General features: G+C 43.2%; 1 protein-coding gene across 2 annotated transcripts; it reads left to right on the top strand.

The window, feature by feature from the left end:
• The first annotated feature begins 14,367 nt into the window (after window positions 1-14,367).
• CUNH7orf25 (chromosome unknown C7orf25 homolog) lies at window positions 14,368-42,373 on the top strand. 2 transcript variants are annotated; one of them, XM_073676595.1, is made up of 2 exons: window positions 14,368-14,519; window positions 40,928-42,373. In XM_073676595.1, exon 2 carries the CDS (start codon window positions 40,944-40,946, stop codon window positions 42,219-42,221), a length of 1,278 nt encoding a protein of 425 aa, XP_073532696.1. In that variant the 5' UTR covers window positions 14,368-14,519; window positions 40,928-40,943; the 3' UTR covers window positions 42,222-42,373. The 2 variants fall into 2 exon arrangements, with proteins under 2 accessions (XP_073532696.1, XP_073532697.1); XM_073676596.1 differs by having other exon boundaries at window positions 14,380-14,528.
• The last annotated feature ends 29,716 nt before the right edge of the window (window positions 42,374-72,089 follow it).

The following is a 72,089-nucleotide window of genomic DNA, read 5'->3' on the forward strand; positions in this document are numbered from 1 at the left end:
CGCTCCCAATGCCCCCTCCTTCTGAGCCCCATAATGTGCCTAAACCACAGTAAGCAGCCACATGTTTGGTGTTACTGTAGCAGGGAGAGACCAATTAACAATTTACGAGGTGCGCGTCTCAAGAAGCAAAAGATGGGCACTAAACTGGCAGATTTGCAATTCTCCAGGGGAAAAAAAAAAAAGCATTGAGTGGACGTTACAAAATGAAAACACCTATGGGGCCAATATAGTCACTACAGCTGTAGATAGTCATTGAAAGGTGCAAATTCTATAATGGGGTCACTTTTGGGGTTTTTCTGGCATCTTTGGGACTCCACAAATGTTGCCTGCAATTATTCCAGAAAAATCTGTACTCCATATAGCACTCCTTCTCAGCCCTGACGTGTGGCCGAACACTAGTTTCTGAAGACATATGCAGGATCGTCGCGCTTGGGAGAAATTGTGCAACAAATAGTGGGATCCAGTTTCACCTATTAACCCATGTGTAACTGAAAAATTTGCAGCTAATAAAAAAAAAAAAAGGTAATATTTCTACGTCCCAATGTTAGAAAGCTGTGAGGGACTCATGGGTTCAAAATACTCACTACACCCCAGGATTAAGTCTTTAAGCAGTGAAGTTTCCATTACGGGGTCACTTGTGGGTGTTTCTGCTGATCTGGAACCTCAGGGGCTCGGCTAATGATGTCCACAACCTATTCAAATAGAATCTGTGTACTAATGTTTTTAAAATCCGAAATGTTGGCCTACTGAAATGTATGTTCAGTAAATGCATTCAATACTTGGTCGGGGCTCCTTTTGCATCAATTACTGCATCAATGCGGCGTGGCATGGAGACGATCAGCCTGTGGCACTGCTGAGGTGTTATGGAAGCCCAGGTTGCTTTGATAGCAGCCTTCAGCTTGTCAGCATTGTTGGCTCTGGTGTGTCTATTCTTCCTTTTAACAATACCCCATAGATTGTCTATGGGGTTAATGTCAGGTGAGTTTGCTGGCCAATCAAGCACAGTTATACTGTTGTTATTAAACCAGGTATTGGTACTTTTGGCAGTGTGGACAGGTGCCAAGTCGTGCTGGAGAATGAAATTTCCATATCCAAAAAGCTTGTCAGCAGAGGGAAGCATGAAGTGCTCTAAAATTTCCTGGTAGACGACTGCGCTGACTTTGGTCTTGATAAAACACAGTGGACCTACACCCGCAGATGACATGGCTCCCCGAACCATCTCTGATTGTGGAAACATCACACTAGATCTCAAGCAGCTTGGATTGTGTGCCTCTCCACTCTTCCTCCAGACTCTGGGACCTTGATTTCCAAATGAAATGCAAAATTTACTTTCATCTGAAAACAACACCTTGGACCACTGAGCAACAGTCCAGGTCTTTTTCTCCTTGGCCCAGGTAAGACGCTTCTGGCGTTGTCTATTCGGCATGAGTGGCTTGACACAAGGAATGCGACACTTGTAGCCCATGTCCTGGATACATCTGTGTGTGGTGGCTCTTGACGCAATGACTCCAGCAGCAGTCCACTCTTTGTGAATCTCCCCCAAATTTTTGAATGGCCTTTTCTTAACCGGTTCAGGACCGCCCACTGTACATAAACGTCGGCGCTGCCCGGGCTCTGTGCAGCGCCGACGTTTAAAAACGGTGGGTGGTCCCACAGCGCTCAGGACCCCCAGGGTCCTGCTAGCGCTGCGGTACCGGTTCAGAGCGATAGCTCTGACATGTGGCATCATGGGGACCTGAATGGATCAGGTCCCCATGATGTTAACCTGTTCCTATCTTCTAGATGCCGCGATCCATAGCGATCGCGGCATTTAAAAGATAGTAACAGCTGGTGGTCGGCGATCGGGACCCCCCACATACCTCAGGAGCGGCGGGGATCCCGGTGCTGTGACCTCTGACATCATTGAGACCTGATTGGCTCAGGTCTCGATGATGTCAGCGTCACACCAGCCAATCAGAGAGATCACCAGGGAAGTTTGTTTTAGCAACAAACTTTCCCGGGCGATCTGCCTGATAAATACACTGTTTCTCCTCCGATCTCAGTGAGAGAGCAGAGGAGAAACAGTGTGACAAGAGCTGTGTCAGCCTTGCCACTGTGAAAGTAAAAAAAAATAAAATAAAAAAGAAAGTAAGAGTTAGGGTTAGTGAGTCTGTCAGATCAGTCAGTCCTGTCAGATCAGTCCTGTCAGATCTGTCAGTCAGTCAGTCCTGTCAGATCTATCAGTCAGTCCTGTCAGATCTATCAGTCAGTCCTGTCAGATCTATCAGTCAGTCCTGTCAGATCTATCAGTCAGTCCTGTCAGATCTATCAGTCAGTCCTGTCAGATCTATCAGTCAGTCCTGTCAGATCTATCAGTCAGTCCTGTCAGATCTATCAGTCAGTCCTGTCAGATCTGTCAGTCAGTCAGTCCTGTCAGTCCTGTCAGTCCTGTCAGATCTGTCAGTCAGTCAGTCAGTCCTGTCAGATCTGTCAGTCAGTCAGTCCTGTCAGATCTGTCAGTCAGTCAGTCCTGTCAGATCTGTCAGTCAGTCAGTCCTGTCAGATCTGTCAGTCAGTCAGTCCTGTCAGATCTGTCAGTCAGTCAGTCCTGTCAGATCTGTCAGTCAGTCAGTCCTGTCAGATCTGTCAGTCAGTCAGTCCTGTCAGATCTGTCAGTCAGTCAGTCCTGTCAGATCTGTCAGTCAGTCAGTCCTGTCAGATCTGTCAGTCAGTCAGTCCTGTCAGATCTGTCAGTCAGTCAGTCCTGTCAGATCTGTCAGTCAGTCAGTCCTGTCAGATCTGTCAGTCAGTCAGTCCTGTCAGATCTGTCAGTCAGTCAGTCCTGTCAGTCCTGTCAGATCTGTCAGTCAGTCAGTCCTGTCAGATCTGTCAGTCAGTCAGTCCTGTCAGATCTGTCAGTCAGTCAGTCCTGTCCAGTCAGTCCAGTCAGTCCAGTCAGTCCAGTCAGTCCAGTCAGTCCAGTCAGTCCAGTCAGTCCAGTCAGTCCAGTCAGTCCTGTCAGTCCTGTCAGTCCTGTCAGTCCTGTCAGTCCTGTCAGTCCTGTCAGATCTGTCAGTCAGTCCTGTCAGATCTGTCAGTCAGTCCTGTCAGATCAGTCAGTCAGTCCTGTCAGATCAGTCCCGTCCGTTCAGTCCAGTCAAAAAATCTAAAAATAAAATGGCCCGTCAGACTTATACCGCAGAGGAGGTGTATGCCCTGCTGTGTTCTGACACTGATGACAGCGCAATCTCAGATGGAGATGTGGATTTTGAGGGCTTTAGTAGTGGCGACACTGAGAGCTCAGAAATGAGCAGTGATTCTGGTCCATCCTCAAGCCCAAGGACCAGTACAACAATAGGGGCAAATAGCGCTACTGGAGAAACGTCTCCAAATCAGGGAACACTGCCCAGTACAAGCGCTGTCCCTGCCACTAGTGAATTGGCGCACGCCAGTGTACAAGGGGCTTTGCCACATGATCTAGCATTTCCCAGATGGGAGGCTTCGGATTCGGCTGCTCCATTCAGCCCTGATTTCAACGCCACTCCTGGTATAAATGTGGAGGTGGAAGATTTTGGAACAATTCATTTTTTTAATTTGTTTTTTACAGACCGCTTGCTAGAGCATATTGTCGTGCAAACAAATTTATATGCATCCCAATTCATAAGCCAGAATCCCCGATCTTACTATGCTAGGGCAAATTTATGGACACCAACTAATGTCCCGGAAATAAAAAATTTTTTAGGACTTACATTTGCCATGGGGCTTGTTAAAAAACTGAGCATTCGATCCTACTGGTCCAACCACCCTGTTCAAGCCACCCCTATGTTTTCAGTCATTCTGCCTAGGACCCGTTATGAAATGCTCATGCGGTTTTGGCATTTTAACGACAATAGTCAATGCCTGCCCAGAAATGCCCCAGAACATGACAGGTTATATAAAATTAGACCCATCATTGAAAATTTGTCAGAAAAATTCTTAAGCCTCTACACCCCAACACAAAATATTTCTATAGATGAGTCCCTTGTAAAATTCAAAGGAAGACTGCACCTCAAGCAATTTATCCCATCTAAAAGGGCAAGGTTTGGAATAAAGATCTATAAAATGTGCGAAAGTTCAACCGGATACACATCCGCTTTCCGCATATATGAGGGGAAAGATAGCCAGCTAAACCCACCAGGATGCCCTACTTATGTGGGGACATCTGGAAAAATTGTTTGGGAGCTGATAAGTCCATTTTTTCAAAAAGGCTACAATCTATATGTGGACAATTATTACACCAGCATACCCCTATTTAAAAGTCTGGTTGAACACAACATCGGGGCTTGTGGGACCATCCGTAAAAACCGTCAGGGGTTTCCACAACCATTGGTCAACCAAAAGTTCCAAAAGGGGCAGTCAGGGGCTGTACGCAACGGAGAGCTGCTTGCCCTGAAATATAGGGATAAGAGGGATATTTTTGTCCTCAGCTCGATCCACACAGATGCCACAAGGGCCACTGTAGAACTAGGATCCACCACTCCGAAGCAAAAACCTGTGTCAGTCATTGACCACAACAAACACATGGGGGGTGTGGACCTTGCAGACCAGGTTCTACAGCCATACCAGGTATCAAGAAAGTCCTATACCTGGTATAAAAAGTTGGTTATCTATTTGTTTCAGGTGGCCACATACAATTCTTTTGTGTTGTACAAAAAAGCAGGAAATTCAGATCCTTTTCTTGATTATCAAGAAAAGGTAATTGAAAATCTTGTCTTTCAAAGTGTTAGCCCCGCTCATCCATTAGAATCTGAGGATGTGAAAAGACTCACTGAGCGACATTTTATTGCACTTATTCCAGCAACGGAAACAAGAAGGAACCCCCAGAAAAGATGTGGTGTATGTACTAAGAGAGGAATGAGGCGTGATACCCGCTACTATTGCCCACAATGCCCATCATTGCCAGCCTTATGCGTCACTGACTGCTTTAAAATCTACCACACAGAACCACGTTTTTAAACTGTAAATATGTATCCCAATTTGTCATTCAAACATTTGGTTCATTTAGTGAATGACATATTCGAGTAGAGCTCACTTAATTTCCAGGGGTGGGGGGGGGGGTTCTCCAGAATCTAAACCTTCCATTGCGTGCTTGTTTCTGGAAATCATCCATCGAGTTAAAATGGTCACTAAACCCATAGATGAATTCCCAGAGGGGTGTCATTTCCAAAATGGGGTCACTTCAGGGGGGATTCTTTAGCTCTGGTACTCTGAAAAGTGCCAGAACAGCATAATCCCCCCTGAAGTGACCCCATTATGGAAATGACACCTCTGTGGGAATTCATCTATGGGTTTAGTGACCATTTACCTACTTATTTTCCCACCACTAGATTAATTTATACAGAGGAGTAGATTGTAAAATTCGGTCACTTGTTGTGGGTTTCCTCTGTTTAGGCACCTCAGGGGCTCTCCAAATGCAACATGGCGTCCGCTATCCATTCCAGTCAAATTTCCATTCCAAAAGTCAAATGGCGCTCCTTACCTTCCGAGCCATGCCGTGCGCCCAAACAGTGGCTTTGCACCACATATGGGGTATCAGCGTGCTCAGGAGAAATTGCACAACACATTTTGGGGTCCATTTTTTCTGGCTGCCCTTGTGAAAATTAAAAATTTGAGGCTAAAGTAGCAGTTTTGTGATAAAAATGTGTTTTTTTATTTTCACCCTTCAACATTATAAAATTGTGTGAAGCCCCTGGGGGTTCAAGGTGCTCACCACACATCTAGATAAGTTCCTTGAGGGGTCTAGTTTCCAAAATGGGGTGACTTGTTGGGGGTTTCCTCTGTTTAGGCACCTCAGGGGCTCTCCAAATGCAACATGGCGTCCGCTATTGATTCCAGTCAAATTTCCATTCCAAAAGTCAAATGGCGCTCCTTACCTTCCGAGCCATGCCGTGCGCCCAAACAGTGGCTTTGCACCACATATGGGGTATCAGCGTGCTCAGGAGAAATTGCACAACACATTTTGGGGTCCAATTTTTCTGGCTGCCCTTGTGAAAATTAAAAATTTGAGGCTAAAGTAGCAGTTTTGTGAAAAAAAGTTAAATGTTCATTGTTTTCTTCCACATTCCAAAAATTCCTGTGAAGCACCTGAAGGGTTAATAAACTTCTTGAATGTGGTTTTGAGCACCTTGAGGGGTGCAGTTTTTAGAATGGTATCACTTTTGGGTATTTTCTGTCATAAAGGCTCCTCAAAGTCACTTCAAATAAGATGTGGTCCCTAAAAAAATGTTTTTGTAAATTTTGTTGTAAAAATGAGAAATCGCTGGTCAACTTTTAACCCTTATAGCTTCCTAACAGAAAAAAATTTTGGTTCCAAAATTGTGCTGATGTGAAGTAGACATGTGGGAAATGTTATTTATTAACTATTTTGTGTGATATATCTCTCTGATTAAAGGGCATGAAAATTCAAAGTTTGAAAATTGCAAAATTTTCAAAATTTTCCGATTTTTTTCACAAATAAACGCAAGTGATATCGAAGAAATTTTACCACTATCATGAAGTACAATATGTCACAAAAAAACAATCTCAGAATCAGGGGGATCCGTTGAAGCGTTCCAGAGTAATTACCTCATAAAGTGACAGTGGTCAGAATTGAAAAAATTGGCCCGGTCACGAAGGCAAAAACAGGCTCTGGCGCGAAGTGGTTAACAATCCTTTTAAGGCTGCGGTTATCCCGGTTGCTTATGTAGACGGCTTGTGACATATACTGTATCTACAGGACATCTATCTATCTTATTACACCACTGTTCCCATAGTAGTGGAAAGATCAGGGTTACAAATTTCTAAGGGAGCAGAGGTGTAATGTGTGACACCGCTCCGTCCACTTTTATGGGAGTAATATAGTGGACAGAGCGGGGTCACACATTACACCACTGCTCCCATAGAAGTGGATGGAGCATAGTCATATAGTATAATGCACTCCCCATAGGCCTCTATATAGTATAATGCATTCCCTGTAGGCCACCATATAGTATAATATACTCCCTGTAGGCCACTATGTAGTATAATGCACTCCCCATAGACCTCTATATAGTATAATGCGCTTCCTGTAGGCCTCTCTATAGTATAATGCACCCCCCATAGGCCTCCATATAGTATAATTCACTCCCCATAAGCCTCCATATAATATAAAGCACTCCTCATAGGCCTCCATATAATATGATGCACTCCCCATAGGCCTCCATATAGTATCATGCACTCCCCATAGGCCTCTCTATAGTATAATGTGCTTCCCGTAGGCCTCCATATACAACCCCTGGCAAAAATTATGGAATCACCGGGCTCGGAGGATATTCATTCAGTTGTTTAATGTTGTTGAAAGAAAAGTAGATCACAGACATGGCACAAAACTAAAGTCATTTCAAATGGCAACTTTAGGGCTTTAAGAAACACTAAAAGAAATCAAGTTAAAAATTGTGGTACTCAGTAAGGGTATTTTTTTTCAGACCAAGCAGAGGGAAAAAAATATGGAATCACTCAATTCTGAGGAAAAAATTATGGAATCATGAAAAACAAACACATAAAAGAACACTCCAATACATCACTAGTATTTTGTTGCACCACCTCTGGCTTTAATAACAGCTTGCAGTCTCTGAGGCATGGACTTAATGAGTGACAAACAGTACTCTTCATCAATCTGGCTCCAACTTTCTCTGACTGCTGTTGCCAGATCAGCTTTGCAGGTTTGAGCCTTGTCATGGACCATTTTCTTTAACTTCCACCAAAGATTTTCAATTGGATTGAGATCCGGACTATTTGCAGGCCATGACATTGACCTTATGTGTCTTCTTTCAGGCTATGTGCCCACGATGCAGAAATGCTGCATATTTTTTCCGCTTCTCCTTGCAGGAAAAACGCATGTGTTTTTTACATGCGTTTTTCCTGCCAGGTAGAAGCGTTTGTCAAGCGTTTTTGCATGCATTTCTGCATGCGGGTGGGTTATCAAGCGCTTTTCCAAGCTATTTTAGCATCACTTGGAAAAGTGCTTGACAACTTGGTCACACTATATAAATCCAACCAACCAGCATGGATTTATATAGTGTGACCAAGTTAATAGTTGACAAAAAGAATAAAAATTGTAAAAAAAAAAATTATACTTACCTTCTGATGTCCTCCCTGTGTTTTCTCCGCTGCGTCCGGTGTCTTGGGTGGCTCGCGGTGTTGAGAAAGACCTGCGGTGACGTCATTGTCATGTGACAGGTCACATGACTCAATGATGTCATGGCAGATCCTTCACAACACCGTGACCCATACAACAGACCAGACGGAGGGGAGAAAACACCGGGAGGACATCAGAAGGTAAGTATAATCTTTTTTTTTTTTTTTTTAAATTATTTTTTTAACAGGTTCTATGGTACCCGAGTCTGGATGAGAGTCTCCTTTCCTCCACACCCGGGTACCATCCGCATATTGAACCGTGTGATATCCGCATGTACAGATGTAGTCATGCGGATGTCACGCGGTCCAATGCAAGTCAATGGCGGCGGTTACGCTACGTGTCCGCAAAATTAATGGACATGCTGCGGATTTTTCTGCAATGATAATCCACAGCAGAAATTTCCGCAGCATGTGCACAGCACATGCGGATTATCATTGGGGACCATGGGGCACGTATTACCAAGCGTTTTTTAAGCGTTTTCGCTGCGTAAATTCCGCGGCAAAAACGCTTGTAAAACGCATAGTGGGCACGCAGCCTCAAGGAATATTTTCACAGTTTTTGCTCTATGGCAGGATGCATTATCATCTTGAAAAATGATGTCATCATCCCCAAACATCCTTTCAATTGATGGGATAAGAAAACTGTCCAAAATATCAATGTAAACTTGGGCAGTTATTGAAGATGTAATGACAGCCATCTCCCCAGAGCCTTTACCTGACATGCAGCCCCATATCATCAATGACTGTGGAAATTTGCATGTTCTCTTCATGCAGTCATCTTTATAAATCTCATTGGAACGGCACCAAACAAAACTTCCAGCATCATCACCTTGTCCAATGCAGATTTGCGATTCATCACTGAATATGACTTTCATCCAGTCATCTACAGTCCACGATTGCTTTTCCTTAGCCCATTGTAACCTTGTTTTTTTCTGTTTAGGTGTTAATGATGGCTTATGTTTAGCTTTTCTGTATGTAAATCCCATTTCCTTTAGGCGGTTTCTTACAGTTTGGTCACAGACATTGACTCCAGTTTCCTCCCATTCATTCCTTATTTGTTTTGTTGTGCATTTCCTGTTTCGGAGACATATTGCTTTAAGTTTCCGGTCTTGACGCTTTGATGTCTTCCTTGGTCTACCAGTATGTTTGCCTTTAACAACCTTCCCATGTTGTTTGTATTGGGTCCAGATTTTAGACACAGCTGACTGAACAACCAACATCTTTTGCAACATTGCATGATGATTTACCTTCTTTTAAGAGTTTGATAATCCTCTCCTTTGTTTCAATTGACATCTCTCGTGTTGGAGCCATCATACATGTCAGTCCACTTGGTGCAACCGCTCTCCAAGGTGTGATCACTCCTTTATAGATGCAGACTAACGAGCAGATCTAATTTGATCCAGGTGTTAGTTTTGGAAATGAAAATTTTATAGGGTGATTCCATAATTTTTTCCTCAGAATTGAGTGATTCCATAATTTTTTTCCTCTGCTTGGTCTGAAAAAAAATTACCCTTACTGAGTATCACAGTTTTTATCTTGATTTCTTTTAGTGTTTCTAAAAGCCCTAAAGTTGCCATTTGAAATGACTTTACTTTTCTGCCATGTCTGTGATCTGCTTTTTTTCAATAACATTAAACAACTGAATGAACATCCTCCGAGCCCAGTGATTCCATAATTTTTGCCAGGGGTTGTAGTATAATGCACTCCCCATAGGCCTTCATATAGCATAATGCACTCCTTGTAGGCCGCTCTATAGTATAATGCACTCCCCGGTTGCCTCCATATAGTATAATGCACTCCCCATAGGCCTCTATATAATATAATGCATGCCACATAGGCTTCTATATAATGCACTCCTCATAGGTGTCACAGGTGTATCACATGTAGCAGACAGTCCTGCTGCAGCTGGTTGCAGAAGGTCACTTTGGCATTACAGATGCCTTCTTAAATCTGGCTTACTTTAGGACCCATCGGCTACCTCACTCCTGCTCTGTTTGACACTCTGGCCTGGGTGTTTAAATACTTTCAGTTTGCTGCAGGGAGAGGTTGGTGATATTCACATGTTCCCTTGTGAAGGCTTAGAGCTATTGCAGTCTGCTTACTTCCTCTCTGGTGCTTGGAGGATGTTTGGTGTAATGTCTTTTTGAAGTCGGCTCAAGCTAAGTTTCTTCCCCCTGTGTTTGTCTCCCTTGCTGTCTTTAGTTTATAGTGGGGACTGACCAATGCTCACCCCCCCCCTTTCCTTATCCAGGGCCTAGTTCTAGGGATTTACAGGGCTTAGGTTTCCTGTTTGGCAATTGGTGAGGAACCAAAATAGGAACGGTAGGGGAGACAGGGTGATATTAGATCAGCCTAGGAGGTCTCCACTTCTCCTTTCCCTAGTGTCTGGGCTCCCTTGCCCTCATCTCTTCTTGTTGCACTTTGTCTTTCCTACACTGTGCGTGACAGTAGGACTTCATATAGTATAATGCACTCCTTGTATTCCTCCATGTAGTATAATGCACCCCCCATGGTCCTGCATACAATATAATGCACCCCCATGGTCCTCCATATGCTATTATGGCCACCAGTCACCGATTTAAAAAAAAGAAATACAATACTCACCTCTCCTCGTTCTACCTGATGCTCCTGTCTGCTGAGCGTGTGGTGTGAAGCCCTGCACATGTCAGAACAGCGGGCGCTGCAATGACATCATCATGCCCACTGCTCTGACACATCAGAATGATGGGTGTGGAAGCGTCTGCTGATGCTCCATCCTCCATCATCATAGCGGGCGCTGACGGGCAGAGACCCCCTCTGGCTGTTAACGCGAGCAATGATGATGGAGGAGGGATCGTTAGCAGACGCTTCCACCCGCATCTTTCTGTGTGGGCAGTGCGGGCATTGACAGGCAGAGGGGGGGCCCGATGTGGGTGCTGACACCGGGCCCCTCGGCTCACGGGCCCCATAGCAGTGGCGTGGCCTGTCTCCATTGGCGGTACGCCACTGGCAGAATTACAACAATTTTGCAAAAATGAGTGGGCCAAAATTCCTCCAGAGCGTTGTAAAACACTCATTGCCAGTTATTGCAAGGGCTTGATTGCAGTTGTTGCTACTAAGGCTGGCCCAGCCAGTTATTAGGTTTAGGGGGTAATCACTTTTTTGTTCCACACAGGGTCCTGTAGGCTTGGATATCTTTTTCCCTTAATAATAAAGACCTTCATTTAAAATCTGCATTTTGTGGTTACTTGTGTTATCTTTGTCTAATATTTAAATTTGTTTTGTGATCTGAAACATTTAAGTGTGACAAACATGCAAAAGAATAAGAAATCAGGAAGGGGGCAAACACTTTTTCACACCACTGTAGGTATAGGCGATGGTAGCACTCACCTAAGGCTGCGTGCCCACTATGCATTTTTCAAGTGTTTTTGCTGCGGAATTTCCGCAGCGAAAACGCTTAAACGCTTGGTAATACGTGCCCCATTGTCCCCAATGATAATCCGGATGTGCTGTGCACATGCTGCGGAAATTTCACTGCGGATTATCATTGTGGAAAAATACGCAGCATGTCCATTAAATTTTCTGACATGCAGCGTAATTGCCGCCATTGACTTGCATTGAATCGCTTAATATCCGCATCACTACATGTGCACATGCGGATATTAAGCAATTCATTGTTCGGATGGTACCCGGCTCAGGAGAAGAGGAGACTCTCCTCCAGACCCGTGTACCATAGTACCTGTTACAAAAAAGAATTTAAAATAAAAAATAAACATATACTCACCTTCCGATGTCCCCCAGTCTTTTCTCCGCTTTGTCCGGTCTCTTGTACGGCTCGCGGTGGTGTGAAAGGACCTTTCATGTCATCATTTAGTCATGTGACGCTGATGTCGGCGGTCGCGTGACCTGTCACATGACTAAATGACATCATGAAAGGTCCTTTCACATCACCGCGAGCCGTACAAGAGACCGGATGCAGCGGAGAAAAGACCAGGGGCTATCAGAAGGTGAGCATGATGTTTTTTTTTTTTTATTATTTTTTACCATTTTTATTCTTTTTTTCAACTATTAACTAGGTCACACACTATATAAATCCATGCCGGTTGCATGGATTTATATAGAATAACCAAGTTGTCAAGCACTTTTCCAAGTGATGCTAAAATCGCTTGGAAAAGCGCTTGATAACCCGCATGCAGAAATGCATGCAAAAACGCTTGACAAACGCTTCTACATGGCAGGAAAAACGCATGTAAAATCCACATGCATTTTTCCTGCAAGGGAGATGCGGAAAAAATCTGCATTTCTGCATCGTGGGCACTTAGCCTAAGGGTGTTGTGTGCAGGCCTAGCACCTATAAAGGGATGAAAAGCAGCTGTCCCGTGGCTGGAGGAAAGGCTCTTCCAAAGGTATAATGGCAAAAATTGAACTTTTAAGCGGGCTGCACTGTGGGAAGGAAGAGCCTTGGGATACCTTTCTCAAGGTATGAAACCTTAGTTTTAGGCTATGTGCCCACGATGCAGAAATGCTCCGGATTTTTTCCTGAACGTTTCTGCATCTCCCTGGCAGAAAAAAAAGCATGCGGATTGTACATGCGTTTTTCCTGCAAGGGACATGCGGATGTGAAGCGTTCTTCACTTGCATTTCCGCATGCAGGTTGACAAGCGCTTTCCAAGCGATTTTAGCATCATTTGAAAAGTGCTTGTCAACTTGGTCACACTATATAAATCCATGCAACTGGCATGGATTTATATAGTGTGAACGAAAGAATGTTTAAAAATAAATCTATACTTACCTTCTGATGGCCCCCGGAGTCTTGCTTCACTCTGTCCTGGCTGCCGGCAGATCGCGGTACACTGAAGGACCTGCCGACGTCAGCGTTGCGTGACCTGTCACATGACTATGACGTCAGCGTAGGTCCTCCAGTCCATCGCGAGCTGCCGGCAAGCACAAACAAGGAGACCGGGGGCCATCAGAGGGTAAATATAATATGCATTTTATTCTTTTTTTTTTTTTTTTACAGTTTCTATGGTACCCGGGTCCGGAGGAGAGTCTCCTCTCCTCTTGACCTGTGTACCATCCGTACATTGAACGCATGTATTCCGCATGTCCTTATCTAGTGAAGGCATGCGTTCTAATGCAAGTCAATGGCGGCGAAAACGCAGCGCTTCTGCAAAATAATTGGTAGTGCTGCGTTTTTTTCCGCAATGATAATCCGCAGCGGAAATTTCCGCAGCATGTGCAGAGCACATGCGGATTATCATTGGGGAACATGGCAGGCCTTCTAACAAACGTTTTTTAAGCGTTTCTGCAGCGGAATTGCCACTGCAGAAACGCTGAAAAAACGCATTGTGGGCACACAGCCTGATACCTTGAGAAAGGCGTCAGTCCGGCACAGAAAAGCGTTGGTATTAATAAAAACTGTTTGGAATCCCAAGGCCTTTACCTCCCGCAGTGCAGCTGCCTAAATGCGCCAGCTTCCATTTTTGCCATCCTTTATCCCTAGACCTACCTCCATTTAGATGTGTATTCTTGTGGTGAGTGGGGTACTAGGGTCCCAGCAGTCAGACCCCCATCGATCAGTGGTTACCCTATGGCTAGGGGATAACATACAATCTCAGTACAAAGCTTTGTGACAGACCAGTAGGGTTATGGTCACACATGACTTTTTTCTTTTCAAAAATGTTGTGTTTTACAGTAATAAAGTGGGGTGTCAGCCATCTCATGCACATGCTTGTTAATTTATCCTTATATTTTTTTCACAATACAGCATGTCAATTCTTTCAAGATTTCTGCAGTGTTTTTCACCCATTCTAATAGGAAAAAAAGCAAGTTAAAATGTGTGGACTTTACGTAGCATTTCACTTGAATGTTTTTTTTTTTTGCTGTAGAAAAATGCTGCAAAAACACCACATGTGAACAAAGCCTAGTGCAATGCTGCTTTATGGGGTGACTCCGCTAACACCATGGGTTATTGGGGAACTCAGTCCATTAATAGCAGTGCGTAGCCTGGTTGGGTGAAGTCTGCATCTATCAGCACAGAACCCCCCACTTGTTACAACAGAACTACTGTAAAGTGACGCACAGAAGCCGGCCTGCCATAGCTGTCACAGGGCGCGCCACTAGCCTGACACAGGTTCCCGCCCTTTTTATGACGTGTTCATACACATCGCACCGACAGGGGGCGCATCTACTGCTGAGCCTGAGCACACAATCACAGTACACTGTGCTCGGGCGTGAACGCCGCCTTGGTAATACCTCTCCCGACAGGCAGCGCGGTGGGGGCGCATGCGCAGTAGGTCTCTTTGGCCGGCTGTGCGGACCCGGTAGTTCCTGTGCTGCTGTCTGTACTTGTGGTCGTATGGGCAAAGGTGAGAACGGTAATTCCGGGGCTGCACGGAGGTGACATTACGGTGGCCTGTCAGCCTCACCATACGGGCAGTGTAGTGAGCGTCCAGGGCATTCCCCTGCTGTATATGTGCCGTCATACTGAGGGGAAGCCACTGGTGAACGTGTCAGGAAGTGCTGGCTCTGCCCACGGCACAGGCACTGTGCTGCCTTTCTTACAGGGGTATTCTCAAGTTTGGAAGTTCGCTCCTCTTCACAGGATAGGGGAGAATTTCCCTGTTGTGGAGGGTCCGCTACCAGGAGGGCAATGTGCAAGTCTATGGGCCATATGCAGTCCAAAGCCCCCCCTTATCCCATGGGCCCTTGAGCGACTGCCCAGGGTATGTGTGCCCCTGCTAATCCTGAAAACCAAGGCACGTCCATTCATCGTATGGGACCGCCGGAGATAGCCAAGCGCTGCGTGCGACTGGTCTTTCACAGGCCCATGAATATTGAATGTGGTCGACCACCAGAGACTCCATACATACAGGACCCTGAGACTCAGAAGCAGTGGGTGTCCCAGCTGTTGGACCCCAATGATCGGGACGTTATTTCTTATCCCATGAGTAGGGATAACTTCCAAACTTAATACCCATTTAATACCATGATGTGGCTCTGCTACATCTCTTTATTGTACCAGCTGTGTACTTAATATTCCCGCAGCCTCACAAATATCATTAAAGGGGACCTTTCGGGACCCCCATGCCCTCCAACCCAGCAGCATTCATATATATATGTATATGTGTCACTAAATTCCCTGCCTAACCAGCCACTTAAATCCATGTATTTATAACCTCCACTTTTCCTATGCTAATAAGGCCTTTGACTAGTTGATGGGGCATTAGTTTCCCCAGACTAGTCAGCCCTTTCCTCATGTTATAAACACCCCTGTGAGACTGGTAACATGATTTTATCCAAAAAAGTGATCCTGCAGCATTCAGCAATTATCACTTATGCAAAACCTTGTGTGACCACCATATGGTAGATAGGAATACAGTGGTGCTCTGCTTCCTGGATTAGGACAATATGTATAAAAAACAGAGTAAGGAAAGGAGCAGCACTCCCCTGGACCTGTAGAAGTGTTGGTATAACGCGAAACAGCCATCGTGCTTCACGCTCCCTGCACACCATGCTATGTCCCTTGCCATGGAATACAGAACTATTTTTAAGGAATGGTAAGTGCCGCTTCTCAACTTGCTCTGTTTTGCAAATCACATCACTATGTATAAAAGAGTTGGCGTCATCCCCAGCTTCAAAGGCGCACTGCACATGACCAGAAATGCAGATGATGCACTTGAGTCGTCTGCACTTCCAGTCATTTGCATATTATACTTTGCTTGTGTATCGGCAACATATTCCACAGCGCTTCACAGACATTATCATCACTGCCTCCACTGGGGCTCACAATCTAAATTTCCTATCCGTAACGATCCTGAAGTTGGTTTCTTATTTGGCAATTTTTTTTTCTGTTTTTTACAGGTTTAACAACAAAAGTAAAAATCACGATAATAAAATGCAATGCAGCGAGATGCCCTGATGTGAATACACGTAAAAAAACAGCTACCAAAATGATAAAACTGGCACAAAAATTGGGCATCAAAGTGGGCACGGAAGGGCGTTATTGAAAGGGTTAAATGACTGGGCCACTGATCTCACACTGCAGAGACACAGATCAGGGTGCCCCACATCAAATTCAGGTCACTCCTGCCTAGCCCAAATGGGTTCTGAGCATCAGAGCTAGCATCAAAGTGGGCAAATAGCAAATTTTCACAGTTTTGAATAACTGGTGTTTTTGGGGGGTTAAATTACTTTGGGCCACTGGGTTTATAACCAGGGCTGTGGAGTCAGTAAGCCAAACCTCCGACTCCTCAGTTTCCCTGATTTCCGACTCCACAGCACTGGTCACTGCTGAGCGTGTACATAAAGAGCAGCACAGATTCATCTCAACTATAAACCTAGATCCTTAGATCAGGAACAGAACAGACATTTATAGGACATTTCATAACTTTCCCAAATTCTTTGAAAACATTTACAGCAAATCCTGCATTGTACTACTGTACCCAATTTATTATATATTTTAGGAGTTGAAGTCTGTCCTTTTTATACCGACTGACTCCACAGCTCTGCTTATAACACCAGCACTAGACAGGAAGATCCACTTGAAAGGGTATGTGCGCACGATCAGGATTTGAAGCAGAAATTTCCTGAGCGTTTTTGCATCTCCTTGGCAGGAAAAATGCTGGGCGGTTTTGAAGCGTTTTTGTACATCAATGAATGCTTTTTGGAGCTAAATAAAGTTATTTGGTGCGACATTGCTTAAACTCTTGGATTACTGTCAGAACTGGGTGAGTATAGTGGTTAATTTGAATGATTAAAGAATGTCTGTTGTATTTCAAATAGTGTTTGCTCTGTGTCTGTGTTTATTTAACTCTTTACTTTAATTAGTTTTGGTCCTGAAAAGGTCTGATTGACACCTTGTCATCAGCTAGTCCCATTCACCCAATCTTCATGAGCATTTCTATTCATATAATTTATTCGGCTGCTGTGAGCAGCTATTCTTAGCCTGGAAAGGTGTCATTTGCAAATATGGTTCCTGGCCTTTTAAATAATATGTCACAGCTGGTTCTTTAGTCGCTACATCTCCCCGATCAGCACTTTGGACTCAGCACATTTTTGTTGCGTCCAAAACATGGTGTTCTAATGGTGCACTTTTTTTTGTCGGTACATGTGAATCCACCACACAATGACACTTCAATCGGGCAAAATCTGCAGCGGAGACTAGCGTGTACGCTACAGAAATTGAGATGCTGCGGGTGAGTTTGGGTACATGGCCATGGTCAGGAGCTGCTGCAGGTTTGACGCTGCGTCTTTATACAGCGTCAAACCTGCAGTGTCCAGATGTTTACAGCATAGTGGATGGGATTTCTAGAAATCCCATGTCCACTATGCGTGCATCTGAGGCTGCGGATCACCCGTGGACACTGACATGCGGCGCATCTTTCAGGACCTCAGCATGTCAAATTCTCTTGCGGAGTCGCTAGTCTCTGAAACAGAAATTTGACCTCTAGAATGTATAGAATGCGGTAAATCTGCATGGTTCAGTGAACGCGTGAATTTACCTGCGTTCAATAGAATGCAACGTTTTGGACGCAGCAGAAAATATGCGTCCAAAGCTCAGCTACGTACGGATTGTGGGCACAGAGCCAAAAATAAAAAAATGGCGTGGGCTCCCGCGTTGTTTTTATAACCAGCAGAGGGAAAGCCAGCCGCTGGGGGGCTGATATTAGTAGCCGGGGCCATTAGCCAACAATGTTCCCTGGCTATTATCAGCCCACAGCTGTCTGTTTAGCCTTTACTGGCTAGATTACAGGGGGACCCCAGAAAAAAATTGACGTTGGGTCCCCCTATAAAATCTAACCAGCAAAGGCTAAACAGCTGCGGGCTGATATTAATAGCCAGGGAAGGGGCCATGGATACTAGCCCCCTTCGCGCCTATTAATATCACCCCTCTGCAGTCCCAGAAATGGCGCATCCATAAGATGCGCCAAATCTGGCCCTTGGCCTCCGCTCTTCCCACTGCCCTGTAGCAGTGGCGAATGGGGTTGGGGTTCACGTCAGCCTTGTATTGGCGGCTGACGTGAAGCCCAGGTTAGTAATGGAGGGCATCTGTAAGACGCACCCATTACTAACTGCGTAGTATAATGGTCGCCGCTTTTTCAATAAAACACACAGCCAGAACAAAGTATTTTAATGAAATAAAAAACACACGGTTCTACAATTTTTTTTTATTACGCTCCGTCCTTGAAGCCATCGATCTTCTGAAAAAAACATAAAATAACAAACAACTATATCCCTCACCTGTCCGTCGTCAACGACGCAGTCCACGATTACGCCAACGATTGTCCCACGACTATCCGGGTCACGTCTAAAGCAGTGACATCAGCCATCACTGATGTCACTGCTGTAGAAGACAGCACTGTATACTGACAGGGGTGTAAAATCATCCCCATCAGTATACATGCTGCAGGAGGTCACTGGGGTTGATCAGCTGATCAGCCCCGGTGAGCTTACCACCCTGGGTACATTCTTGTGAATGTTCCCAGGGTCACTTGACCATCAGCTGAACAGTAATTCAGTGATCAGCTGATGGTCACGTGCGCGCTCCCGCAGTGTACCGCCGAGAGGAGAGGATCGCCACCGGGGACCAGGAGGACACCAGGGGCCACCGAACAGGTGAGTATAAGGTTTTTTTTTTTCTTTACCTTTTTTTTTTTTTTTTTTACCACGGGCTGGGCAGAGCAGACTAGTCCTCCTCCCAGCCACTCCGTTTTCAGCGGGAGCTGCAGTCGGATGAGAGGAGTTGTAGTCCTCCTCTCCTGACCAGAGTACCACCCGCACCGTGTTTCCGCCGCAAATTCGCGGCCATTGGCTGTAATTGAAACGCAGCAAATCCGCAGGTATAGATATTATACCTGCAGGTTTGCTGCGGTTAAATGCAAGTCAATGGGTGCGAATTTGCAGCCGGATCACGCAAGAAATGGTCATGCTGCGATTTTTACCACAATGGTAATCCGGAGCGGAAATTTCCGCATCATGTGCACAGCACATCTGGATTACCATTGCTACATCTGGCAGACCTATTACAAGCGTTTTTGCAGCATTTCCGCGGCGGGAAAACTTCCGCTAAAATGCATTAAAAACGCATCGTGTGAACTTGACCAAAATCAGTTTTCTTTCAGGCTGGCCAGAGTGGTTACTGATCAAAAAAGCTGCCATCAAAGTTGGCAAATTGCAACTTTGTACTGATTTGAATAAGTTACTTATTTGTTTTAAGCAGGGCTGTGGAATCGGTAAGCCAAACCTCCGACTCCTCAATTTCCATGACACCGACTCCACGACTCCGACTCCCTCACACATGGCTCATGTTTAAGTGATAAATTTACTGCAACACAGATTCATCTCAGCTAAAAGTCAAGACCCTGAGATCAGGAATAGGACAGACATTTATAGGACAGTTCATAACTTTCCCAAATTCTTATGAAAAAAAATATTCTCCACAAACTGCATTGAACTACTGTACCCAATTTATTATATATTTTAGGAGTTGGAGTCGGTCAATTTTATACCGACTCTGACTCCACCAAAATGGACACCAACTCCACAATCCTGGTTTTAAGGGTTAAAGGGGTTGTCCCGTTTTTTAAGCTAAAAGTCTGCAGTCTCTCTATGCAGACTTGTGAATCTTTACATCGCATGTATTGCTCACTGAGGATTCTCTGGCGCGTGACCGTAAAAATGTGATTTGCATACTTTCGGCGACATTCTGATTAGGCATGTCTGGCCTCGCTCAATTCACTTGTACGCCGCTCATGGTGCCAGCAGCGGAGAATCCTCACAGTGAGCAGTGCTTGAGATGTAAGGATTCACCAGTCTGCAGTCACACAGAGAGACTGCAGACTTTTAGCTAAAATGGGACAATCCCTTTAACCCTTAAAACAAATAAGTATCGTATTTTGCGGATTATAAGGATTGTAAAATGTACCCCAAATTTTGGGGTGCAAAATAGGAAAAAATGTTGTTTTTTTTTAAAAATAAAGTGGTGCGCCTTATAATCCTTTTTACCTGTGGGACAACGGTGGTGGAGAGGGGGTCACACATACCGGAGATTGGCGACGGAGGCAGGAGTCGGGCGATGCTGCGGGCCCTGTCCTCAGAAGTGGGCGATGAGTGGAGGCAAGGTTCCCTATCCCGTACATAGCACTGCGCTGTGCTTCAGCAAAATGGTCGCCGGAGCATGTGCATATCGAGATCTCGAGAGACGAGCTTTTTTGATCAGTAAACACTCTGGCAAGCCTGAAAGAAAACTGATTTTGATGCGAATCTTCCTGTTTTGTGCTGGTGTTATAAGACCAGTGACCCAAGGTCATTTAACCGCTGAAAAACAACAGTTATTCAAATCTGTGCAAATTGGCTATTTGCCCACTTTGATGTCAGTTCTGATGCCCAGAACCCATTTGGGCTAGGCTGGTGTGACCTGAATTTGATGTGGGGCCACCTGATCTGTGTGTCTGCAGTTTGAGATCAGTGGCCCAAATTCATTTAACCCTTTCAATAACGCCCTTCCATGCTCGCTTTGATGCTCATTTTTGTGTCAGTTTTATCATTTTTGTAGTTGTTTTTACGTGTATTCACATCAGGGCATCTCGCTGCATTGCATTTTATTATTGTGATTTTTTTACTTGTGGTAAACCTGTAAAAAAACAGAAAAAAAAATTGCTGAATAAGAAACCAACTTCATCATCGTCTATCAGTATGCCTTTGAACTGTTGGAGGAAACCGGGGTACCCCGAGGAAACCCACGCAAACGAGAACATACAGTATGGTCCATATATATTTGGACAGAGACAACATTTTTCTAATTTTGGTTCTAGACATTACCACAATGAATTTTAAACAAAACAATTCAGATGCAGTTGAAGTTCAGACTTTCAGCTTTCATTTGAGGGTATCCACATTAAAATTGGATGAAGGGTTTAGGAGTTTCAGCTCCTTAACATGTGCCACCCTGTTTTTAAATTGACCAAAAGTAATTGGACAGATTAAATAATTGTAAATAAAATGTTCATTTCTAGTACTTGGTTGAAAACCCTTTGTTGGCAATGACTGCCTGAAGTATTGAACTCATGGACATCACCAGAAGCTGTGTTTCCGCCTTTTTGATGCTCTGCCAGGCCTTCACTGTGCTGGTTTTCAGGTGCTGTTTGTGGGCCTTTCTGTCTGAAGTTTAGTCTTTAACAAGTGAAATGCATGCTCAATTGGGTTGAGATCAGGTGACTGACTTGGCCATTCAAGAATATTCCACTTCTTTGCTTTAATAAACTCCTGGGTTGCTTTGGCTTTATGGTTTGGGTCATTGTCCATCTGTAGTTTGGTCGTTGTTTCAATCAGTTTGGCTGTATTTGGCTGGATCTGAGCACACAGTATGGCTCTGAATACATCAGAATTAATTCGGCTGCTTCTGTCCTGTGTCACATCATCAATAAACACTAGTGACCCAGTGCCACTGGCAGCCATGCATGCCCAAGCCATCACATTGCCTCCGCCGTGTCTTACAGATGATGTGGTATGCTTTGGATCATGAGCTGTACCACGCCTTCGCCATACTTTTCTCTTTCCATCATTCTGGTAGAGGTTGATCTTGGTTTAATCTGTCCAAAGAATGTTCTTCCAGAACTGTGCTGGCTTTTTTAGATGTTTTTTAGCAAAGTCCAGTCTAGCCTTTTTCTTCTTGATGCTTATGAGTGGCTTGCACCATGCAGTGAACCATCTGTATTTACTTTCATGCAGTCTTCTCTTTTATGGTAGATTTGGATATTGATACGCCTACCTCCTGGAGAGTGTTGTTCACTTGGTTGGCTGTTGTGAAGGGGTTTCTCTTCACCATGGAGATTATTCTGCGATCATCCACCACTGTTGTCTTCCGTGGGCGCCCAGGTCTTTTTGCATTGAAGAGTTCACCAGTGCTTTCTTTCTTTCTCAGGATGTACCAAACTGTAGATTTTGCCACTCCTAATATTGTAGCAATTTCTCGGATGGTTTTTTTCTGTTTTTGCAGCTTAAGGATGGCTTGTTTCACCAGCATGGAGAGCTCCTTTGACCGCATATTTACTTCACAGCAAAACCTTCCAAATGCAAGCACCACACCTCAAATCAACTCCAGGCCTTTTATCTGCTTAATTGAGCATGCCATAACGAAGGGATTGCCCACACCTGTCCATGAAATAGCCTTGGAGTCAATTGTCCAATTACTTTTGGTCCTTTATAAACAGGGTGGCACATGTTAAGGAGCTGAAACTCCTAAACCCTTCATCCAATTTTAATGTGGATACCCTCAAATGAAAGCTGAAAGTCTGAACTTCAACTGCATCTGAATTGTTTTGTTTAAAATTCATTGTGGTAATGTCTAGAACCAAAATTAGAAATGTTGTCTCTGTCCAAATATATATGGACCTAACTGTACAAGCTCGTTGCAGATGTTGTGAGATGTGAAACCATGATCCCATTGATGCAAAGCAGCAGTGCTAATCACTGAGCCACCATGATTTTTAATTATGTAAAAATAGCTTAACCCTTTACCATCTAAATATCCTTCATAAACAGGTTCTCATTCCTTTATCACAACTGATGTATTTATCATGTTGATCTGGTGAGTATGGCCTGGCTGTCACATGCAGCCAGGCGCAATTGGAGTTACCTTCAATCAATACTTTACAGTTTTATGTCTTAAATACTGCACTCAATAGTGCCTATGGCATGTAAAGTGTTAGAGGGAACCCCTTCACTCCTTCAATCAGCCCATCAGGCCCCTCTTCTGTGCAATTGCATGTCTGCTGATTGGTCACAATGATAGCATAGTTGGTCACAATGATAGCATAGGGCCTATGAGTGGCATCCAGGTTTGCTATTGGTATTTAATCCCTATAGCCTTGTATTCATAATTATTAAAGCCGTTCATAGAATTTAAAAAAAAGATACTTTATATACATGGTTACACAGACAATTAAAAACATTCAGACACATAGAAGAAACATTAAAATGTATTAACGACCACCGATACACCTTTTAACGGCGGCTGAGGAATAAGTGTATAGCGCCGCCCCGCCGCCAAAATTCCTACGGATGACAGCTGACACCCTGCGGTATTGGCCCCGACTGGTTTTGTAAGCGCAACAACGGTATTTAAGTGGTTAAAAAAGGTTAAAATACCTGCTTCGTAACCATTGGACCCCGCAATGAGAATCGCCTGTGACGATGGATACCATGGTACCCTGAGGTCATTTGATGACTCCAGGCTATTGTGGCCTGGAAGATCCAGCTATAAGCTGGGTCTCACAGGCTGAGTCAGTGACTCACTGACAGTCTCATGCACTGCAGTACATGAGTACTGCAGTGTATCAAACCAGTGATCAAAGTAAAAAATATACATGTCCCACAGTGGGACTAAGTGAAAACATAAAATATATGTAAAAAACAAAAAAGCGCACGAAAATCCGTTTCGCCGCTCATAACGCAGCCATTGTGTTAACACAAAAATTAATGAAAAAAAGTACACATAATTGGTATCGCCACGTCCGGAACGACCAAATCTATAAAACTGCCACATTATTTATTCCCTATGACGAATGGCGTAAAAAAATAAATCATACTGACTCAAAAAAAAATGAATAAAAAGTCATGTAAAAATGGTACAAATGAAAATGCCAAATCATCCCACAAAAAACAAGCTCTATTATGGCTCATTAGGCAAAAAAACAGGTTTCTGCTCTCAGAATATGGTGATGCAAAACAAATTCATGTTTGTAAAAATAGCAAAGCATCAAAAAAACAATATAAATCTGGTATCGATTTAATTGTACTGACCCGACGAACAATTTTGTCTTATCACTTTTACTGCCGGTGAACAGCACAAAAAATAAAAATAACTGAATTGCTGTTTTTTGTTCATTCTGTGTCTGACAAATGTGAATAAAAAGCTATCAAAAGTATAGTGTATCCCAAAATGGTACCAAAAAATAAGCCCTCATACAGCTCTGTTCACTAAAAAATAAAAGTTACAGTTCTCAGATTATGGCGACGAAAAAAACGTTTTATAAAAAATTTTTTTACTATGTGATAGTAGCAAAACCTAAAAAAAAAACCGATATAAATCTGATATCGCACCGACCTGAATAATCCGCCTTATCACGTATGCCACATGGTGAACCGCGCAAAAATAAAAATAAAAACTATTCTTGTATTGCTGTCTGTGTTTATTCTCCCAAAAATTGGAATAAGGCTCAGCTCACATTTATCCTGCGCTCTCTGCTGAGTTCTTACTTCGGGGTTTCCGTGTAAATCTCCCAAAACCACGATTCAGACCAAACTGACTGAGCCACTTTCTTATGAGGTAGATAGTCACTGTGGACTGGTCTGTGTTGCGGCACTGTTTAATTGTTTTAGGAGTCTTTTTAGCGCACAAGCGTAGTTGACAACAGATATGGATACCACTGGAACAGACGTAAACAAAGTCCAAAGTGTCTCCATCTGCCTCATTATGGTGGGCGGTTCCGTTGGGCGTAATTTTTGTGGGCTTTATAAGGAAACCCCGACGTAAGTGCTCAGCGTAGAACACAAGAATGTGATCAAGCCTAAGGCTATGTTCACACATCATGTTTTTTTATGCAAATTTTCATCTGCGTTTTGCAGTACCAGCAAAGTCTACGAGATTCCAGAAATCTCATGCACACGTTTTTGTTTTTTTTTTGTTCAGGATTTTGTGCTCTGCATTGTTATTTGAAAGATAAAGCATGTCACTTCTTTCAGCATTTTTTTTCTGCATAAACCAGAATGAGATTTTTTTTTTCACTGAACTTTATGTACATGCATAACAGAGACAAAAGCACAGTGAAAAAAATGCACAAAAAGCAAGAAAACAGCAACAAAAGTCCTGAACAACCTCCTGGCAAGAGATCAGGTTTTGCTGCAGAAAATGAATATAAGACTTATTCTTAGATGGAACTTCCTTTCTTTTTTACAAATGCTCACTACACACCTAGATTAATACCAAAAGAGGTCTAGTTTCCAAAATTGGGTCATTTGTGGGGGTTGCTGCTGTTTTCACATGTCAGGGGCTCTCCAAATGTGACTTGGCATTCACAATCTATTCCAGATAAATAGTGCTCTTTCCTTTTCTAACCCTGCCATGTGCCCAAACAGAAGTTTTTGGCCACATATGGGGTATCATCGTGTTCAGGAGAAATTGCGTAACAAATTATGGGGTATGTTTTCTTCTATTATCCATTGTGAAAATTACAAATTTGGAGCTAAAATAACATTTTCGTGAAAAAAAAAATGAAAATTTTCAATATGATGACTTATCAAATTCCGTGTAGTGCCTGTGTAACATACCTGGCGGCGTCCTTGCATAGTGGTCCATTTCCCACTGTGCAGGAGCGCGCACTTGATCTCCTGTCCGGAATGTCTCTCTGGCTTCCCTCCATGCTGTCTGTTTGTGTCTGTCTCTGCTGCTTAAGGGCGGCGCCCGATCACTTCCTGCTTTTTGTACCTGCTGTGGGTCACACCCCTTGTGCGTCCTCAGCCTATTGCTGTCTGACACTTGGTATATAGCTCAGCAGCTCCCTTCTATCCCGGCCTGAGCATAGTGTTTTCCTTCAGTGTGTGCTTGCACTCTGAAGGTGCCAGGTCCCGTCTTTGTTTCCTTGTCTGCCTTTCCTGGAGGCTGTATTTCCAGGCCTGTCTGAACTTAGTCCTGTATGTCTCCTGCTTTGCGGTATTAGTTCCCGTGTCTGAACTAAGTCCTGTATGTCTCCTGCTTTTTGTATCAGTTCCCGTGTCTGAACTGAGTCCTGTATGTCTCCTGCTTTTTGTATCAGTTCCCGTGTCTGAACTGAGTCCTGTATGTCTCCTGCTTTGCGGTATCAGCTCCCGTGTCTGAACTGTGTCCTGTATGTCTCCTGCTTTGCGGTATTAGTTCCCGTGTCTGAACTAAGTCCTGTATGTCTCCTGCTTTGCGGTATTAGTTCCCGTGTCTGAACTGAGTCCTTTCTGTGTTCTCTTGTCTGTCCTGTCTGAACACGCTCCTTGCCTGTTCGTTCCGCCTTCTAGTGGCCGATTTCCTAGACCCGCTCCTGTTTCTGGTCTGTCCTGTCTGAACACGCTCCTTGCCTGTTCGTTCCGCCTCTCTGGGGGCCGTATTCCCAGACCCGCTCCTGTATCCCGCTGCAGTGTCGGTCTCCTCCGTACACTCAGTTCCAGTCTGAACACTCTTCTGTCCTTTACCTGTTTTGCCTCTATGTCCGTTCCCTTCCTTTTTCTGCAGAGTCTGAACTCGTACCTAACTCCTGCTTGTTGTCTCTGCAAGTACTGTGTGAGTATCTGGCTCTGTCTTTCCCTTCCTGTCTGTTCCGTGTGAACAGAGCCTGTCCTCCCTGCTCAGCCTTGTCTGCACTCTAGCTGTGCTTGCCTGTAACCCTCTGCCTGTATTGTTCCTGAATCCCGGTGTGTACTGGGTCCTATCCCGCCTGTGTTCCTACCTGCTAGTGCCTCCCTGTCTGCACTCTAGCTGTGCTTGCCTTTACCCCCCTGCCTGCATACCCGCCTGCCTGCATACCAGTCGTGCCTGCCTATACCCTCCAGTCTGTGTGCCAGCCTACCAGCCTGTTCCTGTATTTCCTTGTGTGGGTCAACAGCCGTGTCCGGGGTCTGTCCTGGAGTAGCACCTGGTCCCTCTGCTCGGTTCCTCCTTGGTGCACTGGCGTCGTATGCCGTCGTGCGACCCTGGTCGGATCGGGTGAATACTTAGTCACGCCCCTCCAGGCATTCACTCTCCGGCACGGTCCAGTGGAATCACTACCAATCCCACGCACACGCCGCTTAGCCCGGGCGTGTGCATAACAGCCTGTAGGTTTAAAATTCTCACTATAGCACTGGATAAAATCGTTGAGAGGTGTAGTTTCCAAAATGGGGTCACTTGTGGGGGGTTTCCACTGTTTAGGCACATCAAGGGCTCTCCAAACACGACATGGTGCCTGCTCTCAATTCCAGCCATTTTTGCGTTCCAAAAAGTCAAACGGTGCTCCTTCCCTTCCCGGCCCTGCCATGCGCCAAAACAGTAGTTTTCCCCTATGTATGGGGTATCGGTGTACTCAGGAGAAATTGCACAACAAATTTCGGGGTCCATTTTTTCCTGTTACCCTTGTGAAAATAAATTTGGGGCTAAAGTAAAATTTTTGTGCAGAAAAAAAAAGTAGTGTTCATTTTTTCCTTCCATATTGCTTCAGTTCCTGTGAAGCACCTGAGGGGTTTATAAACTTGTTGAATGTGGTTTTGAGGACTTTGAGGGGTGCAGTATTTAGAATGGCGTCACATTTGGGTATTTTGTCATATAGGCCAGCCCCCCCCCAAAAGTCACTTAAAATGTGATGTGGTCCCTAAAAAATGGTTTTGTAAATTTTGTTGAAAAAATGAGAAATTGCTGATCAACTTTTAACCCTTCTAACTTCCTAACAACAACAGCAAAAATTATGTTTCCAAAATTGTGCTGATGGAAATTAGACATGTGGTAAATGTTATTTATTAACTATTTTGTGTGACATCACTCTCTGGTTTAAGGGCATAAGAATTTTAAAGTTTGAAAATTGCGAAATTTTCGCCAAATTTCCAATATTTTCACAAATTAATGCTAGTCATATCGAACATATTATACTGCTATCATGAAGTACAGTATGTTACGAGAAAACAATCTCAGAATCAGTGGTATCCATTGAAGCGTTCCAGAGTTATTACCACATAAAGTGACGCTGGTCAGATTTCAAAAATTTGCCCTGGTCATTAAGATCAGAATTGACTCTGTCACTAAGAGGTTAAAGGGAACCTAAATATGCAAATTGCCTTTTCAGAGAGGAAGAGGACTTGAACTCTAGTCCACCTTTTGGAAGTAGCAATTCTAAAAGTCAATATCAACCTTTTAATGAGCCTTGCCACATGACTTGGGATAAAAGCCAAACCAGATACTCTTTGCAGACAGTGTTTCAGGCTGTTGCCCAAGGTCAGTGCAAAGTGTGAGATCTGATTTGGCTGTATTCAATTTCCCATCAAAAGTTGTTGCCATCAATGTATCGTCTGTGTGGTTAACGCCTTGATGGCCGCCGATACTCCTTTTAACAGTGGCTGTTAAGGGGCCTTATTCCTCAGCCTTGCTTTTTCAAATGGAAAAGCGGTGCTGAGGAATAAGTGAATAGCCCCCCCCCACCCTCCCCCCGGTGGGTAGAAATCCCGCTAGTGACAGCTGCCCCGATTGGTTTTTGAGCTAATTTAACCCCATAAAAAAAAAAAAATTGAACTGCTGTTTTTTGTTCATTTTGTATCTGAAAAATCGGAATAAAAAGTGGTCAAAAACATACCCCAAAATAGTGCCCAAAAAGTAAGCCCTCATGCAACTCTGTTCGCCGAAAAATAAAAAAGTTACAGTTCTCATTATATGTCGACTAAAAACAATTTTTAAGGAGAAAAATCATTTTTACTGTGATAGTAGCAAAACATAAAAAAACTGAATAAATCTGGTATCGCTGTAATCACACCGACCCGAAGATTGAAGCCGTCTGATCACTTATACAGCAACAGTGAACCATGAAAAAAATAAGAACTATTCTTGTACGGCTGTCTATTTGTTCATTCTCCTTCCAAAAAATCGGAATAAGGCTTGGCTCACATTTATCCTGGACTCTCTGCTGAGCTCTTAAGTCGGGGTTTCCGTGTAAATCCCCAAAAATGTGATTCAGACTAAACCCCTGACTGAACCACTCACTTATGAGGCAGTTTGAGTGACTTTGGACTGTGTCTGGTCTGTGTTCCGGCGGTGTCCCATCATTTTAGGTGTCTTTTTAGCGCACCGTTCTGTGCACACCTAAAAAGATGGATACCACCGGAACAGACTCCCAGAGTCCAAAGTTTCTCCATTTTCCTCATTCGAGTGAGTGGTTTAGCCGGGGGGATTCGTCTGAATGACATTTTTGTAGGGTTTACACAGAATCACCGACATACTGGAAGCGATCCAAAAATTTTTATGCACCCCGAAATGTTACCAATAAAAACCCTAACTTATCCTGCACAAAACCAGCCCCACTCAGGTCTGTCACTGGAAATATACGGGTTGCCATATTACTGGTAGAACAAAGACTCCGGAAAAGTGACAGCTCCCTCCCCCCTCAAATAAAATCCAGTGAAATCTGCGCTCCCAAATGCCCCCTCCTTCTGAGCCCCACTGTGCCTAAATCACAGTAAGCGGCCACATTTTTGACATTACTGTAGTAGGTAGAGCTCAATTAACAATTTATGTGGTGCACGTCTCCAGAAGCACAAGCTGGGCACAATGTATGGGGGTCCTACAATATATGGGGGCTCTACAATGTATGGTGACACAAGGTGTGAGAGGTGCACTTTTTACAATTGGGTCTCTTTTGGGGTTTTTCTGCTGTTCTTGCCAGGGCTGTGGAGTCGGTAAGGCAAACCTCTGACTCCTCAATTTCCCTTACTTCCGACTCCACAGCACTACCTCACTACTGAGCATGTACATAAAGTGCCGCACAGATTCATCTAAACTTAAAGCTTAGATCAGGAACAGAGCAAACATTTATAGGACATTTCATAACTTTCCCAAATTCTTATGAAAACATTTATAGCACAACCTGCATTGTACTACTTTACCCAATGTATTATATATTTTAGGAGTCAGTTGGTCCATTTTATACCGACTCCACCAAAATGGACACAGACTCCACAGCCCTGGACTCCACAGCACTGTCTCACTACTGAGCATGTACATAAAGTTAAGCACAGATTCATCTCAACAAAAATCCGAGATACTTAGATCAGGAATAGAACAGACACAGGGGTTGACACTAACAGCTTTGGGCCCCTGTGTCTGGGCCCCCCTCATTTTATGACAACAAAGCTAAACCGTGCCCTCTTGTTATATACAGCACCATCCCTTACTTATCAGATTGTATAGAGCCCTGTCTTTATTACATATCGTCCTCTCTTGTTAGATATATAATGCAATGACGGCTGATGGAGCATGGGAGCGTTTATTTTCTGAATGGAGGTGGCTGATGGACTGGACTTCTGGTCTGATGCTGCCACATGAGTAGTCATTTTATATCTAACAAGAGAGAGCTCTATGTAATAAAGAGAGAGTGCTGTGATTAAAGGGAACCTGTCATTTCCTAGCACTATCTACACTGCCCCCATTGCTTTGTTGCTGTGACAGTTAAAGTGCCGACAGCTGAGCGGCAGGGGAAGTGGTGCAGGGACCCACGCCGGCGGTCCCCGCACCTAGATCGCTGTGATCGGTCAGTCAAACTGACTGATCTCAGCATGATCGCGCAGGAGAAGCTGAAATATCAGCGTCTCCTGCCCGATCAGTGCCGGAGCTCAGCGCTGCCAGTGGCTGAGTTCCAGCACTAACAGCCAGGAGCGGTGTCAGTGCCGCCCCTAGCTGTTAACCCCCTGAATGCTGCGATCGAGCGCGATCGTAGCGTTCAGGAGGCAGGCAGAGGGCTGGGAGCTCCCTCTGCCTTCAGATCAGCGTCCCCGCGATGTAATCGCTGTGCCCGATCAGTGCCATGGTGACCAGGGGTTGTCCTGACGACCCCCTGGTAACCAAGCTATGGAAAGCTGCTCACAGCATGGGCTCAGGAGCTTTCACTAAAGGTATAATGCACTGCAATCTAGTGCAGTGCAATGCATTATACCTGTGATCAAAGAGAAAAAAGTGAAAGTCTCATAAAGTGACTAAGTAAAAAAAATTGTAAAAATATGTAAAAAAAAGAATAAATAAAATAAAAATATTCACTAATTAATACACATTTTTATGTAAAAAAAAAAAAAAAGTACACATATTTGGTATCGCTGCGTCCGTAACGACCCGATCTATAAAAGTGTCACTAGTTAACCCCTTCAGTGAACGCCGTAAAAAAAACGAGGCAAACGATGCTTTATCATCATACCGCTGGAAAAAAGTGTAATAAAACGCGATAAAAAAACGAATATAAGTAAAATTGGTACCGCTGAAAAAAGTAATCTTGTCCAGCAAAAAAACAAGCCGCCATATAGCTCCATCAGCCGAAAAATAAAAGTTATAGCTCTCAAAATAAAGCGATGCAAAAAAAATATTTATTCTATAAAAGTTTGTGTAAAAGCGCCAAAACTTAAAAAAATGCTATAAATGTGGTACCGCTGTAAACGTACAGACCTGAAGAATAAAGCTGTCTTATTACTTTTACCACACGCGGAATGGCATAAAAAAAACACAATTCCTGAATTGACAGTTTTTGTTCATTCTCCCTCCCCTAAAATTGGAAAAGAAAGCGATCAAAAAATGTTATGTGCCCAAAAATGGTAGCAATAAAAACGTCAACTTGTCCTGCAAAAAACAAGCTGTCACATGACTGTCCCGGAGGAAGATTCCCTATAATGAGGCAGATGGAGGCACTGTGGACGCCGTCTGACCTGTGATCCGGCGGTGTCCGTCTTTTTAGGCGTGCATAAAAGCGCGGTCAGCCACAGTTTTGTGCACCTCTGAAAAGAAGTACGACGCTAAACAGAGGCCAGACTGAGCCCAGAGTAACTCTGCTGCCTCATTATAGTGAATGGATCCCCTGGGGGCTGTCACCTGAATCGCGCCACTGAGATTTAGATGGAAACCCCAAAATAAGTGCTCAGCATAGAGTGTGATCCCAAATATTATGTAAAATATTCCCAATAAAATCTTCAACTCAATCCACAAAAAAAAAACCCACTCAGGTCTGTCATTGTAAATATAGGGGGCTTCCACATTACTGGTAGTACAAATGCTCTGGAAAAGTGAAATGGCTCCTCGCCCCCAAAAGAAATTCGGCAAATTCTGAGCTCCGAAATTCTAATGCCCTCCTCCCCCCGCCCTTCTGAGCTCCAGTGTGTCTAAACCACATTTAGTATCCATGTGTTTGGCAGGGGTATAATTTCCAAAATGGGGTCACTTGAGGGGGGATTCTGCTCTTCTAGCATTTAGGCGCTCTGTATATGGAGTCCGCAACTTATCTAGGAAAATCTGCGCTCCAGGAGGCGAATAGCGCTCCGTCCCTCCTGAGTGTCGCTGTGTGGCTAAGCAGTACTGTACCGCCACATATGGGGTATTGCCACATTCATCAGAAATTGTGGGACACATTTTGGTGCCAGTTTTATCCATTATCCCCATTTGAAAATGTAAAATCTGGGGCTAAAACAAAATTTTAGCGGTAAAAATGTAATTATTTTTCCTTCACTGCCCAATGGTATAAAATTCTGAGACACACCCGTGGTGTCAATATGATCACTGAACCCCTATACGAGTTGATTGAGAGGTGTAGTTTGTAAAATGGGGTCACTTACGGGGAATTCTGCTGTTATGGCACCTCAGGGGCTCTCCCAGTGGGTTATGGCACCCTCAAACCATAACAGTAAAATGTGCACTACAATATGGTGCTCCTTCCCTTCTGACCTTTGCACTGGGCCTCAAAAGTAGTTCCCAATTACATGTAGGGTATTAGCGTACTCAGAAGAAATTGCACAATAAAATGAGAGGTCAATTTTCTCCTGTTACCCTTGTGCAAATAAAAAAATTTGGGGCTAAAAGAAAATTTTTGTAGAAAAAAAAGGAATTTTTTATTTTCATGGCTCTACGTTATAAACTTCTGTGAAGCACCTGGGTGCTCAAAGTGCTCACCACACATCTAGAGAAGTTCCTTGAGGGGTCTAGTTTCCAAAATGAGGTCACTTGTGGGGTGTCTCTACTGTTTAGGTACATCAGGGGCTCTCTAAAAGTGACACGGCGTCCGCTCTCAATTCCTGCCAATTTTGCGTTCAAAAAGTCAAATGGTGCTCCTTCCCTTCCAAACCCTGCCGTGAGCTCAAACAGTGGTTTTCCCCAACATATAGGGTATCAGTGAACTCCTGAGAAATTGAGGATAAAAGTTCATTTTTGTGGAAAAAGTTAGATTTTTTTTATTTTATTTTCACGGCTCTACGTTATAAACTTCTATGTTGCACCTGGGGTTTCAAAGTGCTCACCAAACATCTAGTTTCCAAAATGGTGTCACTTGTGGGGGGTTTCCACCGTTTAGGCACATCAGGGGCTCTCCAAACACGACATGGCGTCCGCTAATTATTCCAACAAACTTTGAATTCAAAAAGTCAAATGGCGCTTCGTCCCTTCTGAGCCCTGCTGTGTGCCCAAACAGTGGTTTTCCGCCACATATTGGGTATCTGCATGCTCAAGAGCAGTTTGGGGTCCATTTTTATCTGTTACCCTTGTGAAAATAAAAAAAATGGGTCTAAATTAATTTTTTTGTGAAAAAAAAGTTAAATGTTAGTTTTATTCTTCCTCATTGTTTCATTTTCTGTGAAGCACCTGAAGGGTTAATAAACTTCTTGAATGTGGTTATGAGCCCCTTGAGGGGTGCTGTTTTTGGAATGATGTCACTCCTGGGTAATTTCTGTCATAAAGGCACCGCAAAATCACTTCAAATGTGATGTGGTCCCTAAAAAAAAAAATAAAAAAAAATGGTTTTGTAAATTTTGTTGTAAAAATGAGAAATCTCTGGTCAACTTTTAATCCTTATAATTTCCTAACAAAAAAAATTGTTTCCAAAACTGTGCTGATGTAAAGTAGACATGTGCTAAATGTTATTTATTAACTATTTTGTGTGACATATCTTGTGTGATTTAAGGGCATAACAATTCTAAGTTTGAAAATTGCAACATTTTCAAAATTTTCGCCAAATTTCCGTTTTTTTCCCCACAAATAAACGCAAGTGATATCGAATAAATGTTACCATTATCATGAAGTACAATATGTCACGAAAAAAACAAACTCCGAATCAGGGGGATCCGTTGAAGCGTTCCAGAGTAATTACCTCATAAAGTGACAGTGGTCAGATTTAAAAAATAAGGCCTGATTATTAACCTACAAAGTGGCTCGGTCCTTAAGGGGTTAAGCACAAAATCTTTACAAAGTTATGTTCACACACGTGTTTTTTTCTGCTGCTAACTTTTCTCTGGCAAGTAAACAGCTGCGTAAAAAACGCGCGTATCTGCTGCTTATTTTTGACCACCCATTACTTTCTATGGGTGAAAAAATGCAGCAAAAACGCAGGTGCATTTTCTGCTGCAGAAACGCTGAAAGAAGTGACATGCTCCATTTTTTAAATACGCAATCAAGCCAGAAAATACGCAGCAAACAAAAAGCAACATGTGTAAACAGAGTATTCTGGTTTCTCATAGACTTTGCTGGTACTGCTAGACGCAGCTGAAAATTTGCATAAAAATCTGCTGCAAAATACGCTGCAAAACACAACATGTGTGAACATAGCCTACTAGTTTTCATTTTCATGCATTGGGAACATTGCACACTGTTTTCTAATTCAAAACATGAAGAGAAATGTACATAATTTTAGCTACTTTACAGAAAATAACAATGAACATTGGGCTGTTCAAAAATAGCAGTGTCTGCATTTGTCTTTACAAGCTCACAAGATGTACTTTTTTTTTCTTTTTTTTTTTTTTTAGGATTTAGCATTCCTGTGAATCACTAACCTAATATTTAGTTGTATAACTACAGTTTTTTTAGAACTGCTTCACATCTATGTTGCATAGAGTCAACCAACTTCTTGCACCTGTCATCTGTTATTCCAGTCCAGCATGCTTTGACGACATCCCACAATTATTTGACATTTGTTGGCTTTGTCTAAGAAATGGCATTTTTGATGTCACCCCACAAGTGTTCTATCAGATTAAGGTCTGGGATTGGGCTGGCCACTCCATAACCTCAATTTTGTTGGACTGGAACCAAGATTTCTCTTTTTGACTGGTGTATCTAGGTTCTTTGTCTTGTTGAAACAACCATTTCAAGCATATCCTCTTCAGCTTAGGGCAACATGACCTCTTCAAGTATTTTAATATGCGCAAACTGGTCCATGATCCCTGGTATGCGGTAAATAGGTCCGGCACCATAGTAAGAGAAATATGTCCATATCATTATGCTTGCATCACTATGCTTCACTGTCTTCAGAGTGTACTGTGGCTTGAATGCAGAGTTTGGGGGTCGACTGACGAACTGTCTGCGGCCCTTGGACCCAAAAAGAACAATTTTACTTTCATCAGTCCACAAAATGTTTCTCCATTTCTCTTTAGGCCAGTTGAGTGTTCTTTGGCAAATTTTATCCGCTTCAGTACATGTCTTTTCTTAACAGTGGTACTTTGCGGGGACCTCTTGCTAAGATATTAGCTTCACACAGGCATCTTCTAAATGTCACAGTACTCACAGGTAACTTGAGACTGTCTTTGACAGGGCTGTGGAATCGGTGTCCATTTTGGTGGAGTCGGTATAAAATGGACCAACTCCGACTCCTAAAATATATAATAAATTGGGTACAGTAGTTTAATGCAGTTTGTGGGGAATATTTTTTCATAAGAATTTGGGAAAGTTATGAAATATCCTATAAATGTCTGTCCTATTCCTGATCTAAGGGTCTAGACTTTTAGCTGAGATGAATCTGTGCTGCAGTTTATGTGCATGATAAGTAGTGAAGCTCCTCCTCTACAGAAAAAGGGGAAGAAAAAACAAACACACAGGGAAGGAATGCCTGCACTCATCTCAGAACTTCTGGAGTGAACAGGAAAGCAGAATTAAGAACAAAAAAAGAACAGGTTCTTGCTATTATAACTGATACTGCTTCAAACATGATAAGTACAATTAAATTGATGAATGAGAATAATGAAGGTGAACAGCAGCTAGAAGAACATTTCAGATTCCGTATGTTGGAGATGGAAGGCTGCAGTACTGCTCCCATAACGGAGGAACAAACCGATATTACTACAAAAGAACCGCAAAATGATTCTTTACAATTAGATGATCTTGTTGAAGCTGCTTCACACCTCTTTCCTATTTATCACATGCACTGTGTTGTACACACACTGCAGCTGGCAATAGGAGATAGTCTGCAAGAGGGACATGCTGCAACTCTGATTAGCAAAGTGAGGAAATTGGCTATTGCTGCCACAACCCCTAAAATTGATTCCTTCTTGAAGAGACAAGCTGGAAAAGGGGCAATTGTGGAATTACAAAATTTTTCACTTGCTCTGAAAGAAGTAGAAGAGTTCAATCATTCATCAAATGTGACTGTGCACAAGGCAATTCCTTTATACCCTGAAATTGTTAGTGATGTTGCCCATGTGGTTACTGCTTTGCCACTAACCCAAGTTAGTGTAGAGAGGTAAGGTGAATCACCTAAAGGTTAAATACTCAGAACACTACTAGATGAATTCCTTGAGGGTCTAGTTTCTAAAATGAGGTAACTTGTGATGGGGGTTACTGCTGGTTTGGCAAGTCAGGGGCTCTGCACATGGCATTCACAATCTATTCCAGACAAATTTACGTTCCAAAAATCAAATTGTGCTCTTTCCTTTCCGAGCCCTGCCATGTGCCCAAACAGTTTTTGACCCCATATGGGGTATCATTGTGTTCGGGAGAAATTGGTAACAAATTGTGGGGTCCGTTTTCTTTTATCAATTGTGAAAATTACAAATTTGGGCCTAAAACAACATTTTAGCTGAAAATAAAATAATTTTCAACATTTTAAAAAGTTCTGTGAAGCACTTACGGGTTCAACAAGCTCAACACAGCCCTAGATGAATTCCTTGATAGGTCTAGTTTCCAAAATGTGGTAACTTTTGTGGAGGTTTCTGCTGTTTTTGTACCTCAGAGACTTTGCAAATGAGACGTAGTGTCTGCAATCTATTCCAGCCAAATTTACTTCCAAATACCAAATGTAGCTTCTTCCGTTCCGTGTCCTGCTGTATGCCCTATAGAACTTTTTGACTATATGTGGGGTATTGTTGCGCTCAGATGAAAGTTGGTAACAAACTGTGGGGTCCACTCTTTTGTGTTATCTCTTGCAAAAGTGAAAAATTTGGGGCTAAAGCAGCATTTTCATTAAAAAAATGAAACTTTTCAATACAATGCGCTAATGTTATCAAATTTTGTGTAGTACCTATGGGTTCGAAATACTCACTATACCCCTGGATAAAATCCTTGTGGGGTGTAGTTTCCAAAATGGGGTCACTTGCGGGGAGTTTCCACTGTTTAGACACTTTAGGGGCCCTGGAAATGCTACATGGTGTCCACAATCTTTCAGCCAAATTTGGGTTCCAAAATTCAAATCCTTCCCGAGCCCTGACGTTTGTCCAAGCTGAGGTTTCTGACCACATGTCGGGTATCAGTGGGCTCAGAAGAATCTGTAACAAATTGTGGGGTCCATTTACTTGTGCTATTCCTTGTAAAAGTGAAAAAATGATGCTAATGCAACATTTTAGAGGAAAAAGGGTTAAAAAATATTAGCTTACAGCAGTTTTGAAGTATTTTGTGTGTGGGGGGTGCGGTTTTTAAAATGCTATCACTTTTGGCAGTTTCCAATATATGGGCCCCTCAAAGTCTATTTAAATCTGAATAGGTCTCTAAAGAAACTGGTTTTCTACATTTATTGAAAAAATTAGAAATCACTGCTAAATTTTAACTCTTCTAACATCCTTACAAAATAAAATAACATTTGAAAAAATGATGCAAATGTAAAGTATATATATGGGAAATGTTATTTATTAATTTGTACAGCGTGACTAACTGGTTTAAAGTTATAAAAATTGAAAGTTTGAAAATTGCTATTTTTTTCTGAATTTTCTCCAAAATTCGGATATTTTCACAAATAAATGCAAAACATATCAACCTAAATTTACCACTAAAAAAAAACCCACAATGTGTCATGAAAAAACATTCTCGGAATCACTGGGAAGCATTCCAGAGTTATTGCTACATGAAGTGACCATGGAAACATTTTAAAAATTTGGCTTCATTATTAAGGTCAAAATTGGCTTTGTTACTAAGGGGTTAAGATTGTTGACGATTGTCCAGCAGTTTCGATTCCTTCTTTTTGTTTAAACATAACTTTTTTGTGAAAAAAATGTAAATCTTCATTTTCTTCCATGTTGCTTCAGTTCCTATGAATCACCTGAAGGGTTAATAAACTTCTTGAATGTGGTTTTGAGCACCTTGAGGGGTGCAGTTTTTAGAATGGTGTCACTTTTGCTTATTTTCGGTTATATAGACCCCTCAAAGTCACTTAAAATGTGATGTGGTCCCCGGAAAAAAAAAAAATAAAATTGTTTTGGTAAATTTTGTTGTAAAAATGAGAAATCGCTGGTGAGCTTTTAACCCTTAACTTCCTAACAAACGAAAATATTTTAAAAATTGTGCTGATGTAAAGTAGACATGTGAGAAATGTTATTTATTAACAATTTTGATGTATAACTGATTTAATTGCTTAAAAATTAAGTTTGAAAATTGCTACTTTTTCTAAATTTTCGCCAAATTTCCGTTTTTTTCCCCCACAAATAAACGCAAGTCATATCTAAGAAATTTTACCACTGTCATGAAGTGCAATATGTCACGAAAAAATAATCTCCAAATCAGTAGGATCCATTGAAGCGTGCCAGAGTTATTACCTCATAAAGTGACAATGGTCAGAATTGTAAAATTTGGCCTGGTCAGGAAGGTGAAAACCGTATACTGTTTCCTATGTTACATAACTGCAATTTATCCATAAAAAACAGATGCTATGCAATGGCTGTGTATGACATCCAAATTTTTTATTGGTCTGAGTGTCATCCAACACATAGAAGAAACTAGTGTTTTGTTTTTGTTTTTTTTACCTCACATTGTTTAGTTAAATTGCTGATTTGTACTGCCCCATTGAATAGCATTGGTTTGAGTGCTGTTTTTTTTTTTGTGGGGGACAGCACCAAAATTATGCTCGCGTGACCCTACCCTAACTTTTACAACTTAGGGCTCTTTCATACGTCTGTGTGTCTGGTACCTGTGGTGACAGTTTCCACACGTACCTGAGACACGTAGAGCCATTCATATGAATGGGTCTACACTCTGAACGCATGTCAGTGTGTTTCCACGGACCATTTGTCCGTGTAATTCACACGTAGACATGTCAGTTTTTGGCCGGCAACTCGGATCACACGGCCCCATTCAAGTCAATGGGTCCGTGTAAACACGTATTGCACACTGATGCCATCCGTGTGACACGTACCAGTGCTTGGGAATCAGCCGGAACAGTTAGCGCTGTTCCCAAGCGCCGAGTGCTGAACGCTGCCCTCATCATAGTCTCCTGCCGGCGCTGCGATCAGCACCAGCAGGAGATAATGCAGAGAGTAGTAGTAGTCTGCTCCCGGTGTCTCCACCTGTAAAAATAAGAATAAACTAAAAAAAATCCATATACTCACCTGTCCCAAGTGTCCCCCGCTGTAATCCATGCTACCGCTCAGCAGAGGAATCTGGTAGAATGACTCCTGCGGTGAGCGGGCCTCAGAGCTGTGCTGAGCTCAGTGAGTGACAGGACACCGCTCGTTGAGCACAGCTCCGGGGCCCGTCCACTGGAGTGAGTCATTCTCCCCGGCGTGAGCGGTCACATAGATTACAGTGGGGGGAGACTTAAAACAGGTGAGTATATGGATTTTTTTATTTTTATTTTTACAGACAGCGGGAGCAGACACTACTACCCTCATCACGGTCCCCTGATGGTGCTGATCGCAGCGCCGGCAGGGGACTATGATGAGGGCAGCTTTCAGCACCTGGCACTTGGGAACAGTACTAACTGTACCCCTGATTCTCAAGCGCCGGTACGTGTGCTCCTGATGCGGCACATGGTTGCCAGACGTGTGCCACAGGTGCACGCGGACACTGATATCTCCGGTACTGGATTTTCCAGTACTGGAAATATCCAGACGTGCGAAACCAGCCTTAATCTGTAGATACCTGTCAATTATTTAAAGGGAACCTGTTGCATCCTTTTTTGATACTAAACTGCCCCTGTGTCTTGTTAGTGATGCACATTGCATTTATCGAGAAAAACGTCTGTTTTTCGCAAAAAAACCCCACTTTTTATACTTTGATTGCACCACATTCTTTTGAGTCATAGGAGTGGGGATTTCTATCTTTCCAGTCACAGTCAGTCAAATGCTTTTTCAAATTCTCCTCGCCCATCGCAACATAATTCATTCCCTTCACTGCTGCCTATGTCATCGAAACCTTCCAGCAGATCTCGTGCTTGCGCAATGACTATCAGCGTTTCAGGCATTTGCACTGAATGCTCCAGAGCTCCTGAGCGTCACACTGATTCTCAGCTGTTCCGGAACATGTATGCAATGAAGCTGGGACGTACACCCAGATTCAGTGCGTATACTCGGAAAGCCGATAGTCATTGTGCAAGAGCGTGATCTGCTGGGAGATTTCAATGACTGAAACAGAAGGTATGTGGTGCAATCAACGTATAAAAAGTCTCCGTATTTTTCACAAAAAAACACGTTTTGCTTGAGAAAAACATATTAGTGATGCAATATTCATTACTAACAAGACATTGGGGGCAGTTTAATATCAGAAAATAAGTTGACCGGTTCCATTTAATGACAGAAAACCACTTTAATGGCCCCTTCAAATAATATAAAATGGACATCCTGGAATGAAAAAAACATAACGTGTTTAAAAAGATAGAATGCTGAAATTTAACAAATAACTTTAGCCTTTGTTGTGTTTTTTTTTACTGTCTTTTAAAACAAAGTGCCTGATACTATAAAATCTATAGCAAATACTGAAAAGTTTACATGCACAGCATTTTTATATTTTGTGTTTTTAGGGTCATTGCAATATTTTTTGTAGTTTTGATTTTTTTAACTTCTATTCTTTTTCATTTCTTTTAAGGTATAATGCTGTCAACATGTCAATGGATTCAATGCTCTGCGATCGTATTACGATTGCCAAAGAACTAATAAAAAGAGCAGAAGTCTTCTCCAAGTCTCACGCAGGAGGTGTAGAAGGTGGAGCAAAACTATGCAGCAAGCTAAGGGCTGAACTGAAGTTCTTGCAAAAAGTGGAGACTGGGAAAGTAGTCATTAAGGAGTCTCATTTAAAGAGCACTAATCTCGCTCATCTACAAGCCATTATTGAGTCAGCCGAGAGTCTAGAAGACGTGGTCAGTGTTCTCCATGTCTTCAGCTACAGTGACCAGTTTGGAGAGAAGCAAACACTAGTGGTTGATGTGGTTGCCAACGGTGGGCACACATGGGTTAAAGCCATAGGGAGAAAGGCAGAGGCTCTTCATAATATATGGATTGGACGTGGCCAATATGGCGATAAAAGCATCATTGAACAGGCAGAGGATTACTTACAAGCAAGCCGCCAGCAGCCTGTGCAATATAGCAGTCCTCATATCATATTTGCCTTTTACAACAGTGTCTCCAAACCTATGGCTGAAAAGCTAAAAGAGATGGGAATATCTGTACGTGGAGATATTGTTGCTGTTGCTCTCGGGATTGCCCAAGAAGAAAATGATCTAAGCTATAGTGAATCAGATGGGGAGGATGATGATGATGACGACTCTGAGCTTTTGCATATTGGCAAGGTAGATAGAGAAAATATAGTTGCCAGTGTGGCTTTCCCTATAGAGATTAAGGTTGAAATCTGCAACCGGGTGAACTTGGACATCACAACATTAATTGCCTACGTATCTGCTCTTAGCCATGGGGGCTGTCATTTTATCTTTAAGCAGCAGGTATTGACAGAGCAGGCAGCACAGGAAAGACAAGAAAAAGTGTTACCTTTGCTGGACTCCTTCATGGAGGGCAAGGAGCTTTTTGCCTGTGAGTGTGCCGTTAAAGACTTCCAATCCATATTGGAGACTTTAGGTGGAGCACACGAGAAAGAACGAGCTGCATCACTCATACAGAGAATTAATGTAGTCCCCGATCAGCCTTCTGAGCGTGCCTTAAACCTTGCTGCAAGCTCCAAAGTTAACAGCCGTTCAGTCTCCATATTTGGGACTGGGGACACTTTACGAGCGATCACTATGACTGCTAATAGTGGCTTTGTAAGAGCAGCCAATAACCAGGGTGTTAAATTCAGTGTGTTCATTCACCAACCTCGAGCACTTACCGAGAGCAAAGAGCCTTCTGCAAGTCCTATACCAAAGAATCATGTTGCATCTGACCTCCACTGACCTCAGGCAAAGTTGTATGTCAGGATCTCATTAGCCTGTTTGTCTTATTCATAAGAGGAAATTCCTAATGTTCTGTTTAATGCTTCCCATGATGTCTCTTCATAAGCATGTCATGTGCAGAAACATGTTCAATAAAGGCTTGAAGCTATGCACTTTGGCCACACTTGGCCTCCGAGTAGTTTACATTTCTTATAGGGAAGCGCTGGCCTTTGGCAAAGTTCTTGTTTACAATCAAAGGGCACTCATACTCCATGTGAGAAGTTTCACATTTTTTCCTCATTTTCAAGATCACTGCTTGTAATCGAGCTTCACTTGATCACTCCCAAAGGATGTTCTGGTCGTGTGATCAAGTGCACATCAAAATCGAGCTCTCGGTACAGTACTGTTGCTGTAAGGTCCCGGGTTTGTATGTGCATCACTGAACATGAACAGATTTTCTTACTCTGGGAGTTAATGGCGAAGGTTTCTATTCAGTTTCTACATGCAGAGAGATTGAATACTAAAACATTGACGCACAGTATAAAAAATTGCAGACTTGCTTTTCAGCAGAAACCTAAACAAAAAAAATTGATTTGTATGGGATTTTCGAGTGTTTTTGCGCCACGTGCAGGAAGGTGGAGCTGAGCTGTTCTCGTCACCTATTTTCAGTGCATTGTAATGTTGCACTCTGATAATGAGAGAGATCACTGCTGACACAAGCTCCAATATATACAGCACAAGCTGAAAATTGATCTCTACAACACTTATCTTTAGGGTACCTTTTTCAATGATTTTTTTTTCTTGTATGCAAGGAAAAGATCTAAGTTTTATTACTGTTTTTGATCAGTGTCATCAGAGTTTGATCACTGTGTCAGTTCTTACCATAAGAGTTTACTCAGTTCCTTCAGTTTTTCTCAGATATAAGAAAAGTGATGCTCTCTCCAGCTTCTCCTATAAAATAGTCCGTGAAAAGGGCAGCAAACGGATGGCATTCAAGTTCTAGATGATGATTTTTATTTTTTTTTACGGTTTCATATACTTACATTGGCTATCTGACATGTATCCATGAATTTGTGTAGACCACTCAGGAAAAAATAAAGCTTATGAATTGCCCCATAGGTTATCATAGGTATGAATGCTGTCCAAGAATAACCCAGATAGTATGCATAGGAGGAAAACTGACATCTGAATGAGCGGGGTCAGTGAAAGCTGATCGCGTTTAAAGACTACAGACACTATTGTACTAACATATTTCTTTTTAATTCTTTGCAAGATTGAATGTAATTTCCCAGCAGGATTTCACCTCCCAAACTACACTGAACAAAAAAATAAAGGGAACACTCAAATAACACATCCTAGATCTGAATGAATGAAATATTCTCATTGAATATTTTGTTCTGTACAAAGTTGAATGTGCTGACAACAAAATCACACAAAAATCATCAATGGAAATCAAATTTATTAACCAATGGAGGCCTGGATTTGGAGTCACCCCCAAAATTAAAGTGGAAAAACACACTACTGGCTGATCCAACTTTGATGTAATGTCCTTAAAACAAGTCAAAATGAGTATTGTGTGTGGCCTCAACATGCCTGTATGACCTCCCTACAACGCCTGGGCATACTCCTGATGAGGTTGTGGGTGGTGTCCTGTGGGATCTCCTCCCAGACCTGGACTAAAGCATCCGCCAACTCCTGGACAGTCTGTGGTGCAACGTGACGTTGGTGGATGGAGCGAGACATGATGTGCTCAATCGGATTCAGGTCTGGGGAACGGGCGGGCCAGTCCATAGCTTCAATGCCTTCATCTTGCAGGAACTGCTGACACACTCCAGCCACATGAGGTCTGGCATTGTCCTGCATTAGGAGGAACCCAGGGCCAACCGCACTAGCATATGGTCTCACAAGAGGTCTGAGGATCTCATCTCGGTACCTAATGGCAGTCAGGCTACCTCTGGCGAGCACATGGAGGGCTGTGCGGCCCTCCAAAGAAATGTCACCCCACATCATTACTGACCCACTGCCAAACCGGTCATGCTGAAGGATCTTGCAGGCAGCAGATCGCTCTCTACGGCGTCTCCAGACTCTGTCACATCTCTCACATGTGCTCAGTGTGAACCTGCTTTCATCTGTGAAGAGCACAGGGCGCCAGTGGCGACTTTGCCAATCCTGGTGTTCTGTGGCAAATGCCAAGCGTCCTGCATGGTGTTGGGCTGTGAGCACAATCCCCATCTATGGACGTCGGGCCCTTATACTACCCTCATGGAGTCGGTTTCTAACCGTTTGTGCAGACACATGCACATTTGTGGCTTGCTGGAGGTCATTTTGCAGGGCTCTGGCAGTGCTCCTCCTGTTCTTCCTTGCACAAAGGCGGAGTAAGCGGTCCTGCTGCTGGGTTGTTGCCCTCCTACGGCCCCCTCCACGTCTCCTGGTGTACTGGCCTGTCTCCTGGTAGCGCGTCCAGCCTCTGGACACTACGCTGACAGACACAGCAAACCTTCTTGCCACAGCTCACATAGATGTGCCATCCTGGATGAGCTGCACTACCTGAGCAAAATCTGTGGGTTGTAGAGTCCGTCCAACATTCAAAAGTGACCAAAACATCAGCCAGAAAGCATTGGTACTGAGATGTTGTCTGTGGTCCCCACCTGCAGAACCACTCCTTTATTGAGTGTGTCTTGATAATTGCCAATAATTTCCATCTATTGTCTATTCCATTTGCACAACAGCATGTGAAATTGATTGTCAATCAGTGTTGTTTCCTAAGTGGACAGTTTGACTTCACAGAAGTTTGATTTACTTGGTTATATTCTGTTGTTTAAGTGTTCCCTTTATTCTTTGAGCAGTGTACAGTTAGGTCCATATATATTTGGACAGAGACAACATTTTTCTTATTTTGGTTCTAGACATTACCACAATGAATTTTAAACAAAACAATTCAGATGCAGTTGAAGTTCAGACTTTCAGCTTTCATTTGAGGGTATCCACATTAAAATTGGATGAAGGGTTTAGGAGTTTCAGCTCCTTAACATGTGCCACCCTGTTTTTAAAGGGACCAAAAGTAATTGGACAATTGACTGCAAGGCTATTTCATGGACAGGTGTGGGCAATCCCTTTGTTATGTCATTCTCAATTAAGCAGATAAAAGGCCTGGAGTTGATTTGAGGTGTGGTGCTTGCATTTGGAAGGTTTTGCTGTGAAGTAAACACGCGGTCAAAGGAGCTCTTCATGCAGGTGAAACAAGCCATCCTTAAGCTGCAAAAACAGAAAAGACCCATCCGAGAAATTGCTACAATATTAGGAGTGGCAAAATCTACAGTTTGGTACATCCTGAGAAAGAAAGAAAGCACTGGTGAACTCTTCAATGCAAAAAGACCTGGGCGCCCACGGAAGACAACAGTGGTGGATGATCGCAGAATAATCTCCATGGTGAAGAGAAACCCCTTCACAACAGCCAACCAAGTGAACAACACTCTTCAGGAGGTAGGCGTATCAATATCCAAATCTACCATAAAAGAGAAGACTGCATGAAAGTAAATACAGATGGTTCACTGCACGGTGCAAGCCACTCATAAGCATCAAGAAGAAAAAGGCTAGACTGGACTTTGCTAAAAAACATCTAAAAAAGCCAGCACAGTTCTGGAAGAACATTCTTTGGACAGATGAAACCAAGATCAACCTCTACCAGAATGATGGAAAGAGAAAAGTATGGCGAAGGCGTGGTACAGCTCATGATCCAAAGATTACCACATCATCTGTAAAACACGGCGGAGGCAGTGTGATGGCTTGGGCATGCATGGCTGCTAGTGGCACTGGGTCACTAGTGTTTATTGATGATGTGGCACAGGACAGAAGCAGCAGAATGAATTCTGATGTATTCAGAGCCATACTGTGTGCTCAGATCCAGGCAAATGCAGCCAAACTGATTGGTCGTCGTTTCATACTACAGATGGACAATGACCCAAAACATAAAGCCAAAGCAACCCAGGAGTTTATTAAAGCAAAGAAGTTGAATATTCTTGAATGGCCAAGTCAGTCACCTGATCTCAACCCAATTGAGCATGCGTTTCACTTGTTAAAGACTAAACTTCAGACAGAAAGGCCCACAAACAAACAGCAACTGAAAACCACCGCAGTGAAGGCCTGGCAGAGCATCAAAAAGGAGGAAACACAGCGTCTGGTGATGTCCATGAGTTCAAGACTTCAGGCAGTCATTGCCAACAAAGGGTTTTCAACCAAGTATTAGAAATGAACATTTTATTTACAATTATTTAATTTGTCCAATTACTTTTGGTCCCTTTAAACACAGGATGGCACATGTTAAGGAGCTGAAACTCCTAAACCCTTCATCCAATTTTAATGTGGATACCCTCAAATGAAAGCTGAAAGTCTGAACTTCAACTGCATCTGAATTGTTTTGTTTAAAATTCATTGTGGTAATGTCTAGAACCAAAATAAGAAAAATGTTGTCTCTGTCCAAATATATATGGACCTAACTGTATATGTGCAAGTAGCACTTTAAAAGTCCAGCAATACCTGGCCATTCTGTTCCTCTGTTAGTGAGAAATCAGCATTTGAATGAATATGCAAATGGCTATGATAGCTCTTAAGACTCTGTCACACAGCTTTATTACTGGCCCAGTGCCACCTCCTGCTTGACTAATGGCTCCTTTGCCTGAAATCATAGCATGGAGGCTGTCAGTCAAGCAGAAGTAGGTAGTGCTGGGTGGGGAATAGAGCTGGAGCGACAGAGGCTACAGATCTACAACCTCATTTATATATCAATTCAAATTTTTTCAGTAATGGAGGAACAGACTGGCCATGTACATGTATTGCTGGATTTGTATTTGAAAGAGCTACATGAACATATAAATTGTTTGAGGGGAGTAAAGGGCTGTGAAGAGAGTGGAATTCTGACAGATTCAGAACTTTTTTGACTGTCTTATTCATCTTAATAGGGCATGAAGAAATCCACCTGCTTGGTGCCTAAATAAGGTTTTCAACAGCAACAGTGTTTTAGCTAGAAATCTGCCAAATTGGAAATGCTGGCGAAGAAGTTCAGGAGGTTGTACAAGGCAGGGGGCGGAAAGCTCCCAAGTTTTGTGGAGGGAAGATCAGAGACTATACTGTATCACATACTGGCTTAGGCAGGAAAGCACACACTCCTCAGCATCAGTAGAATTCTCATAGAATGTAGAAAGTGATGGCAAAACAGAAATGAAGCTATACTGATGCATGAGAGCTGGTGAAGACAGCCGGACACACAGACCTCACATCAAGCATGTATTACTGGATCGAACAAACTAGGAGCAGCTTGTAAACGAGGTTTGGGGTGTCTGAAAAAGAAAACTGAAGAGAAGTGTGAAATTTAGTGCAACTTTCTTGCTTCAAATTAGGTTGTCCATTACTTTAATATTGATGCCCTATCTTTAGGATAGGTCATCAATGTCTGATCGGTGGGGATATGACACCCAGCACCCCCAGCATTCAGCTGTTCTCTGTGCCGGCGGCTTCCGGAAGTGCTTAGTTACTAAGACGTTCCAGGTACTGCACATTTAAATCAATAGGGGGCGGATGTGTAGTACCCGGCAGTGGCCACTATCAGTAGACTGAGCAGCTACATAATTGAGAGCAGCTGATCTGCGGGGTGTTGCACCCCCACCTATCAGACATTGATGACCTATCCCAAGGATAGGTCATGAATGTTAAAGGGAATCTGTCACCCCCTGGGACTTATCTGACCTCTAATATGGGCATACAGATGATAGAAATGAGGCATGCAGGTAGGTATAGATTTACATACTAGAGGTCTGGTTGCTGTGAAATGGCTTTTTATTCAGTGAAGTTTCCGATGCTTCCAGGGCCGGGAAGAAATCCCGCCTACTCTGGTAATTAAAATATTTCCCCCCTCCCCTGCATGTCAGTGCCTTGTGACATGCAGTTACTGTGGTCAGATCCTGCGCCTGCGCAATTCACTTTTTACAGAAAGCGCACTTGTACTGTGTACTATGCAGTCATAGTACTGCAGAGATCTTGTGCGCAGGCGCCGGCGAGACACTGGGAGGGGGAGATTTCTTCCTGGCCCCAGGCCTGCAAGCATCGGAAACCACTAAATAAAAAGCCATTTCACAGCAACCAGACTTCTAATATGAGGCATACAGGTAGGTATAGATTTACATTTCTATCACCTGTATGCCCATATTAGAGGTCAGATAAGTCCCAGGGGGTGACAGATTCACTTTTAATTGGTGGACAATCACTTTTTAAATACTATGATACGTAAAAATATTTTCTGTGTCAAAAAGTGTCCATAGTGTTTAACTTAAGGACTTACTGCTTCAATCAAATTTTTATCAGACTAAGATTTTCTCTAAATTGCTCATGATCAATCTTAGTGGAAAGGTGACTCCATAAAGGAAGAAAAAGCTGTAGATTTGTGATTGTGAACAATGATGCAGAAAAAGCTGAAATAATTAATTGAGGCTGCAGATTTTCAAAAACGTTGCAGTTCTCAAATTCAGTTAGGGAAAAAAAAGCTGTGTGGGCATGAGTTTTCTGAAATCACATCGCTATTGCTGGTACTGTAAAACGGCTTCTTTTCTGTGCAGAGAGAAAGACGCTGCAAAAAATGCCACTAGTGATCATAGCCTTGCTGTGTTCATTTTATAGTGACACACTTTTTTTTTTTTTTTAAACACTACTGTTTGCATTTTAATAGATGGACAGCAGGTGGCGCATGAGCTGCATTCTGTATGATTACTAAAAAATACCCAGTGCGGTGTTTTCTGAATGGAGACCATGCATTATATCTGCAGTGGTTGTGTGTGTGTATGTATGTATGCATATGTGAAATAAAGATATGAGCTAAAAGTACAAAAGTAAAATGAGGTTATTTCATGTGAATAAAGACTTCAGGGCCATACTTCTATACAGACTGCACTAATAAATCTCACATCTTTTGGAAAAATGAGCCCAGTTATATCGGCTTTAGCTTCTTATGTGAAGTGACCGGACACTGTGTGGGCAGACGATGCACCCAATCAAGCTGCCTTTTCCTGGATCCCAGGTAATGCAAGTTGGACATCGCTGTACTAGACTAATATTGCACCAAGTTATGGGGCTTATTTCACAAATTTGATTTTATTGGATGTAACACTACTTTGCTATTTTTTTTTATTAAACCTAATTAATGATATTTCAGCACTCTGGACCCCAGTGAACATCGGGGTTTGGATTTTGGAAATAACTAAAGTCACTCAAGAAAGTTAACATTTTTTTTGTCTTTAGTGTAGCAATGCAGCATGTGACCACTGTGTGGCAGTGTGTTCATAAAGATGACGTGCTTCGTGTTAATTAGAATAGTCTATCATTCATGATATATTCGGGAAACGCTCTAACAGTTGAATTACTCTTGCTGACAAGAGGCCAAATTTAAATTGGGTTATGTTGCCCGCCAGAACATATTTATATTGTGTACATACATTAGCCAGTAAAATTTTATTCCAATCAGCTTCAGTTCTAGGGACTAAAATTAATAGTTATATTTTTGTGAATAGAAGTGATAAAGATGTGAAGAATTCAATTGTATTCACACTGGCGTACTCTCGATTATACAAGTGCTTCTCACAAAATTAGAATATCAAAAAGTTAATTTCAGTTCTTCAGTAGAAAAAGTGAAACTTATATTATATAGAGTCATTACAGAGTGATCTATTTCAAGTGTTAATTTCTGTTAAATTAGGCATAGTGTAAAACTACTGTCTGGACATCTGTAGACTCTGCCTAACTAATCTAAGCATGTTTGCATTAATACAAGTGAATGTGGTGGCAAAAAATGTGCAAGCCTTCTGTATTCTTATACTAAATGTAAATAGCATAAATAATAACGAAAGTAGCCATTTATTCCATTACACACTCCACCACCGCCCAGCCCCTCCTGCCTCCCCCACAAGAAGAGGTAATGAAACATCAAACACTAGGTTATATAACCCCCTCCAAAAAAAAAAAAAAAAAAGCTACCGTTCATTTCTGTAATCCCCTCCTCTGATTTGTACATTTTAAATGGGGTTGTATCAGGACAGACATTATGGCATGCTATGGCTGCTAGATGCTGGTCCCAACTCTAGGACTTGTGTCTATATCCAGAATGTGGGTCAACCAAACTCCTGCTCCAACTGGTTCCCGATCCCTGTGACCCTCATTCTGGAGATAGCTGTGGGTCATAGAGCTAGGAGCTGCATGCATTATACAGTTATGGCATTTCATATGGCTCTGCCATAAATCTCTGTAGTGTGACATGCTCTGGAGGCGGCGTTATCTTCCAGGCAGCATCCTCCCCAGTGCCTGGAAGAGGTCATTTATATTAAATGATAAAACATGATTTCTCCACAACAAGGCATCTGATATGAGACATACAGGGATGACTCTCCTCAGCAGTCTATAACCTGTATGCTCATATTAATAGTTTACATAGGTCAAATGTGGTGACAGATTCCCTTTAAGGTCACATGTATACATCAGTTTTTCTCATCTGTATCTTTAAGCTGTGTCCCCACTATGCGTTTTTTAAGCGTTTCCGCAGCGCCAATTCCGCTGCAGAAACGCTTAAAAAACGCTTGGTAGAAGGCCTGCCATGTTCCCCAATGATGATCCACTTGTGCTCTGCACATGCTGCGGAAATCTCCGCTGCGGATTATCATTGCGGAAAAATCCGCAGCACTATCAATTATTTTGCGGAAGCACTGCTTTTTCACAGCCATTGACTTTCATTGGACCGTATGTAATCCACATCACTGAATCTGTAAATGCAGATTCCATGCGTTTCAATGTGGGATGGTACCCGGGTTTGGAGAAGAGGAGACTCCCTTCCGGACCCGGGTACCATAGTACCTGTGAAAAAAAAGAATAACCTAAAAAATAAATATTATACTTACCTTTTGATGGTCCCCGGTGTCCTGGTCTCTGCTTGCCGGCTGCTCGCAGTAGACTAAAGGACCTGCGGTGACGTCATTTAGTTATGTGACTTGTCATGCGACCGCTGACATCAGCAGGTCCTTTAGTCTACCGTGCGCTGCCTGCAAGCCAAGACAAGGACACCGGGGGCCATCAGAAGGGAAGTATAATATTTATTTTTTACCATTCTTTCAGTCACACTATATAAATCCTTGCCGTTTGCATGGATTTATATAGTGTGACCAAGTTGTCAAGCACTTTCCAAGTGATGCTAAAATCTCTTGGAAAGCGCTTGACAATCCGCATGCGGAAATGCATGTGAAGAACGCTTCACATCCGCATGTCCCTGGCAGGAAAAATGTATGTACAATTCGCATGTACAATCCGCATGTACAATCCGCATGCGTTTTTTTCTGCCAGGGAGATGCAGAAATGCTCAGGAAAAATCTGGAGCATTTCTGCATCGTGGGCACATAGCCTTATTCTCCGTGTATGTTCTGTTCTCGTCTGTTTTTGGAGATCAGAACTGGCCATTCAAGTCTATGGGGATCCATTAAAAATGTATGTAAAACATCCAGTTTCATCTATTCCTTTTATCCATTTATAACGGATTCATTGCTAAGTGACATTGAAAAAAGTTCAGATGGTTTTTAAAGACTAATAAGCAAGAAAAAAGTCAGGCATAAAAACATGATGTCCAAGTAAATATATAAATGATTGTTCCTGGGTAGAAAGAAGTGGAGGAAAAAAGGGAAAGAGAGCGCTACCTGAGCGTAGTAAGTAGAGACTGGAAATTTTAAAAGAATATAAAATCTTTTATGCTCACCTGAGCAAGTTGTGCTGATAGGCACAACTCTAGTTGAAGAATTTGTCCTTTATTAGGGTTCTCAGACCACGGTTTGCAGCTCTTCCATAGACGGTGGTGGTGGTATATTTGTTCTACCCGACAGACAGCCACCACGTGAACAAATTGAGACAAATGGATTCTGGAGGCGCTCCCGTGGAAGAAAGAGTAACCAAAAAATTGTTGAATCTTCCAAATGTGGTGCAATCACATGGAGGATGTTCCACCAGGGATTAATATTTGTGGGTTTATTAAAAAATCATAAAACCGTGAATACACATAAGGGACATGGATGTACAAAAAGGGAAGGGAGAAGGGAGTCTTTAAAAAGGATCACACAACGCGTTTCTGCTCATAGAGCCTTCATCAGGTGTGTATGAGACCTTAGGTTTGACTGAACTCTTATACCCAGCATTTTTACTTGTGGGTGGGGTCACCCTCAGAGGTAACACCCAACTCAAATCTACTCTTCCTCTCTGTTGTGCTGTCTGGAGTCTAATTGATGAATCTAGGTGGATTCTTGTATACATATATTTCTTACCAATAGTGTCATTGCTCAAATTTTAAAAATAATCACCCAAATGTGAGCTGGAAGCCTATGTTAACCAAATGACTATTTTGTCAAAATCTATAATTATCTACCGTGTGGAGTTCCTACAAGAAATCTAAAAATTGATTTAGGGAGGCATTGGACTGATATGATGGGTAGCAAAAAAAATAAAAAGTAAAATATATATATATATATATATATATATATATATATATATATATATATATATATATGGGATCTCGGATATAACATGATATGATGCTTTAGCATCTGCTGGATAATAATTGGGACATGTGTTGATAAGAATAAAGAAAAGTGATTTGATGGTATATTTTCTATTGTCTCATGAATTTTGGATCTATAATGATTAAAATATAAGTATGTGCTGGTGATTAATTGAATGTGAATGGGTGAATTGTAGGGGGGGGATAAAAACCAATGACTCGTATATTGATGTTACTAGTAAATAATTAATATACCGAACATATATGTTATTATCGTTGCTATATCGATGATTTATTCCTCATATGGAAAGGTACAGAAGAGGAAGCGTCTTCCTTCGTCCACGAATTAAATCAGAACAACTGAGGAATCTCCTTCACAAGCAATATGTCCAGAGAGAGAATTATTTTTCTGGACTTGGAATTATTTACTAAAGATCAAACCATTCAGAGCAAAACCCATTTTAAACCAGTGGACACCAATGGTTATTTAGATTTCTCCAGCGCTCATTACCCCAGATGGAAACGTAACATTCCATCCAGTCAATTTCGCCAGATCAGGCGCAGCTGCACTTCAACAGTAGATTATATTGAACAATCTAAAATCTTAATATCCAGATTCGAAGATAAAGGTTATCCTAAAGAATTGATCCAGTCCTCCTACCGAAAAAACCTGACACTTACACAAAATGTTTGCTTAGAAAAATCACAAAAAGATTCAGTAAAGGATAGATCAAAGTGGAGGTACAGTTTTATCACTGCTTTCAACAGGGGTAATTCAAACAGCTGTAGAATACTAAACAAGTACTTGTATCTTATAAAAAAAAATCCAATTCTGAAAGGGATGGTACCCTCTAGACCCAGCATAGTTTTCAGAAGAGGTAAGACTCTAAAAAACAACATAGCACCCAGTCTTTTAAGAGATAAGGAGGTAAACGACAGGAATGCTAAACATCTGAAAAAAGAGAAAATGGGAATATCTAAATGTGGAAATACAAGATGTCACTGTTGTAAGATTATTAATTGGGATATGAGGAAGAGTATCCACACTAAGAATCCCAAGATCACCTTCAAACCCACCCAAGAGCTCACATGCAGCTCGGAATTTGTCATCTATGTGGTAACATGTAGTTGTGGGTTACATTATGTAGGACGGACCACCCAAACACTACGAAGCCGTATGAATGGCCACAGGCATAACGTTAAAAAGGGGTTTCTCAAACAGAGCCTTTCCAAACACATCACTCTTGTGCACAACAAGAACTTTGACTCCATAACAGTTACACCCCTAGAGCAAATTCCACCACTCACCAAGAACAGAAAATCGGTCCTCAATGAGAAAGAATCCTATTGGATCTACAGACTGGGTAGTCTGTATCCAGATGGATTAAACAAGACAGTTGAGACAGTATAAGAGATATGGAGCTAGCTGAATAACACCACTTTTTCTATGGCAATTAACATCATGACACTTTCAGTAAAGTCCTGCATCAGAACTAAGGATCTGGGGCATCTATCTGGCAATCCCTGATATCTCTCCAATACATCACATGTCTTTGACCAGTTTGTCTCATTTGACCTCCTTCTCATATAACCTGTTCATATGTAAAAATCATTCCATCTGAGAATTAACATTATTGTTGTAGTGGCAAGTAACACCAATATACGAGTCATTGGTTTTTACCCCCCCCCCTACAATTCACCCATTCACATTCAATTCATCACCAGCACATACATATATTTTAATCATTATAGATCTAAAATTCATGAGACAATCGAAAATATACCATCAAATCACTTTTCTTTATTTTTATCAACACATGCCCCAATTATTATCCAGCAGATGCTAAAGCATCATATCATCATGTTATATCCGAGATCCAATCCGTATACAGTACAGACCAAAAGTTTGGACACACCTCATTTAAAGATTTTTCTGTAGTTTCATGACTTTGAAAATTGTACATTCACACTGAAGGCATCAAAACTATGAATTAACACATGTGGAATTATATACTTAACAAAAAAGTGTGAAACAACTGAAAATATGTCTTATATTCTAGGTTCTTCAAAGTAGCCACCTTTTGCTTTGATGACTGCTTTGCACACTCTTGGCATTCTCTTGATGAGTTTCAAGAGGTAGTTGCCGGAAATGGTCTTCCAACAATCTTGAAGGAGTTCCCAGAGATGCTTAGCACTTGTTGGCCCTTTTGCCTTCACTCTGTGGTCCAGCTCACCCCAAAAAATCTCGATTGGGTTCAGGTCTGGTGACTGTGGAGGCCAGGTCATCTGGCATAGCACCCCATCACTCTCCTTCTTGGTCAAATAGCCCTTACACAGCCTGAAGGTGTGTTTGGGGTCATTGTCCTGTTGAAAAATAAATGATGGTCCAACTAAACGCAAACCAGATGGAATAGCATCCCACTGCAAGATGCTGTGGTAGCCATGCTGGTTAAGTACGCCTTCAATTTTGAATAAATCCCCAAAAGTGTCACCAGCAAAGCACCCCCACACCATCGCACCACCTCCTCCATGCTTCACGGTGGGAACCAGGCATGTAGAGCCCATCCGTTCGCCTTTTCTGCATCGCACAAAGACACGGTGGTTGGAACCAAAGATCTCAAATTTGGACTCATCAGACCAAAGCACAGATTTCCACTGGTCTAATGTCCATGTGTTCTTTAGCCCAAACTAGTTTCGTCTGCTTGTTGCCTGTCCTTAGCAGTGGTTTCCTAGCAGCTATTTTACCATGAAGGCCTGCTGCACAAAGTCTCCTCTTAACAGTTGTTGTAGAGATGTGTCTGCTGCTAGAACTCTGTGTGGCATTGACCTGGTCTCTAATCTGAGCTGCTGTTAATCTGCAATTTCTGAGGCTGGTGACCCGGATAAACTTATCCTCAGAAGCAGAGGTGACTCTTGGTCTTCCTTCTTCCTTTCCTGGGGCGGTCCTCATGTGAGCCAGTTTCTTTGTAGTGCTTGATGGTTTTTGCAACTGCACTTGGGGACTCTTTCAAAGTTTTCCCAATTTTTCACACTAACTGACCTTCATTTCTTAAAGTAATGATGGCCTCTCGTTTTTCTTTACTTAGCTGCTTTTTTCTTGCCATAATACAAATTCTAACAGTCTATTCAGTAGGACTATCAGCTGTGTATCCACCAGACTTCTGCACAACACAACTGATGGTCCCAAACCCATTTATAAGGCAAGAAATCCCACTTATTAAACCTGACAGGGCACACCTGTGAAGTGAAAACTATTTCCGGTGACTACCTCTTGAAGTTCGTCAAGAGAATGCCAATATTTTGCAAAGCAGTCATCAAAGTAAAAGGTGGCTACTTTGAAGAACCAAGAATATAAGACATATTTTCAGTTGTTTCACATTTTTTTGTTAAGTATATAATTCCACATGTGTTAATTCATAGTTTTGATGCCTTCAGTGTGAATGTACAATTTTCAAAGTCATGAAAATACAGAAAAATCTTTAAATGAGAAGGTGTATCCAAACTTTTGGTCTGTTCTGTATATATATGTATATGTATGTGTGAATGTATATATATGTGTGGGGAACAACCCAAAGAAAAAATATACGCAATCTGACATCAAACAACAGTTTGTATCACAATAACACTCACCGCCCCGGTTCGGGGCCGCTCTGTGGACTGCGGCGGAGGGGTGAGACTCCAGGAGTGAGCATGCATCTATGTGTCTGGTCTTTTTTGTTGTTGTTTTTTTTTTAATATATATATATATATATATATATATATATATATTTGTTTTTTATTTTTTTTGCTACCCATCATATCAGTCCAATGCCTCCCTAAATCAATTTTTAGATTTCTTGTAGGAACTCCACACGGTAGATAATTATAGATTTTGACAAAATAGTCATTTGGTTAACATAGGCTTCCAGCTCACATTTGGGTGATGTTTTTTAAAATTTGAGCAATGACGCTATTGGTAAGAAATATATGTATACAAGAATCCACCTATATTCATCAATTAGACTCCAGACAGCACAACAGAGAGTAAGAGTAGATTTGAGTTGGGTGTTACCTCTGAGGGTGACCCCACCCACAAGTAAAGATGCTGGGTATAAGAGTTCAGTCAAACCTAAGGTCTCATACACACCTGATGAAGGCTCTATGAGCAGAAACGCGTTGTGTGATCCTTTTTAAAGACTCCCTTCTCCCTTCCCTTTTTGTACATCCATGTCCCTTATGTGTATTCACGGTTTTATGATTTTTTAATAAACCCACAAATATTAATCCCTGGTGGAACATCCTCCATGTGATTGCACCACATTTGGAAGATTCAACAATTTTTTGGTTACTCTTTCTTCCACGGGAGCGCCTCCAGAATCCATTTGTCTCAATAAATATATAAATGAAATTTGTAAATGGCGGAAAATTCCACCAAATAAATGTCGCAGTTGTAAGTTCTTTTTAGTTTTACCTTGAGTTTCATTGGTGAAGCTTGTGCTGCACTGCAATCCCTTGTATGAACAGAAGTTTTTGGTTATTTTTTATATGTAGGTAAAGCAGCTCTCTTGTCAATGTACCGTGCCTCAAATGACAGCATTGCCCTATTCCAGTGCTGGCGAACCTATGGCACGCGCGCCATCGTCGCAGCACTAACGCTCTTGGGCTAGCCCGGCGGGTGAGTACTCGGAGCCCGCCGACGCCAGTCCCCGCTTCAGATAGATGTGTGTTCTCTGACACACATCTAGCTGAAGTGTATTGCAGCACACAGACTTCGCTAGGCCCGTGCGCCACAATACACGCTGCTGGCCAATCAGAGGCCAGCAGCTGACGTCAGCGTACACTCGACTGGGGGCATGGCAGTGACGTCATGCGCCCCATCGCCTGGACGCTGGAGTCAGCTGCCGGTTACAGGAGAGGATGCGACACGGCAGAGGGAGATAAGAAGGAAGGTGAGTGGGAGTGTTTATTATGTTTTTTTTTGTTTGATTCTTATATGAACAGCGGTGCCAGCAGGATGGTGGGACAGCATATATACATGGAATGGGGGGCGGGGAACAGCATATATACATGGAATGGGGGGCGGGGAACAGCATATATACATGGAATGGGGGGCGGGGAACAGCATATATACATGGAATGGGGGGCGGGGAACAGCATATATACATGGAATGGGGGGCGGGGAACAGCATATATACATGGAATGGGGGGCGGGGAACAGCATATATACATGGAATGGGAAGGGCAACATATATACATGGAATGGGAAGGGCAGCATATATACATGGAATGGGGAGGGAAACAGCATATATACATGGAATGGGAGGGGCAGCATATATGCATGGAATGGGGAGGCGGGAGGGGGAACAGCATATATACATGGAATGGGAGGGGCAGCATATATGCATGGAATGGGGAGGCGGGAGGGGGAACAGCATATATACATGGAATAGGAGGGGCAGCATATATACATGGAATGGGGGGCGGGGAACAGCATATATACATGGAATGGGAAGGGCAACATATATACATGGAATGGGAAGGGCAGCATATATACATGGAATGGGGGGGCGGGAGGGGGAACAGCATATATACATGGAATGGGAGGGGAACAGCATATATACATGGAATAGGGAGGGGAACAGCATATATGCATGGAATGGGGAGGGGAACAGCATATATACATGGAATGAGGGGCGGGGAACAGCATATATACATGGAATGGGGAGGGGAACAGCATATATACATTGAATAGGGAGGGGAACAGCATATATACATGGAATGGGGAGGGGAACAGCATATATACTTGGAATGGGGAGGGGAACAGCATATATACTTGGAATGGGGAGGGGAACAGCATATATACATGGAATAGGGAGGGGAACAGCATATATACATGGAATGGGAGGGGCAGCATATATACATGGAATAGGGAGGGAAACAGCATATATACATGGAATGGGGAGGGGAACAGCATATATACTTGGAATGGGGAGGGGAACAGCATATATACATTGAATAGGGAGGGGAACAGCATATATACATGGAATGGGGGGCAGGGAACAGCATATATACATGGAATGGGAGGGGCAGCATAAATACATGGAATGGGAGGGGCAGCATAAATACATGGAATAGGGAGGGAAACAGCATATATACATGGAATGGGGAGGGGAACAGCATATATACTTGGAATGGGGAGGGGAACAGCATATATACATTGAATAGGGACGGGAACAGCATATATACATGGAATGGGGAGGGGAACAGCATATATACATGGAATGGGAGGGGCAGCATATATACATGGAATGGGGGGCAGGGAACAGCATATATACATGGAATGAGGGGCGGGGAACAGCATATATACATGGAATGGGAGGGGCAGCATAAATACATGGAATAGGGAGGGAAACAGCATATATACATGGAATGGGGAGGGGAACAGCATATATACTTGGAATGGGGAGGGGAACAGCATATATACATTGAATAGGGAGGGGAACAGCATATATACATGGAATGGGAGGGGCAGCATATATACATGGAATGGGGAGGGGAACAGAATATATACTTGGAATGGGGAAGGGAACAGCATATATACATGGAATAGGGAGGGGAACAGCATATATACATGGAATGGGAGGGGCAGCATAAATACATGGAATGGGAGGGGCAGCATATATACATGGAATAGGGAGGGAAACAGCATATATACATGGAATGGGGAGGGGAACAGCATATATACTTGGAATGGGGAGGGGAACAGCATATATACATTGAATAGGGAGGGGAACAGCATATATACATGGAATGGGAGGGGCAGCATATATACATGGAATGGGGGGCAGGGAACAGCATATATACATGGAATGGGAGGGGCAGCATAAATACATGGAATGGGAGGGGCAGCATAAATACATGGAATGGGGAGGGGAACAGCATATATACATGTAATGGGAGGGGCAGCATATATACATGGAATGGGGGGCAGGGAACAGCATATATACATGGAATGGGAAGGGGAACAGCATATATACATGCAATGGGGGGGAAACTGAATATACATGGAATGGGGGCAGCATATATGCATGGAATGAGGATGGGAACAGCATATAAACATGGAATGGGAGGGGCAGCATATATACATGGAATAGGAGGGGCAGCATATATACATGGAATAGGGAGGGGAACAGCATATATACATGGAATGAGGAGGGGAACAGCATATATACATGGAATGAGGAGGGGAACAGCATATATACATGGAATGAGGAGGGGAACAGCATATATGCATGGAATGAGGAGGGGAACAGCATATATGCATGGAATGAGGAGGGGAACAGCATATATACATGGAATGGGAGGGGCAGCATATATACATGGAATAGGAGGGGCAGCATATATACATGGAATAGGGAGGGGAACAGCATATATACATGGAATGGGGAGGGGCAGCATATATACATGGAATGGGGAGGGGAACAGCATATATACATGGAATGGGAGGGGCAGCATATATACATGGAATGGGAGGGGCAGCATATATATATGGAATAGGAGGGGCAGCATATATACATGGAATAGGGAGGGGAACAGCATATATACATGGAATGGGGAGGGGCAGCATATATACATGGAATGGGGAGGGGAACAGCATATATACATGGAATGGGAGGGGCAGCATATATACATGGAATGGGGGGCGGGGAACAGCATATATACATGGAATGGGAGGGGCAGCATATATACATGGAATGGGAGGGGCAGCATATATATATGGAATAGGAGGGGCAGCATATATACATGGAATAGGGAGGGGAACAGCATATATACATGGAATGGGGAGGGGCAGCATATATACATGGAATGGGGAGGGGAACAGCATATATACATGGAATGGGAGGGGCAGCATATATACATGGAATGGGGAGGGGAACAGCATATATACATGGAATGAGGAGGGGAACAGCATATATGCATGGAATGAGGAGGGGAACAGCATATATACATGGAATGGGAGGGGCAGCATATATACATGGAATAGGAGGGGCAGCATATATGCATGGAATAGGGAGGGGAACAGCATATATACATGGAATGGGAGGGGCAGCATATATACATTGAATGGGGAGGGGAACAGCATATATACATGGAATGGGAGGGGCAGCATATATACATGGAATGGGGAGGGGAACAGCATATATACATGGAATGGGGAGGGGAACAGCATATATACATGGAATGAGGAGGGGAACAGCATATATACATGGAATAGGAGGGGCAGCATATATACATGGAATAGGGAGGGGAACAGCATATATACATGGAATGGGGAGGGGCAGAATATATACATGGAATGGGGAGGGGAACAGCATATATACATGGAATGGGAGGGGCAGCATATATACATGGAATGGGGGCGGGGAACAGCATATATACATGGAATGGGAGGGGAACAGCATATATACATAGAATGGGAGGGGCAGCATATATACATGGAATGGGGGGCAGGGAACAGCATATATACATGGAATGGGGAGGGGAACAGCATATATACATGCATTGGGGGGGGAACTGAATATACATGGAATGGGGGCAGCATATATGCATGGAATGAGGAGGGGAACAGGATATATACATGGAATATGAGGGGCAGCATATATACATGGAATGGGGAGGGGCAGCATATATACATGGAATGGGGAGTGGAACAGCATATATACATGGAATGGGAGGGGCAGCATATATACATGGAATGGGGGGCGGGGAACAGCATATATACATGGAATGGGAGGGGCAGCATATATACATGGAATAGGGAGGGGAACAGCATATATACATGGAATGGGGAGGGGAACAGCATATATACATGGAATGGGAGGGGCAGCATATATACATGGAATGGGAGGAGCAGCATATATACTTGGAATGGGGGGCAGGGAACAGCATATATACATGGAATGGGGAGGGGAACAGCATATATACATGCAATGGGGGGGGAACTGAATATACATGGAATGGGGGTAGCATATATGCATGGAATGAGGAGGGGAACAGCATATATACATGGAATGGGAGGGGCAGCATATATACATGGAATAGGGAGAGGAACAGCATATATACATGGAATGGGGAGGGGCAGCATATATACATGGAATGGGGGGCGGGGAACAGCATATATACATGAAATGGGAGGGGCAGCATATATACATGGAATAGGGAGGGGAACAGCATATATACATGGAATGGGGAGGGGAACAGCATATATACATAGAATGGGAGGGGCAACATATATACATGGAATGGGGAGGGGAACAGCATATATACATGGAATGGGAGGGGAACAGCATATATACATGGAATGGGGGGCAGGGAACAGCATATATACATGGAATGGGGAGGGGAACAGCATATATGCATGGAATGGGGAGGGGAACAGCATATATACATGGAATGGGGGGGCAGCATATATACATGGAATGGGGGGGCGGGAGGGGGAAACAGCATATATACATGGAATGGGAGGGGCAATATATATACATGGAATGGGAAGGGCAGCATATATACTTGGAATAGGGAGGGTCAGCATATATACATGGAATGGGGGGGCACCATATATACATGGAATGGGGGGGCGGGAGGGGGAACAGCATATATACATGGAATGGGAGGGGCAACATATATACATGGAATGGGGGGGCAGCATATATATTTGGAATGGGGGGGCGGGAAGGGGAACAGCATATATACATGGAATGGGAGGGGCAGCATATATGCATGGAATGGGGAGGCGGGAGGAGGAACAGCATATATACATGGAAAGGGAGGGGCAGCATACATGCATGGAATGGTGGGTGCGGGGGGGTGAACAGCATATATACATGGAATGGGAGGGGAACAGCATATATACATGGAATAGGGAGGGGAACAGCATAAATACATGGAATAGGGAGGGAAACAGCATATATACATGGAATGGGGAGGAGAACAGCATATATACTTGGAATGGGGAGGGGAACAGCATATATACATTGAATAGGGAGGGGAGCAGCATATATACATGGAATGGGGAGGGGAACAGCATATATACTTGGAATGGGGAGGGGAACAGCATATATACATGGAATAGGGAGGGGAACAGCATATATACATGGAATGGGAGGGGCAGCATATATACATGGAATAGGGAGGGAAACAGCATATATACATGGAATGGGGAGGGGAACAGCATATATACTTGGAATGGGGAGGGGAACAGCATATATACTTGGAATGGGGAGGGGAACAGCATATATACATTGAATAGGGAGGGGAACAGCATATATACTTGGAATGGGGAGGGGAACAGCATATACACATGGAATGGGAGGGGCAGCATATATACATGGAATGGGGGCAAGGAACAGCATATATACATGGAATGGGAGGGGCAGCATAAATACATGGAATGGGAGGGGCAGCATAAATACATGGAATTGGGAGGGGAACAGCATATATACATGTAATGGGAGGGGCAGCATATATACATGGAATGGGGTGCAGGGAACAGCATGTATACATGGAATGGGGAGGGGAACAGCATATATACATGCAATGGGGGGGGGAACTGAATATACATGGAATGGGGGCAGCATATATGCATGGAATGAGGAGGGGAACAGCATATATACATGGAATGGGAGGGGCAGCATATATACATGGAATAGGAGGGGCAGCATATATACATGGAATAGGGAGGGGAACAGCATATATACATGGAATGGGGAGGGGCAGCATATATACATGGAATGGGGAGGGGAACAGCATATATACATGGAATGGGAGGGGCAGCATATATACATGGAATGGGGGGCGGGGAACAGCATATATACATGGAATGGGAGGGGCAGCATATATACATGGAATGGGGAGGGGAACAGCATATATACATAGAATGGGAGGGGCAGCATATATACATGGAATGGGGGGCAGGGAACAGCATATATACATGGAATGGGGAGGGGAACAGCATATATACATGCATTGGGGGGGAACTGAATATACATGGAATGGGGGCAGCATATATGCATGGAATGAGGAGGGGAACAGCATATATACATGGAATAGGAGGGGCAGCATATATACATGGAATGGGGAGGGGAACAGCATATATACATGGAATGGGAGGGGCAGCATATATACATGGAATGGGGGGCGGGGAACAGCATATATACATGGAATGGGAGGGAACAGCATATATACATGGAATGGGGAGGGGAACAGCATATATACATAGAATGGGAGGGGCAGCATATATACATGGAATGGGAGGAGCAGCATATATACTTGGAATGGGGGGCAGGGAACAGCATATATACATGCAATGGGGAGGGGAACAGCATATATACATGCAATGGGGGGGGAAACTAAATATACATGGAATGGGGGCAGCATATATGCATGGAATGAGGAGGGGAACAGCATATATACATGGAATGGGAGGGGCAGCATATATACATGGAATAGGGAGAGGAACAGCATATATACATGGAATGGGGAGGGGCAGCATATATACATGGAATGGGGGGCGGGGAACAGCATATATACATGAAATGGGAGGGGCAGCATATATACATGGAATAGGGAGGGGAACAGCATATATACATGGAATGGGGAGGGGAACAGCATATATACATAGAATGGGAGGGGCAACATATATACATGGAATGGGGAGGGGAACAGCATATATACATGGAATGGGAGGGGAATAGCATATATACATGGAATGGGGGGCAGGGAACAGCATATATACATGGAATGGGGAGGGGAACAGCATATATACATGGAATAGGGAGGGGAACAGCATATATACATGGAATGGGAGGGGCAGCATATATACATGAAATAGGGAGGGAAACAGCATATATACATGGAATGGGGAGGGGAACAGCATATATACTTGGAATGGGGAGGGGAACAGCATATATACTTGGAATGGGGAGGGGAACAGCATATATACATTGAATAGGGAGGGGAACAGCATATATACATGGAATAGGGAGGGGAACAGCATATATACTTGGAATGGGGAGGGGAACAGCATATACACATGGAATGGGAGGGGCAGCATATATACATGGAATGGGGGGCAGGGAACAGCATATATACATGGAATGGGAGGGGCAGCATAAATACATGGAATGGGGAGGGGACCAGCATATATACATGTAATGGGAGGGGCAGCATATATACATGGAATGGGCTGCAGGGAACAGCATATATACATGGAATGGGGAGGGGAACAGCATATATACATGCAATGGGGGGGGGGACTGAATATACATGGAATGGGGGCAGCATATATGCATGGAATGAGGAGGGGAACAGCATATATACATGGAATGGGAGGGGCAGCATATATACATGGAATAGGAGGGGCAGCATATATACATGGAATAGGGAGGGGAACAGCATATATACATGGAATGGGGAGGGGCAGCATATATACATGGAATGGGGAGGGGAACAGCATATATACATAGAATGGGAGGGGCAACATATATACATGGAATGGGGAGGGGAACAGCATATATACATGGAATGGGAAGGGAATAGCATATATACATGGAATGGGGGGCAGGGAACAGCATATATACATGGAATGGGGAGGGGAACAGCATATATACATGGAATAGGGAGGGGAACAGCATATATACATGGAATGGGAGGGGCAGCATATATACATGGAATAGGGAGGGAAACAGCATATATACATGGAATGGGGAGGGGAACAGCATATATACTTGGAATGGGGAGGGGAACAGCATATATACTTGGAATGGGGAGGGGAACAGCATATATACATTGAATAGGGAGGGGAACAGCATATATACATGGAATGGGGAGGGGAACAGCATATATACTTGGAATGGGGAGGGGAACAGCATATACACATGGAATGGGAGGGGCAGCATATATACATGGAATGGGGGGCAGGGAACAGCATATATACATGGAATGGGAGGGGCAGCATAAATACATGGAATGGGAGGGGCAGCATAAATACATGGAATGGGGAGGGGAACAGCATATATACATGTAATGGGAGGGGCAGCATATATACATGGATTGGGGTGCAGGGAACAGCATATATACATGGAATGGGGAGGGGAACAGCATATATACATGCAATGTGGGGGGGACTGAATATACATGGAATGGGGGCAGCATATATGCATGGAATGAGGAGGGGAACAGCATATATACATGGAATGGGAGGGGCAGCATATATACATGGAATAGGAGGGGCAGCATATATACATGGAATAGGGAGGGGAACAGCATATATACATGGAATGGGGAGGGGCAGCATATATACATGGAATGGGGAGGGGAACAGCATATATACATGGAATGGGAGGGGCAGCATATATACATGGAATGGGAGGGGCAGCATATATACATGGAATGGGGGGCGGGGAACAGCATATATACATGGAATGGGGAGGGGAACAGCATATATACATGCATTGGGGGGGAACTGAATATACATGGAATGGGGGCAGCATATATGCATGGAATGAGGAGGGGAACAGCATATATACATGGAATAGGAGGGGCAGCATATATACATGGAATGGGGAGGGGCAGCATATATACATGGAATGGGGAGGGGAACAGCATATATACATGGAATGGGAGGGGCAGCATATATACATGGAATGGGGGGCGGGGAACAGCATATATACATGGAATGGGGGGGAACAGCATATATACATGGAATGGGGAGGGGAACAGCATATATACATAGAATGGGAGGGGCAGCATATATACATGGAATGGGAGGAGCAGCATATATACTTGGAATGGGGGGCAGGGAACAGCATATATACATGGAATGGGTAGGGGAACAGCATATATACATGCAATGCTGGGGGAAACTGAATATACATGGAATGGGGGCAGCATATATGCATGGAATGAGGAGGGGAACAGCATATATACATGGAATGGGAGGGGCAGCATATATACATGGAATAGGGAGAGGAACAGCATATATACATGGAATGGGGAGGGGCAGCATATATACATGGAATGGGGGGCGGGGAACAGCATATATACATGAAATGGGAGGGGCAGCATATATACATGGAATAGGGAGGGGAACAGCATATATACATAGAATGGGAGGGGCAACATATATACATGGAATGGGGAGGGGAACAGCATATATACATAGAATGGGAGGGGCAACATATATACATGGAATGGGGAGGGGAACAGCATATATACATGGAATGGGAGGGGAACAGCATATATACATGGAATGGGGGGCAGGGAACAGCATATATACATGGAATGGGGAGGGGAACAGCATATATACATGGAATGGGGGGGCGGGAGGGGGAACAGGATATATACATGGAATGGGAGGGGCAACATATATACATGGAATGGGGGGGCAGCATATATACTTGGAATGGGAGGGGCAACATATATACATGGAATGGGGGGGCAGCATATATACTTGGAATGGGAGGGCGGGAAGGGGAACAGCATATATACATGGAATGGTAGGGGCAGCATATATGCCTGGAATGGGGAGGCGGGAGGAGGAACAGCATATATACATGGAATGGGAGGGGCAGCATATATGCATGGAATGGTGGGTGCGGGGGGGTGAACAGCATATATACATGGAATGGGAGGGGAACAGCATATATACATGGAATAGGGAGGGGAACAGCATAAATACATGGAATAGGGAGGGAAACAGCATATATACATGGAATGGGGAGGGCAACAGCATATATACTTGGAATGGTGAGGGGAACAGCATATATACATTGAATAGGGAGGGGAACAGCATATATACATGGAATGGGGAGGGGAACAGCATATATACTTGGAATGGGGAGGGGAACAGCATATATACATGGAATAGGGAGGGGAACAGCATATATACATGGAATGGGAGGGGCAGCATATATACATGGAATAGGGAGGGAAACAGCATATATACATGAAATGGGGAGGGGAACAGCATATATACTTGGAATGGGGAGGGGAACAGCATATATACTTGGAATGGGGAGGGGAACAACATATATACATTGAATAGGGAGGGAAACAGCATATATACATGGAATGGGGAGGGGAACAGCATATATACTTGGAATGGGGAGGGGAACAGCATATATACATGGAATGGGAGGGGCAGTATATATACATGGAATGGGGGGCAGGGAACAGCATATATACATGGAATGGGAGGGGCAGCATAAATACATGGAATGGGAGGGGCAGCATAAATACATGGAATGGGGAGGGGAACAGCATATATACATGTAATGGGAGGGGCAGCATATATACATGGAATGGGGTGCAAGGAACAGCATATATACATGGAATGGGGAGGGGAACAGCATATATACATGCAATGGGGGGGAACTGAATATACATGGAATGGGGGCAGCATATATGCATGGAATGAGGAGGGGAACAGCATATATACATGGAATGGGAGGGGCAGCATATATACATGGAATAGGAGGGGCAGCATATATACATGGAATAGGGAGGGGAACAGCATATATACATGGAATGGGGAGGGGCAGCATATATACATGGAATGGGGAGGGGAACAGCATATATACATGGAATGGGAGGGGCAGCATATATACATGGAATAGGGAGGGGAACAGCATATATACATGGAATGGGGAGGGGAATAGCATATATACATAGAATGGGAGGGGCAGCATATATACATGGAATGGGGGGCAGGGAACAGCATATATACATGGAATGGGGAGGGGAACAGCATATATACATGCAATGGGGGGGGAACTGAATATACATGGAATGGGGGCAGCATATATGCATGGAATGAGGAGGGGAACAGCATATATACATGGAATGGGAGGGGCAGCATATATACATGGAATAGGAGGGGCAGCATATATACATGGAATAGGGAGGGGAACAGCATATATACATGGAATGCGGAGGGGCAGCATATATACATGGAATGGGGAGGGGAACAGCATATATACATTGAATGGGAGGGGCAGCATATATACATGGAATGGGGGGCGGGGAACAGCATATATACATGGAATGGGAGGGGCAGCATATATACATGGAATAGGGAGGGGAACAGCATATATACATGGAATGGGGAGGGGAACAGCATATATACATGGAATGGGAGGGGCAGCATATATACATGGAATGGGGGGCAGGGAACAGCATATATACATGGAATGGGGAGGGGAACAGAATATATGCATGGAATGGGGGGGAACAGAATATACATGGAATGGGGGCAGCATATATACATGGAATGGGGAGGGGAACAGCATATATGCATGGAATGGGGAGGGGAACAGCATATATACATGGAATGGGGGGGCAGGAAACAGCATATATACATGGAATGGGAGGGGCACAGCATATATACAGTACAGACCAAAGTTTGGACACACCTTCTCATTTAAAGATTTTTCTGTATTTTTATGACTATGAGAATTGTACATTCACACTGAAGGCATCAAAACTATGAAATAACACATGTGGAATTATATACTTAACAAAAAAGTGTGAAACAACTGAAAATATGTCTTATATTCTAGGTTCTTCAAAGTAGCCACTTTTTGCTTTGATGACTGCTTTGCACACTCTTGGCATTGTCTTGATGAGCTTCAAGAGGTAGTCACCGGAAATGGTCTTCCAACAATCTTGAAGGAGTTCCCAGAGATGCTGAGCACTTGTTGGCCCTTTTGCCTTCACTCTGTGGTCCAGCTCACCCCAAACCATCTCGATTGGGTTCAGGTCTGGTGACTGTGGAGGCCAGGTCATCTGGCGTAGCCCCCCATCACTCTCCTTCTTGGTCAAATAGCCCTTACACAGCCTGGAGGTGTGTTTGGGGTCATTGTCCTGTTGAAAAATAAATGATGGTCCAACTAAACGCAAACCGGATGGAATAGCATGCCGCTGCAAGATGCTGTGGTAGCCATGCTGGTTCAGTATGCTTTCAAATTTGAATAAAACCCCGACAGTGTCACCAGCAAAGCACCCCCACACCATCGCACCTCCTCCTCCATGCTTCACGGTGGGAACCAAGCATGTAGAGTCCAACCGTTCACCTTTTCTGCTTCGCACAAAGACACGGTGGTTGGAACCAAAGATCTCAACTTTGGACTCATCAGACCAAAGAACAGATTTCCACTGGTCTATTGTCCATTCCTTGTGTTCTTTAGCCCAAACAAGTCTCTTCTGCTTGTTGCCTGTCCTTAGCAGTGGTTTCCTAGCAGCTATTTTACCATGAAGGCGTGCTGCAAAAAGTCTCCTCTAAACAGTTGTTGAAGAGATGTGTCTGCTGCTACAACTCTGTGTGGCATTGACCTGGTCTCTAATCTGAGCTGCTGTTAACCTGCGATTTCTAAGGCTGGTGACTCGGATAAACTTATCCTCAGAAGCAGAGGTGACTTTTGGTCTTCCTTTCCTGGGGCGGTCCTCATGTGAGCCAGTTTATTTGTAGCGCTTGATGGTTTTTGCAACTGCACTTGAGGACACTTTCAAAGTTTTCCCAATTTTTCGGACTGACTGACCTTCATTTCTTAAAGTAATGATGGCCACTCGTTTTTCTTTACTTAGCTGCTTTTTTCTTGCCATAATACAAATTCTAACAGTCTATTCAGTAGGACTATCAGCTGTGTATCCACCAGACTTCTGCACAACACAACTGATGGTCCCAACCCCATTTATAAGGCAAGAAATCCCACTTATTAAACCTGACAGGGCACACCTGTGAAGTGAATACCATTTCTGGTGACTACCTCTTGCAGCTCATCAAGAGAATGCCAAGAGTGTGCAAAGCAGTTATCAAAGCAAAAGGTGGCTACTTTGAAGAACCAAGAATATAAGACATATTTTCAGTTGTTTCACACTTTTTTGTTAAGTATATAATTCCACATGTGTTAATTCATAGTTTTGATGCCTTCAGTGTGAATGTACAATTTTCATAGTCATGAAAATACAGAAAAATCTTTAAATGAGAAGGTGTGTCCAAACTTTTGGTCTGTACTGTATATGGAATGGGAGGGGCAATATATGCATGGAATGGGGGGGCGGGGGGAACAGCATATATACATGGAATGGGAGGGGCAGCATATATGCATGTAATGGTGGTTGCGGGGGGGGGGACAGCATACATACATGGAATGGGAGGAGCAGCATATATGTATGGAATGGGGGGGCGGGGGGTACAGCATATATACATGGAATGTGAGGGGCAGCATATATACATAGAATGGGGGGGCAGGGGGAACAGCATATATACATGGAATGGGAGGGGCAGCATATATGCATGGAATGGTGGGTGCGAGGGGTAGCAGCATATATACATGTAATGGGAGGGGCAGCATATATGCATGTAATGGCAGGGTGGGGGGGACAGCATACATACATGGGTTGGTGGGGGGAGGCAGCATATATACATGGAATGGGGGACGGACAGCATATATACATGGAATGGGGGGAACAGGATATATACATGGATTGGGGGAGGGCAGCCGTATATACATGGATTGGGGGAGGGCAGGGATATATACATGGACTGGGGGAGGGCAGCCATATATACATGGATTGGAGGAGGGCAGCCATATATACATGGATTGGGGGGAAGGCAGCATTTATAAAAGGATGGGGGCATATACCAAGATGGGGGTGAGCACATTCTTTATTCCTGCAGTCTCGTACCCCTGCTCCCTTCTGTGGCTACTTTATGCTACCCTTGTCTGCTCTCTGTATCAGTTGCTTTTTCTAAACTAAAACCTCGGTATTTAGGTTAATTTGCTGTGTTGGCACTTGGCGATAAATAAGTGGGTTTTGGATTGCAGTTTGGGCACTCGGTGCAGGTTCGCTATCACTGCCCTATTCACTTGAATGGGTCATAGACCAGAATGACGCTGTATCTGGGAGAATTTTTTTTTTTTTATCTAATCTCATAAAACTCCCGCAGGAGACACAATGGATGTGTGTTAACATTTTCTTGTCGGTTTGGATGTGATCTGCAGTTCACTATTTTTCTAAACTGATGAATACATGATGTGAGAGAACGATGCGGCTTTTAGCAGGGCATAAATCGGCGACTATCAAGCGGTCAGTTTTCCAGTCTTCATATTTTTCTTTGTAGCAAAAATATCAAACTGGAGAAAGAAAATCCTGCATATCTGAATAAACAATTCTCCATGAAAACATTTATTATTTTGTACTCTTAGTATTTTCTCACCACATGATAAATCTGTAGCCATATTTTACTCTGGATTCATTCCAAATACAATAACGTTGCCATTAGG

This window comes from Phyllobates terribilis, unplaced genomic scaffold, assembly GCF_046119375.1.
Source record: "Phyllobates terribilis strain yellow unplaced genomic scaffold, ASM4611937v1 Scaffold_4__5_contigs__length_816908805, whole genome shotgun sequence".
Classification (NCBI taxonomy): Eukaryota; Metazoa; Chordata; class Amphibia; order Anura; family Dendrobatidae; genus Phyllobates; species Phyllobates terribilis.

Bases quoted from the DNA above. Each gene is read 5' to 3' on its own strand.
- CUNH7orf25 (XM_073676595.1), top strand. From the start codon at position 40,944: ATGTCAATGGATTCAATGCTCTGCGATCGTATTACGATTGCCAAAGAA.